The following is a 67545-nucleotide window of genomic DNA, read 5'->3' as shown; positions in this document are numbered from 1 at the left end:
CTTTTTTATTGTAACCACCGTGTAACCTACGATGGTCAGTGTATATAAGCTTGGTTTGTCTTTAATGAAAATATAACAATTCTTCTTGAATTCTCTATACAAGATCCTGATCAACGGTGAACCCTTCAGGAAGATCTCTCTTAAAGCGGGACTAAGGCAAGGGGACCCCCTCTCTCCCTACCTTTTTATTTTGTGCATGGAGGTTCTTTCAAGAATGATCATAGCAATGCAAGCTTCCGAAGACCTCAAAGGAATTAAAATCACAAGGCCTGCTCCTCCCATCATCCATCTATTTTTTTGTCGACAACGTCCTCTTCTTTCTCGTAGAGAGCCAGGGCCATGGTAATGATTTTGTGGGCCCAGTTCCACATCGAAAAAAGGGCCCTTAATACTGTAAAAATTATACAATTTTTTTTTTATCTATAATTTACGCAACGCACAATTTTCCTATATATACATTACAAAATGAAAATGATATAGTATAACAATAATACTATCTCCGTTAATTATTATGTGCAACAACGGATTATTTTATGTCTCACAAATAATACCCTTTGTTGCACATAATAATTAACTGAGGTAGTATATTCAATTACGCAAAATCAAATTCGGATATTTTATTCATGTTGATAATAGCAACTAAATACAACTCAAAGGTTATATCAACTCAACTTATGTTAACTTCTGTTTATTTAAAAAGTGATATTCTTCTAACACTCTTTGAGGCAAAATCATCAATCAAGTCTTCATATTTCACTTTCTCTGGAAGGTCATTCTCAATTGCTATTATCGTAAATCCAACAAGTCTTTCTTTAGCATTGTAGAACGAAAATATGACTTCAATAGCTTCAACTTTGAAAAACTTTATTCTGCAGTTGCAACTGTCACAGGAATAATTAACAAAATTCCATATGCAATAGTTACATTAGGAAAACAATCCACATATTCCAAAAACCTCAAAATATTAATAGCTCCTTTTATGTCATAACGCAAAATTTCTTTAAGCAGCTTCAACTCCACACATAATTCACTCCCATCAATATCTTATTGTTAATTAGACATAAGTGCATTTAATTTTCAAATTCCAAACAAGAGGATTCCAAACTTAAATCATCCAATGACATCAACTTTTGAGGAGTAAATAAGAAACCAAAAATACTTTCATATTCCTCAAATTGCTCAATCTTTTGTAAATAGAACTAATAGCTTGATTTACAATCTAAGCTTGATTTACAATGTAAAGAAAGTAATCAAATCTAAATGATTCTTCTAGAGATAGAGGAACATTTGATGAAGAACCTGGATTTAGATTTGATTACTTTCTTTACATTGTTGATCAAGCTATTAGTTCTCGTTATAAAACATTGAGCAATTTGAGGAATATGAAAGTATTTTTGGTTTCTTATTTACTCCTCAAAAGTTGATGTCATTGGATGATTTAGGTTTGGAATCCTCTTGTTTGAAATTTAAATGCATTTTCATCAAAATGTTTTTTTCTTCGAATTTCACGCTTTTAGGGAAATATAGGATCAATATCCATTTCAATAGCAATTTCTTTAGCACTATTCAAAGCATCATTAATACCAGTTTCTCTATACCCCTCAAAAAAAAAAAAAAAAAAAAAAAAAGAAAAATCAACCCTCTTATTTTTTTAATAGCCACATCAATAAGCATATCTTTTGATTTTAATAGCTTGCTTACCAATTTAATTGCACATAATATTTCAGACCAAATTACTATTGTAATTAAAAACTCAAAATCACCAAGCTCATTATTTGCTAAGGATTTAGCCTCACTTTTTATATTGTAATCCTTATCATTATTATCGGCCACTTGAAGTAAACCTTCTCATATATCTGACATTTGAAATCTAATACCCTTAACACATTCAACACGACTTTCCCAACGAGTAGATGACAAAGACTTAACTGTTAGTCCTTTTATATTGTCTTTCAAGAATTGCCGCCTCTTAGTAGAAGCTGCAAAAATTGTATATATACGTTGGTTGACTCCAAAAAAGTCTTTATCTTTTCTACATGTGTTAGCCATATTACATATTGTCAAGTTTAAACTATGACAACCACAAGGAGTATAATTATAAAAAGCGTTAGAATATAAATCCAAAAATTTCTTTTGAACTCCTTGATGTTTTCCTTTCATATTAAGGCCATTATCATAACCTTGTCCTCGCACATCCATTATATCAAGATCAAGATTTTCAATTCATTTAGTAAAACATCAAAAAGCCCTTGGCCAGTTGTATTATTTACATTAAAAATCCTAAGAAAGATTCCTCAATGCAAATATGCAGAGACATTCACATATCTTAGTATCAATGACATTTGCTCTTGATGGCTAACATCGGGAGTACAATCAAGAATTATCAAGAAATATTTTGATTGCTTTATCTTTCTAATGATTTCATTTTTTATTGCAGAACCAAGCAAAAGTATCAACTCGTTTTGAATTGTATAACCTAAAAAATGAAATTGAATATTATTATTAGTAATACGCTTGACATGTTCTTGAATAATTGAGTCAAACTCGGCCAACATTTCAATCAAGCCCAAGAAATTACCATTACTTTTTTGGTATAGTTTCCTATTGAACCAAGAAAGGCTAGATTATGCTGAGCAAGAAATTTGACAATTAAAACAATTCTTTGCAACACTTTCTTCCAATGGTCTTTTTCTTTTTCATTCAATTAGCATTTGAGTCGTCTTATCAATAGTTTGATTCTCTTGAAACCTAAGATGCAACTCATACCAAGTAGTCATATCCTTAACATGATCTATGTTTGTCTCATGTTCTTTTAACCTTAAGTATATATGTCTCCAATCAACAAAACTTTCATTTGTTAATTGCCCTTTACCAATCCCTTTTAATTAAAGACTTTACAGCAAAAACAAAAGACTCTATCAAGCTCTTTAGAAACAAGTCAACCCCTATCATAGTTCTCACCATTTGACAACACTTTAATATACAAATTAGCAGTAAATCGTCTTGAAAATTTATCTTTAGGACCTTTCACAATATTAAAATTGAACATTTTGGAATCTAAACCATCCCAAACTCTTGGATCATATATATCAAGCAAATGAATAGGGATGTCATCAAAATTATCATCACTGTCATCAACATTAGTGTTATCATTTTCATTAACATCCGACACATCATCATTACAATCAATAGGCACATCACCACTAACATTAACATTTTTACTTGGCCGTTCATCAGCACAATCAATAGTCATATCATCAAAATTATCATCCGACACATTAAATATCAATTTTAGCATCAAGGCCACCAATACTATCATTTTCAACATTTACACCCACATTATTTGGATTGACAGTAGAAACTTGTGGCTCTTTTACAATAAACTTATCAACGGCCCCTCTTTGAGACTCAATGAACTCTTCAGGTTTTTCTTTTTATTACGCTTATCATATCCGTAAACATATTTTCTAATCTTAAGAGCCATAATTGCAAATTATAGCTAATAAAAAGTAAATAATATAAACATGTACCTTAAGGCCAAAAAAAGATTGAATAAACCTGGGATTCAAAACTATCGGAAGGCGACAACTTTGAACAATATAAAAAGAAAATCCATCCTCAAAGTGCCATCATAAATCCTTTCATAATTCAACCTTAAAAAATAGAAGAAAAAAAAATAGTAAATGTTAGAATAATAGAACATACGACATGCAGCAAAGTAAAAAGGAATTAAATTAATCAAAGTTTCCCAAAAAAATAATGAAAAAAATACGTACTTACAGATTGCAGCAAGAATGCAGTCTTGAAGATTTGCAGTAGAGATGAAACCAATTTAAGAGTAGTATTGTTTTACCCCAAATTTCCAATGTCGGCAACATGTAATTGAATAATATTTTTTTTTGATACAAAATATCAAAAATTTCGGATGATATAAATAGGGGGAAGATGGGAGAGATTCAATCGTTACTCCAAATTTTCTTGAGATATTGATAATTGAATTATAATTCCCGTTGCTTAGATAGATTGATCTAAACATGGGGAAAACAATTTGAATTCCCATAACTAATTGAAGTTTCATGGAAAAGAGGGGAAATTAATTAAATTGCTTGATAAAAATTAAATTTGGTTTAGAGTCAAATTTAGGGAAGAACAAGAAAAATTATAGGACTAATAGGGGAAAGATAATCTGGACTTTTAAGAGATAAATTGGGACAAATGAGCGTGAGAAACAAAGTTGAATGAATAGCATATTAAAAGGATGAGAGAGAAAGTATTAAAGCCATTAAAACCTAATAAAAAAAACGGTTATATCACCTTACAATTTATTAATTGAATTGATTTAAAAAATTTAGGCCATTACAATTGTTTGGGCTTTTATTTTTGGGGCCCTGTGCAAGGGTATACCTTTCACACTGTAGAGAGCATTCAAAATTTGAGGGGTGAAGGAGTATTCTCAACAGCGTCAATCTTATGAAAGAGAGTCTAAGGAAATTCATTAATAATGGGAAATCGACATCCATCGAGAGTGATCGCTGGCTCGACATAGGTTTAGCTTTATGTAGAGCATTCCAAGTGAGGACAACAACAAACCAATTAAGAATGGTGGCTGACCTTATTGACCAACATGGTTCGTGGAGGACTAGCTTAATTTGGAAGTGGTTCAATGGCATACAATATGACCAAAGAAATCTAGGCAATACATCTTTCTAAGGATGATTTTGATGATACATGGGATTGGGAGGTCCTTCTCTAGCAGGGCACTATAAGGTAAAGGCAGGGTATTGGTTAGCCTTATATAAGGAATTTCTAGACATGGGAAAGGATAATTTTTGGAAGAAATGGTAGAACACATCCTTATGGACAAAGCATAAAACTTTCAGTTGGAAAATACTTAATTGTATGCTGCCTATAGGTGATAACATGAAGAGAAGAAAAATTGAAGTTCTTGGCATATGTCACTTTTGTAAAATAAACGATGAAACTCCTAATCATCTCTTCAAGAGCTACAAAGTCTTAAGAATTAAGGATCTAGAGATGCAACAACCTAGGCATCAACACTAAAGGGAATGACATATCTCTCTAAAATCATGGGTTAAAAACTTCCTAATGTATTTTATCAATGTTGATGCAAACAATGAAGATTGTACATATGTATGTTAATATATTGAGGATTATATGGCTGAGTAAAAACAACATTACTTTCAATAAGGCTAAGCTTGCTCCCATTGGGATCATCACCCAAGCTCAACATTGGCAATCATGTTGGGAAGGAGGTAAAAAATTCAGAGCCAAGATGAAACGTGTGACTACCAGTGTTTCGGGGTTTTCTGATATCCTGCGGGAGAGTTACAATTCCGAGACTGAAACTGGACGCCTGTACCTGCAAAACAAACGGATGCTCCGGATGATTGGAGATCCGCCTCCAACGGTCAAGTTAGTACTTGATTAAGGAGTAATTAAGGCGGAAATAAATGTAATTTGGTCTCTCTAGGTGAGAGTGTGTAATGTGTGTCCTCCCCTTTAATGAGGATTAATGGGCATATTTATATGCATTGGGATGCGTGCCAGTACTAGGTTTAGGTTAAACCTAAGGCTGACTGGGCTTCCCACCAAGATTAGGCCTTGTGGGCTGATTTACCTATTTGGCATGATGGACAAGTGTCACATCACAATTGGTCCATGGAGGACGTATCTCATGATGACACGTGGCAGGCTCCTATTGGCCTACGTGAAGGACACGTGGCGAAACCTGACTGGTCCACGTGTCGGATGCTGATTGGTGGATAAAAATCCCCTAATCATTTGCCCCTCACAGGTGGCACGCGACTGGTCACGTGTTACCTGTGACAGGTGTCGCACCGTAACAGGCGGTGGCCTGCTACAGGTGTTACTCAGCGAAAGGCCGAGAAATTTTCCCGCCCAAATTTTGAAGTTGGAAGTGACCCTTCGCCTTCTCATTTTGCCTATATAAGGGTGTGTTGACTTCGGTCATTTTCACACTTGAGAACTTTTTGAAGAGAACATTCGGACCCTTGAACTTGCTCTGACATTTCGGACTCTTTCTGACTACCGCCTGCTCTGACAAGCCGGCTACTCAGAATTTCCAGAACCTCGTCAACTTCACTTGTTCAGGTAACCGTCGGTTCTCTTACTCTTGATTTTTTTATCTTTTTCTTTTTGAAATGGCACCACGGAAGCACACGACACGACCTAGATTAGTGACCAGCCGGTCACCGGGGACGGCTGAATCTAGGACTAGGAGTGTCGCCTGCCCTTTTCCGAACCAATCTTTTCCCTTTATGCAAAGTCCGACTGTCTTTGTGTCTATGCAGAACATAATGGCCAGAACAAAAAGGACTGTTATGATCTCGAACTCAGACGGCTCCTCCCACCGGGTGCCGATTAGTGAAACATCTGACCAGGCGCCAGATGCTGAAGTTAACCAAGGTGGCTTAACCGCCGACAGCTCTGAGGGAGGGATCAAGGTGGTCCCTTCCCATTTTACAGTTGACATGTCTACATTCTCTCATACTCCTATTGAAGGAGAGGAGGCGGGTCCCTCTGGGAGAGGGGAGGAGTCGTCCTCTTCGGGCTCGTTAGAGGACAAGTCCGAGTCTAGCTCTTCTGGTCATACTTCTCTAGACACAGAGGAGAAAAACAACCGCCTTCAAGAGGCGAGGCTTTCTCACGCAGTTGAGAAGGGGGACAATTGGGCGGAGCCATCCGCCTCTTACCGAGAGCAAAATACCCCTTACTACTGCACTGTCCCTCAGGGCCGGATCAAGGCCATGCAAGAGAGAGTGGGGAGCTTTATTGCGAACCACACAATGGGCCCCGGCTTTTTAGTTTTTGTGCCGGATCCAGAAGACACAGTCGTCTGGCCGGCTGGTACTAGTTATGATAGCGCCTGCTTTGGCTGCTACGAGGCGGCCATCAAGGCTGGGCTGCGCTTCCCACTACATCCGGCTGTGCAGCGGATCTTGGATGGGTATGAGTTGGGGTTATGGCAGTTAGCCCTAAACTCCTGGTTCAACGTTCTCGGCTATGTGGCCGGGTGCGAACTGCACGGGGTGGAGCCAAACTTCGAGGCTTTCGCCCATATGAACTACCTCAGCCGGACCCCTAAGGCAGGCGGTACCGGCTGGTATCAACTGACAAGCCACCGCGGCTACCTCATGACAAGAGGTAAAGAAAATAAGTGGAAGGATTGGCGAAGCACCTTCCTTATCATTGAAAGTTCAGACACAGAGCTGAACAAGCGCTTCAACAGGTGGAACAGGGATCCGCCTCTTCTGGCAGGCGGCCGCAGCATGCCGCCTGTTCCCCCCAAAGCCAAGAAAGAGATCCTGGATAAAGGACTCTTCAAAGTAGAGTCGAGGGTCGACTCTACTACAGGGGTGCAAGAGCAAGTACCCCTGCACTGCGTCCCGAGCTTTAAATGGCTCTATGACGAGTACTTTTTGGCTGCCTGTGGCCTCAGCAGACGGTGCTCAAGAGGTAGCCGGCCTGTCGAATACTCTCTTTTGCCTTGCATTACTGTTATTTTTGTTGTTAACCTTGGTATTTGTTCTTGCAGAGGACGCCATGAGCAAAATTACCGCCTCAAAGACTGCGGCTGCTATGTTGCGTGCTTCCATCATGCAACAGTCCTCTGCCGACTCCCCTAACAAGGAGGCGCCCTTGGTAAGTTCCAAGCCTCACTCCTTTTTAAAGTTAAGAGTTTATGTAGATACTGACCATGCGTCCTGTTGTATGTTTTTTTTTTAGACGGGCACTCCAAGAACCTCTTCTTCCCAACAGCCGGACTCCAAGACCTAGAGGACGACTGTTGCGAGCTCTCCTGGTACTGCCAGGAAACATGCGGCGGCTGAGAAACAGCCAGCCACCCCCTCTCAAACTCCAATCAGGCCGCCTAGAAGTATGGAACTATTCTTGCAAATTCAGACTTTCTTTCCTTTTGCTAGGTCTAACATGCTCGTTTATGCTTAATGTAGCCGGCCCTCAGGAGCCGGACTTGGTCGAGGTGGCCAAGTCCATGATTAAAGCCGTCCCTCCAGCTGAGAGGGAGGCGGTCAGGGGTATCGGCACCCTTGACCTAGACGGGATCGCAGGGGTCCTTGCTGAGATATACTTGGCATATTTGTCATTTAAATTCTAGGACGCCTGTTTTTTGTTTAAAACTGACGCATGTTCCCTTTTTCTTAGGCACTGATCCGTGTGAACGGCCTTCGCAAGCCGCTTAATAGGAAGAACAAAGTGGTAAAGGCTGCTAAAGCTATGGCCGCCTCTGACTGTGATAAGGCAATGTTTCAAATTGCCCAAAATGAGATTTTGACAACTGATATTCTTTATTATCAGGCGCAGGCTACTTCTGCTATCCGGGCTCAGTTGGAGGCGGCCCAGAAGAAGAATAGTGATCTGGAGGCGACCATCAACAATCTCAAGGCCGAGCTGAGGCCTCTTCGCCAAAAAGAGAGCTCATTCGACTCCTTGGAGAAATCCTTGGCGAGCGTTAAGGAACGCCTGGCGACTCAGGAGAAGAGCCTCACCGAAGAGCTCTCGGCTAAGGCCGAACAGGAAAAGAAGGAGCTGGTCCGAGAGATGATGGAAGACTCTGCTCAGATCCAGCGCCTGACCTGGGGCCGCCTCTTCCCCAATGCCGACTTTGCCTCGTGAGAAAAAACGTACCGCTAGTGTTCTGATAGATATAATCAAGAGATCCTGGCGGCTGCTGAGGACGAGGCATTTGAGGTGGAGGAGCCGGTTGTGGCGATTGTGCCGCTTGGGGTGGATGCATCGAAGAAGGATGCAGCTGAAGCCGTGTCCAGCAAAAAGAATGCTGACCAGGCGGCTGCTACTTTTATTGAAGATCTGCCCCCTTCTTAAGCTTTGTCTTCTTTCTACGGCCTGCGTGCCGTTTGTTTCTGTTTGAATATTTTTCCGATCTTATTGACCGGCTTCTTTTTGTATCTTTTACCCGGCCAAGGGGCCGGGGTTATGAATATTTGTGCCGGTCTTTATGGCCGGCTGTTAATATAACTCAGGCGACCATTATTTTAGGTCGCCTTTTTGCCAAAGTGTTTCGAATTTATGCTTTTTATTTTGCTAAGTATCGAAACATTGATATCCAATTGCATACTATACCAACTGTTTTGCATGGCCGATAGTTTCAGACTGGTACGAGGTAGTCACGCCGCCTATGCCCCTGGACGACTGGTTGTCTGTTTCCAGGCTAGGCAATCAGTCGGCCATTTATCCAATCGGTATTTGACTCATTTTAAAGACTGGATCCCCTTTAGGTAGGGGGTCCTGTCATTTGTAATTTTAACCAAGTAGGAAAGTGGTTTCCTACCTGCCATGTTTTTAGGCTAACGACTCTAGGCGGTCTAGGCCTACTGGTCCCTACTATATTTAACTTGGTGTAAATAGGCGCTATGTGAACACCTTTTTAGTTTCATACAAAGTTTTAAGGAGTGGCCGAGTATACGTGGTTGTTACTTAACCGCCGAGTGACTGTGTAGTAGAGGTTTCAAGCGGTGGGTACCGGTTATTCCCCTTGATTCGCCAATGTTTGTTGGCTATTAACTCATAAGGTACCGACTGTTCTTAATCAAGTAGTTTAGTCAGTTAATTGACACGGATGGGTACGGCAAACACTTGTTTGACCTGATTAGTCGGTTAAGTGAGATGTATCCTTGTCTGAGAAACGGCTACGAGGTTGCCTTAGTTAGACAGTCGTATGGGTGCCGCGTAATGATTTTACAGAACAATGTTCCACCCAAAAGGGAGCTGCTCTCTGCGACGAATTTCATCCGGATGGATGCCGCCGGACGCCTGATATAATCTTGGGACAGGTCGAATCAATTTAATATTTGGATCAGTTGGCCTGTCGCCTGGTCTGATCATTTCGGCCATGAGCCTTTGGTAGTTCTTGGTGAACTGTGTTATGGGAGAGTAGCCGGTTGTGGGGGAACAAGCGGCATGCCCCTCTTAAGTAAGAAATGAAAATAAAACATGGAGAGTAGCCGACTGTTTGTCAGTAGGCATGCCCCTCTTAGTACAAAATTTAATGAAACAACAAACTTTTATTAAGTAGCCCTCGGCTATTTACATCATTTAAAAGTAATATTTCTTAAGATTATCTACATTCCAGGTTCGAGGCAACGGTTGGCCGTCTGGTGCTTCCAGACGGTAGGTACCGTCCCTGACCTCTTCATAGATTCGGTAGGGTCCTTCCCAGTTGGGAGTTAATTTGCCAGACTCATTAGCCCTACCGACTGCTTCCATTTTTCTTAGTACAAAGTCCCCCACTTTGAGTGGACGCCTGTGTACTTTTTTGTTGTATGATCTGGTCATTCTCAGGCGGTAAATTTCATGGCGCAAGACAGCATTGCCCCTCCTTTCTGGGAGTGAGTCTAATGCCAGGCGCATGGCTTCCCAGTTTGCCTCTTCGTCATATAACATTACTCGAAGAGTCGGCTCGTAGTGTTCAATTGGAAGAACAGCTTCTGCACCATAGGTTAGGAGGAATGGAGTTTCTCTAGTCGCCCCTTTTTCAGTCGTCCTAATGGCCCAGAGAACATGTGGTAGTTCATCCGCCCATAGGCCGCCTGCTCGTTCAATCTTTTTCTTGAGACCGTCTGAGATGACTTTGTTAAAGGCTTCTACCTGGCCGTTTGCTTGTGGATGGCCGACTGATGCAAAGTGGGGTGTAATACCTTGGTCACCCAACCAGCTTTTGAGAACAGGTGTCTCAAATTGGGGACCATTATCAAAAACCATAGACATGGGAACCCTGAACCGAGTGATGACATTTTTCCAGATGAATAAAATTACATCTTTCGTCTTGATTCCCTTTACAGCCTCCACCTCCACCCATTTAGTGAAGTAGTCGACTACAACAAGTATGTACTTCCTACCGCCTGTAGCAGGCGTATAGGGACCCAGAATATCCATGCCCCACTTAGCAAACGGTAGTGGGCTATGAATGGTAGTGAGGTCAGTAGCCGGACGGTGAATTAGTTTGCCAAACCTTTGACACTTGTCATATTTTTTCACCATTTCCATTGCATCTGCTTCTAAAGTAGGCCAAAAGTAGCCCTGCCGCCTTGTCCGTTGGGCAAGCGTCCTGCCGCCTATATGGGAAGCGTAGTAACCAGAGTGAAGATCATCTAGTATCTCTCGCCCCTTTTCTGGAGTAACACACTTCAAGTAGGGTTGAAGATACCCTCTTTTGTGAAGTTCTCCCTTTATCATTTCAAAACTGGCTGCCCGCTTTTTCAGCGCAGCCACCTGGTGATGATCATCCGGCAAGGTACCGTCTGTCAGATATGCTCTGATCGGATCCATCCAGGTTGAGCTTCTGTCTAGGATTCCAATAGGGTCTTCCTCGATGCTTCTTTTCTCCATTACTTCCCAAAAAAACGGTTCGAGGAGTATCACAAGAGGCGGAGGATGCTAATTTTGAAAGAGCATCCGCCTGGTTGTTTTCTGATCTCGGCACTTGAGTCAGATGAAAATCTTCAAGGGATCCGACTGCTTGTCGTACCGCCTGTAAATACTTGATCATGGCCGGATGGGTTGCTTCGTATTCACCATTATACTGACTCACTATCAATTGTGAATCGGAACAGGCGTCTATCTTTCTTGCCCCTGCCGCCTTGCACATGCGGATTCCGGCTAGCAAAGCTTCATATTCTGCCTCATTATTTGAGGCCTGAAAACTAAAGCGTAGAGCATATTCGTACATGTCGCCTTCTGGCGACTGACATATGACGCCTGCTCCACAACCATTTGAAGTAGAGCTTCCGTCCACATATACCTTCCAGGCTTGATCTGGAACTTGAGAGTCAGGGGGACGAGTCATCTCAACAATAAAGTCAGCAAAGGCTTGCCCCTTCACTGCTTTTCTAGGCTCAAAAGTAACTTCGAGGCTCTGAATTTCTATGGCCCATTTGATCATCCGGCCTGACGACTCCATGGTGGTCAATGGCCGCTTGATAGGTTGATCTGTATACACGACGACTGCATGTGCCAAGAAGTAGGGCTTCAATTTTTTAACAGCCATGAAGAGTGCAAGACCAAATTTCTCCACTAAGGGATACCTCAACTCGGCATTTTTCAGTACATGACTGACAAAGTAGACCGGGAGCTGACAACCGTCTCTTTCAGCAAGAAGGACAACGCTTAACGCATGATCAGAGACGGCCAGGTACATGTAGAGTACTTCTTTGGGCAAAGGGCTGACTAGCCTCGGCAAGGAATGCAAGTGAACTTTCAATTTCTGGAAGGCCGCCTCAGCATCCGGCCCCCATTCAAACCTTGCCTTTTTCTTAATGGCCTGGAAGAAATATAAGCATTTGTCGCGTGATCGGCTTAGAAATCTTCCCAAGGCCGCCAGATAACCTGTTAGCTTTTGAACCTCTCGGACGGTGCGAGGCGACTGCATGTCGATGACCGCCTGCACCTTCTCAGGAATCGCCTCTATTCCTCTCTGATTGATAAGGAATCCGAGAAATTTCCCAGACTCAACTCCAAATACACATTTCTTGGGATTGAGCATGACATGGTGCCGCCTGAGTGTGGCGAAAGTTTCTCGGAGGTCCGACAGATGATCTATCTGAAGCTTAGACTTAACGATCATATCATCAATGTATGCTTCGACGTTCCTTCCAATCTGATCAAAGAACACAGTATTTATCATTCGCTGGAAGGTGGCCGGATCATTCTTCAGACCAAACGGCATGACCGTGTAACAGTATAACCCTTGATCAGTGACGAAGGCCGTTTTCTCCTGATCTTTCTTCCATAAAGGAATTTGGTGGAAACCAGAGTAGGCGTCCATAAAGCTCATTAGAGCATGACCGGCTGTTGAGTCGACCAGATGATCAATTTTAGGCAGAGGGTAACTGTCCTTGGGGCACGCTTTGTTCAAATCTGTGTAGTCTACACACATTCGCCAGGTACCATTCGGCTTTTTAACAAGCACTACATTTGCAACCCAGTCTAGGAAGTAACATTGCCGAATGAACCCCGCATCAAGTAACTTCTTAACTTCGACGGCTGCCGCCTGACTTCTTTCTTCGCCATGGTTCCGCTTTTTCTGCCTTACCGGCTTCTTTTTCGGATCCACAGCCAGTTTATGTACCGCCAGGTCAGGGCTGATGCCTGGCATTTCATGGACTTCGAATGCAAAGATGTCTTTGTATTCTTTCAGGAGTTGGTGAAAGTCGTCACCTAGGACTCTCAGAGCAGTCGTCCCAACTTTGATTGTTCGGTCGGGACGCGAGTCATCTAGGATCAGGTCCGTATGCTCACCAGCCGGCTGAGGGCGGAATTCATCTGACCGCTCCTCTGCCAATGATTGCTATTTTTTCTCTTTTCTTGCGGCCCCCATCTGTGCAGCCTTTCTCTTCTTGCCGCCTGCTTCTTGAACAGGCGCACTGTCCTTGACATTGTCAAGGTCTGTTTTCCCACCGCTTGACCCAGTGACCATGATAGTGGGCTTAATATCCGAGAGATAACACTCTCGGGCCATCTTCTGATCTCCCCTTAGGGAGCCGACTGTTCCATCATCCCTCTCAAACTTGAGCAACATAAGAGACGGGATTATAACAGCCTTGGAATTATTCAGGGTTGGTCGTCCCAGAATCATGTTGTAGGCCGAGAGTTCTTCAACTACCAAGAACCGGACCACCATGTGTCGACCTTCCCCTTTTTCACCCAGACGGATTGGTAAATCCACTCGTCCCACTGGGTGGACTCCTCCTCCTCCAAACCCTACTAGAGGGTGGGATACCAGATGTATGCAATCAGTCTGATATTTGAGTTTTGACAGGCATTTGCTACTGATAAGGTCTGAGGAGCTGCCAGTATCTATGAGGATTCGGCCAACTCTCTGGTTGGCCACTTTACATTCAATAACAATAGGGTCGTCATGCGGCCCCCTTACCCCTCCTAGGTCTTCTTCAGTGATGACAATTTCAGGAAATGAATATTTGGAGGGCCGTTCTTGGTGAACGGAATTGACGTCTAGCCGCCTGATATTGTCTTTGTTGCCCCTAATAGTGGGGCCGCCTCCTGAGAAGTCGCCTGCAATGGTGTAGACGACTGCATCATCTGTATCAGAGCTGTCGGCCTATTGATTCTGTTTGGCCGACTGCTTCTTCGAGGAAGTGTTCCCCTTAGATTTCTTGACATACGGATCAAGATCGCCTTGTTCAGCCAGGCGATCCAGATACCGCATGAGGCTGATGCATTCGTTGGTTTGATGACCAACATCTTCATGATAATCACAAAATTTTTCTTGGTTCCGGTTGCTCGCAGAACCCTTCATGGGGGTCGGCTTCTCAATTGAGATCCGACCCTTAATTTCTTTTAGGATAGCTTGGCTATCCTTATTAAACGCATACTTCGGGGAGTATGGTTTAAATTCTTTCTTCTTTTTCTGGGCCGGCTGTTTAGAGGAATCAGCCGCCCAGACCTCTTTTCTCTTTTTCTCATCTTTGTTGGACGATTGTTTCTGTCGTCCTTCTTTTTTGTCGGACCTTTTCCCATCCGACTGTTTTCCCGTACTGCAAAGATCAGTCGCCTGTATATAGGCTTCTGCTTTGATCAAGGCTTCTTGAAGAGTCGCCACCCTTTTTCGAACTAAATCAAACTTGAAGGTCGACCCGTCTTTGAGGCCTCTGAAAAAGTCATTGTAGGCTACCTCATCCGGTAGCCCTTGAATCTGTATTCGCATCAGGTTAAACCGCCTAATGTAAGAACGAAGCCCCTCCTTCTCGCCCTGCTGAATCGTCCCTAAATCAAGGGTCGTCTTCTTCGCAGGTATGTTCATGGCAAAGTTGGAGGTAAATAAGTAAGCAAGCGTCCTGAAGTTATTCACACAACCAGTCGTCAGGTTGCCGAACCATTGTTGGGCGATTCCTTTGAGAGTTGCTGGAAAACATTTGCACCAGGTGGGATCATCCAACCCTTGAAGATACATCAGGTTGGTGAAAGCTATCAAATGGTCCTCTGGGTTAGTAGTGCCATCATAGGCGCCTACTAACACATTTTTCACTTTGGCCGGCTGAGCGGCTTCTGTAATTTCCTTGGAGAAAGCCGACGGCTGTTCTCCAAGTCTAAGCAACCGTAGCTGCCAGTCCATAGGTTGGACATTCTTTGCCGCATGTCCTCCAAACAGAGGTTGCTGCAAAAAATATTGTTGTTGCGGTACAAATGGCAAGTTTGGTACCGCCTGGTCACTATGAAAGCCGGACTGACGGGAGGTACCGCCTGACTGACTCTCATGATGTGACTGAGAATACCTCATAGAGGTGTTGCGCAGACTGTCCTGGAAGTCTGAAGTAGAGGCCGACTCTGACAGTCGGTCATTCTTCTTCTGCTCGAGCAGTAGCCGAGCGTCTGTGTATGTTTTCTTCGACCCGTCCGCCTGAATATGACGAACGGGTTTCCTTTTTCCCGGAGTAGGAAAGCGGTACTTTGTGAAATCAAGGGCAGGCGGCTCCCACTTCCTAGAGTTGGGATGAGGGGTCGCCTCTCGCCCTTGAACAGGCTTCCTCTTTCCTGAAGAGGAAGGTTTTTTAGCCGACTGCTCCTTGGCCGGAGCAGGCGTTTTTCTGTTGAGCAACTCTTGAATCTCTCCCTTGAAGCCCCTCATGAAGGTCATGAGTTCGTTCCTTGTAATGGGAGCAGACCCATCAAACGTGTGACTACCAGTGTTTTGGGGTTTTCTGATGTCCTGCGGGAGAGTTACAATTCCGAGACTGAAACCGGACGCCTGTACCTGCAAAACAAACGGATGCTCCGGATGATTGGAGATCCGCCTCCAACGGTCAAGTTAGTACTTGATTAAGGAGTAATTAAGGCGGAAATAAATGTAATTTGGTCTCTCTAGGTGAGAGTGTGTAATGTGTGTCCTCCCCTTTAATGAGGATTAATGGGCATATTTATATGCCTTGGGATGCGTGTCAGTACTAGGTTTAGGTTAAACCTAAGGCTGACTGGGCTTCCCACCAAGATTAGGCCTTGTGGGCTGATTTACCTATTTGGCATGATGGACAAGTGTCACATCACAATTGGTCCATGGAGGACGTATCTCATGATGACACGTGGCAGGCTCCTATTGGCCTACGTGAAGGACACGTGGCGAAACCTGACTGGTCCACGTGTCGGATGCTGATTGGTGGATAAAAATCCCTTAATCAACCAGTACCCAAGAGGATCAACATTCGTTATTCTAAAAGTCGAAAGAATCTCAAACTCACACAGTTAGAATTGCTTGTGACGGTGCATGGAATGAAAGGGGCAAGAATGAGTTGAGAACATGGGATGTGGTAGTGGGTTGGATTACGAGGGAAAATAATGTTATTCTTCAAAGGAATAACTGTCAGGTGTTCGCAAAATTGCCTTTACGGACTGAAGCTACCACCATCCTCATGGCCATCAATGACTGTGATCTCGATAACAATAATATTGAAGTGTGGATAGAATCGCCAGAGATCGTGAAGAGCCTCATCAAGGAGGAAAGTGTTGCTAGACAGATCAAGGTTATCACTAGAGATGTTGAACAACTTGTTTTAACTACCTCATTGTTAAAAAAGTAGGTAGAACTAACAATTCTGAGGCACATAACATGGACATAGCAGCTAGATTCAAAATGTAGTCTTTCTTTGTACTGGTGCTTCCTTGGTTTTCTTAAAAAAAAATTGCAATGAGACAAAAAAATTAGAGACAAAGAAAGTGTAATGCATTGTTATATATGATATGTATATTTTAATTATATAGTGTTTTACCCCCTTTTTCTTGGTCATAATTAAGAGTATTTTTAGCGTTTCTGAGTATTTTTGTAGAGTTGATATTGTTCTGTAGGAATTGGAAGATTTTGTAGCAATTCCCAAGCTTGATTAATCACTACGAAGCATTGGAGTATTCACCGCATTATATGACCATTTTTCGAAGACCAAGATTGTGTTATAGTAATCGAGCTCGGTGATTAAGGGCTCGACGAAGAAGAAGGACCTGTGACTTGTGGCCTTATTAGAAAGTCGGGTTAGAGCTATTGGACCAAAGTAGTTGAGTCCAAGAAAGAGTTGAGAAATGGGCCAAGCAGCTATATTGAAGAGGAAGCCCAAACCGGAGTATGTAATTGAAGTTGCCTGGTGCTCTTATCCTGTCAGGCGAGAAAGAAGCATTAGAGTGGCCAAAGACTCGCCCGACCAGGCGAGATAAGAAAGTAGAAGATCCTGAAGGCTTGCCCGGCTGGGCGGTGGGGCGCCCTATATGGCGCTCATTTTTCCAGATGTTTAAGCTTAATTTTTATTAATTTTATTTTAGGAAGTTTTTGTTAGAGTAACGTAGAGTATAAATATGTTTTTCTAAGCATGATTAGGGACGTCTTTCATTAGTTTTAATTCTAGATTTTAGTTTAAAGATTCTCTAGTTAATTGTTCTTTGAAGATTGTTCCTCATTCGTTTTTTGCGATTCACATTTTTCTTTATTTTGGTAATTATTTCTTCCCTTTTATTTCTTGTAATTTTAGTTCTTGGTTTCAATCTTGTTTTATTTAATTTCTTTGATTAGTTTAGATTTAATTATGTGTGAGTAGTTTCCTATCTAGGGTCTTGGATATCCATGAATAATATGAGGGGATGATTTATTATTGTTGATTGTTAATATTTATGGTTAATTTCCTATTGATTGTTATAATGCTATGCAATTAGATTAGGCTTGGTTTAATTGTATGAGTTACACAATATTGATTCGAGATTCGACATATGAGAATTAACATTAATGCTAGTTTCAAAAGGTGGAATTAATTTATAAATGGTTAAGTCAAAATTCGTGAGATGCGATTTAATATTGTTGGATTAATTATGTGATTATAATAAGTAGCGAAAACCCATTATAATCTGGTTAATTTATGCATTGATATTTAATTGTTGTTTGTTATCCCGAAATATTATTCATTGGTGAACCTATGCCCTAGGCTTTTATATATTTAATTGATATTCTCTTAATTTTAATCTCTTAGTTTAATTCACACAAATCCTACTTGTTTCTCGACAATTTAGATTATAACAATTTATTAGGAGTAAAAGAACATTGTTTTTCGACCCCCTATCTATTTAAAACTACCTCGATTAATTTTTAGTTACAAGTCTTACAACATATACTAAATTAGGAAACTACACATTGATTGCAACAAATTGAAACTTTCATTTTTAAGTAAACTAGAATTGCAAGGATGGGAATTTTGAGTGATGTGAATAAAAATTGGAAAAACAACTCTTAAATTATACATAAGATTTTTTAAATGAAATTACCAATATACCCTTACTTGATTTTTTCCACATTCAATTAATGCACTACATACATTAAAAGTTAGTAAGTTATTAACTAACTTAAATTAATCTTGATTTAATAAAAAAAAAATTAATCTTGATTTACCCCAAATTAAATTCAGCAACCAACTGAATTCATCAGTATTTCATCTCACTCTCTTCATCTCCTTTCACCACTGTCGGTCTCCTCCGACCACCACCGTCGATCTTGCTCCTCCGAACTTCACCGCCAGTCTCTCTCCCTTCTTCTTCTTCTTCTTCTTCTTCTTCTTCTTCTTCTTCTTCTTCTTCTTCTTCTTCTTCTTCTTCTTCTTCTTCTTCTTCTTCTTAAATTCTCTGAACTTCCTCACCATCTCAATCCTTGTTGAGCTTCCACCACCATGGACAAAGACAGAGAGAAACTCCATTAACCACCCCAACGAAACTCCACTTTGCTCTGTCTCTCCTCCTTTTTTCCATGGATGACCGCTGCCGCCCACCTTAACCTTGTCGAGTGACGCTCCCTTCTTTGTCTTCCATCTCCTTTTGTTTCATCAAATCACCACCATTTAAGCTCCACTATAAGGTTTTAATTAATGATGAGAAAAGGTCAAATTTGAGCAATCAAAGCACTAATTAATTATGAGAATAGGTAATAATTTGTATTTATAATTTTTTTGAATATTTTTAAGGGTTGGTTTTTTTGGTGGATGGTGGTTGAATTTATGATGGTGGGTGGTTGGTAGGTGATTTCAAGGACGGTTTATTTGGTGTTTTGGTTGTTGGGAGGGTGTTGGTTGTGGTGACTGGTGAGTATGGCTGGGGTTTCGAAAAGTTGGTGATGGTGACTTGGTGGGATAAGGGGGGAGTTCGGGTAATTGGTGGTGGTCAGATTGTGGGATAAGGGGGTTTAAGTAGTTGGTTGTGTTGTAGTGGTGGTGAGTTGGTGGTGTTTTGGCTGTTGGTGGGGTGGTTGTCGGTGGGGTTTTAGGTAGTTTGTGATGGTGGACTGGTGGGGTGGGTGTTGGTGGAGTAACAGAAAGTTGGTGGTGGTGGTGATATGGTGGATTATTAATTATCCGTCCTCCACTTAATCAGATACCCTTCATTATATTAATTAACCCTTAATATTTTTCACCTAAGAGTTCGACTCAGCCTCTTTGTTGCAATTAAAAAGTGCTCCCTTCGTTTTTTTTTTTTATTTGCATCACTTTTCTTTTATGGTGTTTTTTATTTTAAATCCATTACTTCTATATTTGGTTACTTTATCCTATATTTTATTATTTATCTCTCTTTTATAGTCCCCATTTAAATAATAAAAATATCTTTCCTCTTCTACATACTTTCTCTATCATGGTCTCCATCTTACTTTTACTATAATAATTTGGGAGTAATAGAGATTGTAGATGATGCGAGGAAATAGGGATTTTTTACGAAAGTAAGCTTAATTGGCAAACAATTTACCAATCTAGACGCGTGGCCAAACTATTTACGAAACTGAGCTTCTGACATAAAACGCTGCCTCGGTCAGCGTTTTACCTTTGGTTATTATTTTTTAAAAAAAAAATTTCGTATTTTGTGAAATACAAATTTTAAAAAAAAATAATTGGAAATAAAGTAAAACGCTGACTCAGTCAGCGTTTTTCTTGAGAAAAACGCTGACTTTTATCTGCTGGCTGAAGGCAGCAACAGCAGGCCCCCAACAGCAGCCAGTGCAGCCCCCTTCCACATCCACCACCCTCTCCACATCCACCAACACCACCACCCTCCTCCTCCACATGCACCACCCTCCTCCTCCACATCCACCAACACCACCACCCTCCTCCTCCACATGCACCACCACCACCACCCTCCTCCTCCACCTCCACCACCCTCCTCCTCCACATCCACCACCACCACCACCCTCCTCCTCCACATCCTCCACCACCACCACCACCCTCCTCCTCCACCTCCACCACCCTCCTCCTCCACATGCACCACCACCACCACCCTCCTCCTCCACATCCACCACCACCACCACCCTCCTCCTCCACATCCACCACCACCACCACCCTCCTCCTCCACATCCTCCACCACCACCACCACCCTCCTCCTCCACCTCCACCACCCTCCTCCTCCACCTCCACCACCCTCCTCCTCCACATGCACCACCACCACCACCCTCCTCCTCCACATCCACCACCACCACCACCCTCCTCCTCCACATCCACTACCCTCCTCCAACTCCACCACATCCACCACCCTCCTCCTCCACATCCACCACCACCACCACCACCCTCCTCCTCCACATGCACCACCACCACCACCCTCCTCCTCCACATGCACCACCCTCCTCCTCCACATCCACCACCACCACCACCACCCTCCTCTTCACATCCACATCCACCACCACCACCACCACCCTCCTCCTCCACATCCACCACCACCACCACCACCCTCCTCCTCCACATCCTCCACCACCTCCACCACCCTCCTCCACATCGACCACCTCCACTACCCATCCTCCTCCACATCCACCACCACCACATCCACAATTTATTTTGAACGAAATGAGTCAAACGTGGACAAATAAGGAATTTGAAATTCAAACAAGACATAAATTCATTCAAATAATTATTAAAATAATAATGTAATGTAATTGTTATGTACAACAAACTAGAGAAGGTCATTACAGCAAATAAATCAGATAATTCTATCCTATTCTGACTCATCAATTTGGTGTAACGGCTCTCTATCCTGTATGTCCACTCTCGGCCTTTGACGACGGCTGTAGTGACGGACCGTGGTAAATGGGTTCGGGCGTACTGGCGGAGTCAGCTGGCTGGAAGATGGGTCATCAAAATGACGTAGGGGCGCGGAACTGCGAATGTCGTACTCCTCTGCGCCCGTGAATGACGAAGGATCACCCCCACAGCTACTCTGGCCAGCCTCGAACTGTGAGTGACTAGAGTGGCCGCCATGATCGTCCTGGGGGTGGACGAGATAGGCGTGACCATATCTCTGCAAGGTAGCCATGCCCATATCTCGCACCCGCTCGACCTGTGCTCTGGGCGACTCAGGTATGCCTGGAAGGATGTCCGACAGTGCGTCAACCATCGCCGTCATATCCAACGCCTGCAGTAATTAAGGATGAGTTAGTTGAATGATATACAAATTTAAAATTGATAAAAATAAGTTAATCAAATACACTTACATATCCCCTGATCACGTCAAAGGATGGATGGTAATGTGCGGATGGCGGTGTGTAGCTGGGGTTGATGAAACGCCGTATAATCCGCATGTACCACTCCATGTATGGATCGTATGGATCCATAACGCCGTGGATGGGGTCACCAGTGACGACGAACTCCAACCGTCGATGCCACAAGTCAATGTATTGGGCATGCTTCGTCCGCTAGTTCCTGTCGCTCTTTCCCCGACGGTCAATGCGGTGCAGCCGAGCACTAATGTCACACTGCTGGGGGACAGTCTGTCGTAGTCCAAACTGTCGCATGACTCGATCTGGTAGGTGACCCTCGACGACCTCAAAACAGATCAGGGGGACCCTAGAACGCCACTACGCCTGATGATCTAGCAGATGTGGAGGCATGGCAGCAACTAAATCAGCTTCATACGGGTCCCATGTCATCTGCGATAACACATAAAAAGTAACATAATAAACAGGTTAGTGCATATTAAATATGTTAAGAGTATACATAATAAATAACAATTTCATAAACAAATTAAAGATTTCACCTGATCCTCGGTCAGTCGATCAAGGGCGTCTCGGTAGTACGGCAGGCCCCTCGCCGCATGCGCATATGTCAGCTTGGGGACCGCCCACCTGCAAGCGTACGCCTCGTCAGCGGAAGGCCATGGTGGAGGAATGTACCGCTCATACTGCTGGTCCTGATCCTGCTGCCCCTGACGATGTATAGCAGGCCTACCTGGCCTGCCTACATGGATGTGCTCCCAAGACCAATACTGGACATCAAACACACAAAACTAGGTTAATTGTAAAGTAAGTAAGAACTTTCCGAATTAAATTGTTAACAGATAGGTAGGTTACTTGAAGCAAAAATAACGGTCCGCTCATCTCACGAGAACCCTGGCGGGATGCTCTACACAGATGACGATACAACATCGCCAGACAAGCACTACCCCAGCTGTAGCCACGAATATGCTCCCAGTCGTGGTCTACCAGCTGCAGGTAAATCATCTGTAAATGGCTGCCACTCTTGCCACCGAACAACACACCCGAGATGAGCAGAAAAAGGTACGCTCGAGCATGTCCCGCAATAGTGGCCTCATCAGCACCATCAGGCAACACACGAAAAGTGTCGCGTATCCATCCGGTCCTCAATCAGTCGCCCCTGATATCGTCCGGGCCAGGCTGAACCCCGAGAACCTGAGCTACATAACCGGGGGGATCGGCCAACGCAGATCCAGACACCGGACTCCCATGAATGGGAAGCCGTGTGAGTATCGCCACGTCTTGCAACGTCACGGTCGCCTCCCCAACAGGTAGATGGAGGGAGTGCGTCTCCTGCCTCCATCTCTCCACAAGCGCAGTAACAAGCGCTGGGTCGACCTCTCTGAACGCCATCCGATGTATACCCATGAAGCCATCGTACTCCACGAAAGGCAGAATGCGGGGATCGATAACCCAATCGCCAAGGAACGCGACAGTGTAGTGCATGCATGTCAGTATGCCCGCCGGATCAACCGACTGACTCCAAATGTCAACGCTACGATGTGTGTCCTGTAGTGTAAGGACAGAAGGGTCGGTGGGTCCGGGTGTCCTATCTCGGGTGTCCATGGTATCTGTTCATAAATAGTTATAATCCAACAATTAAAAAGTAAAAATTACATATAAGCGATAACAAAATACATAATTTCAAATCTCATACTTCAATCTAAAAATCCAACTGTTACAATCATTTGAAATGTAGAAATACAATCACCGTTCTATTCTACTACATCACTCTAGATAACAGAAAAAAAAAATTAGTGCCCGGTCGATCTAGAGGGACACGATCTCTTGTTGTGACCCTGCTGGTGACAGAGGCCGCATTTGCTCGCGGGGCGGTTGGTCTCATCCATTTCATTGCGTATGCGCCTTGACTTAGGGCGACCTTGTCCTCATACCATGCTGTTGTCGGGAATGAGTTTAGGCCCTCCATTCTCTCTCCATGTCGTCTCACAAGGGATAGGCCAGAATTGGGGAGCGTATGTGTTTGCGTAGGCCTCTGATTGCAGTACCCGGTCCACCCATGGCTGCTCTGATATCGAATACTTCGCACAAACTGCGGAAGATCCGTGGTTTATTGCATGTGCACGTTCTTAACTGAAAGTTAGCAGTATGTCTATGGCCTCCTTTTCTACCAATTCTATCTCCCCTCTTTGTTTCAACTTAATATATATGCAGTCGACGGTTATACGCTTCCACTTTGTGATATCTAGCCTTTGCAATGTTTTTCTCCATAATGGAAGTGACTTTGGGGGAGTATGCAAGTCCCTGTTCAGATCTAGCCTGAGATAATTCCCTTCTATCAGTGAAATACTTAATGACTCTGTGGAATGTTAATTCAACAAGGGACATGATAGGTAGAAATCGAGCACCCTTCAACACATTGTTTAATGTTTCTGAGAAGTTCGTAGTACATATCCCATATCTGCGACCAGCATCGTGAAACAAAGACCACATAGGCAAGGGCACTTGGACAATATACTGTATGGCCTTGGTACATGCCTGACCGATCAAACTCATATCAGCTACCAGTTTTCTTTCCTGCCTTTGGTACGCAGCAGCCTTGAACATATCTCTCATGTCGTTTCTTCGCACGTGAGTCTTCAAGTTAGAAGCCAAGTGCCGAACACAAAACCTGTGATAGGCTCGCGGCTCGGTGAATCCAACGTTAGGGTCATTCATTGCTGCAATGATCCCAGCATGTCGATCAGATATAACATAGAGGCCATCCCGTTGAGTGACATGAACCCGAATGCAGCCCAGAAACCAAGACTAGCTGGAAATGTTTTACCCTTCGACTAACGCAAATGCAAGCGGAAATACTTGGAAGTTTGCATCCACACTTGTAGCAACCAACAATGTTCCTTTAAATTTCCCGTACAAATGCGTCCCATCGATACAGATGACAGACATACAATGTTTAAAACCTTCAACACAAGGGCCGAAGTCCCAAAATACTCGTTCAAACACTTCCATGTTGCTGTAATAAACACCGTCTACCAGAGCTTTGTGTTTCCATACAACAACGGTTCCTGGGTTTGACTGTTTGAGTGCTTCCATGAAGTGCGGAAGTCGGCCATAAGAACTTTCCCAATCTCCAAATACTTCAGCTATGGCTTTCTCCCTAGCATACAATGCTCTTCGATAAGTAACGTCGAACTGAAAATGCTTGGATATGAGTTCCTGTATAAATTTAACTTTCAAGCATGGATCTTTCTGCACAAAAGACTTCACAAAATCGAAAATTATGGATGAATACAAGTGTGCATGATCTGTAGATAACACTTAAGTGACACAGGTGTCCCGGTGCGGGCCTTTGTATGTGACTATGGTAAAGCTGTCTGAGTGCTCACTTTTTTTGGTGCCTCGTAGCGACCAACCACAATTCTTCTTGCACCGCAGATGAAGGACCTTCTCATTCGAGGTCACTGTGGTGTAGAATTGGGTCCTTTGTATAGAATACTTCTTCACCATTTCCTGAAGCAGTTTCTTAGATTCAAAGAACATACCCTTCTCAAACTCCCCCCGATCACAAATGTTGTATGACTACCTGATTCGGCCCAATATTGATCAACCTCATAATTCTCATTTACTTGACTTAACCAAGGAATAGGAGTTCTAACCATGGCCTCCCCACCTTCCATGTCTGTAGAATCAACATCCATGTTATCCAGAATTGGTTCCTCCTCTTCGCTCTCAGCCTCATCATTTGTTTCCCGAAGCGCATCATACAGAGACAACTCGTTATTCACCATATGTTGTAGATTTTCAAGATGATTCACCAATGGTTGAGACGGTGATGTATGATCATCATGCTGCGTAGGTGAATAACTTTGGAGTTGCATGGGAGAAGATATAACTGTGTTCGATGTCGAAGGCCCAGATTGGCCAAACATTGTCGTAGATGTTCCACCATATACAGGTGAAGCTATATGTGAACTCAACGGCATTTGGAACCGATCGTCATGAAGCAGTCTGCTGAAGGACCCCATCCCATATTCAGTTGATGGAATGTCTTGTGAGGGCATTCGGAAGGACTCTGTGTAACCGGAAAAATAACTAGTTTGTTGATTTGGTCGAGTACTTTGTTGCGTACACGTAGACACTATTTCTACATATATCTCATGTGGATAACCCCTCATTAAAACAGCGCTCCTCAAAGCTTTCAAATGTCTATCGTTAGAACAAGGTAACACTTGAACCGCATTATTAGTCTCAAACCTCATTTGAATGTTAAGTTGTACATTCATTCGGTTTAAGCCAATAATGCTATGAACCTCGTTCATCAGATCGTTGAAAGTCATGTCTGGTCCAAGTGGCAATGGTTCCATATTTCCACCACTATACTGGACATTCGGTCCATCAGACACAAATTCACCCCCCTATCGGCATAACAAAGCTGCGTTTTGTGCAGCCATATTCTATACAACAACCAAAAACACATCTTAATTGCATGCAATCTCCACTAATTCGCACAATAACAACCAAGAAATTCACACTACAAACATAATTAACCATCATTGTTCCAATTCACATAACAAACAAAACAAAGTACACAACGAACATATTCACACTAACAACCAACGTATTCTACATAACATAATTTTCGTAATTAAACGACAATGTAGGCTATTTTATCAAATTAAAACAACAATTTCATCAACAATATCAACAATTTCATCAACATTTTCAACATTTTTACCAAACATTTCCACAATTTCATCATAAACTTTCTTACTAAACTAACATCAATTTAGGGCTTTTATACTAAACTATTATCAAATTACAACAAACTAACTTAGAATTATCAACATAATTATCAATTTACATCAAACTAACTTAGAATAATCAACAACATTATCAAATTAAAACAATGTACTATATAATTATCAAACTAACCTAGGTTTTAAAATTTTAAAAACGAAGAGAAGTACCAACAATGTCATTATATGAAGAGGAGAGTTTGAGAGAGAGTACCAACAAGGCGGCGACGGCGGCGGCAGCAGCACACTTTCCGGTGGCGGGGAGGCCTAGTACAACGACGGAATATCCGTTTTAGAGAGTTTGAGCAAGTTTGAGAGAGTTTGAAGTAGAGTGAATAATGTGATGTCGCGGTTTTCTGTGGCAATATACCAGCAAAAACCGCTGACTGAGGCAGCGTCTTTCCCTTGTCAATGAAACGCTGCCTCAGGCAGCGTTTTAGGACCTACCTAAAAACGCTGCCTCAGTCAGCGTTTCATTGTATTTCATGTTTTTTTAATTTGGCATTTTAAAATACGAAATTTAAAAAAAAATAAATAAAAAGGAATAAAACGCTGACCGAACCTCTGAAGCTCAATTTCGTAAATAGTTTTGCCACGCGTCTATTTTCGTAAATTGTTTTTCAATTAGGCTCAGTTTCATAAAAAATCTAGGAAATAGTAGGGAGAGGATGATACGAAATCTGTATAAAACTTCACTTAAAAAAGAAAAAAAAAATCTTTTCCAAACAAGACTGATTCCAAACATACCCGACCCAAAAAACCTGACCCAAAACATTCGATCGTTTCCTTCACTCTATTAACACTCCCTCTTTCCCCCAATTTCCAGGTCTTCTCAAAGTCCTCGCACTCTCGCAGCGTTCAAGCTAGAATCCATCAATGGCGATAGAACTCAAACTTCGCAATGCCTCAATTTTCTCTCTCCTCTTTTTTCTCTCTTTCATTCTTGGATCATCCTCAACGGCTACTCAACATGACCTGCGGATCACTTATGCTGAGCGCAGAGTATGAATTTACTTTAAATCGATATTTTTTTCCTCAAATTTTTTACGTATGTACTCAATTAAAATTTATTTATTTTCAGTGCAATTAATCAATCTGTGTAATTTTCTCGATTTCAATAAAAAATGGTTGTTGAATCTGGATGAAATTGATGGCTGATTAATTATTGCTATGTTTAAGAGCTTGGCATTGTGATTTTTATTTTACGATGAATTGTATTGTATCCTTAATTACGAGAAATTTGAGTTGCCATTTTTTTTTTTTTTTTTGTTTTGTTTTGTTTTGCAGATCGATTTGACTTCCCACATCATCAAGGTGTTCTTGACTCTACAGGTATATTTATTCCAATTTTAAACATTTATCTTCTGTTATATGAAACGTCAGTCGAATTCCGGTTAGAAATAGTGTGGGGTGAATATGATGTTAGCAGTGTTCATGTAGCGCGTTTTATTTGTTTCCGGTTAGCTTGGGGAATAGAGCTGTGCTAGGGGGTTATTGGACTGTAAATTTAGCAGTATTTGAACCTTGAAAAGATGAAATGCATCCGTTAGGATTAGATTATTATGGACATTCTGACAGGAAATGGAGCTATATCAATTTGATGTCAATTTTGTTTGAAATCTTATTCTCAGAGTTGAATTTTGCATGGTTTTGATTGTATTGATATTATGATGTGTGTAAGTATTATTCTGTTGCATCTTATAATGCTGAAAGGTTTATCTAGTTTGAGATGTATTTTTAAAAAGGATAGACATGTTTCACACAGAGATGTTCAAAAAAGACACGCACACACATATATTTGTTGTGTATATGCACACATATGCATATGCACATTTGATTATAGTTTGTGGTGCCGTATGTGATGTGCTAAAGTGCTTCAGGTTGAAAATAAAGGAACGTCTCCCAGTTCAGAAGTCATCTTTGCTTTTCCTCCAGCCCAAATTGATCATATTGCATTGTTAAAAGCAGCTGTACCGGTGGGAAAGAAAAAGAGAAAAACATACAAATCTCTTGATGTCAGTCCTAAGCTTCCTGATGGGCCGAATGAAACAAAATACTTTTCTGCCACTTTGCTTAGTCCTTTGAAGGCAGGTGAAACTGTAACGCTTGAGGTCCTGTACATATTAACACAGTCTCTTGAGCCATTCCCAATAGAAATTAGCCAATCGGAATCTCAGTTGGTTTACTACCGTGATAGTGCAATCATCCTGTCTCCATATCATATTGATCAACAGACGACTTTTATAAGGACTGCAAGTACTAGAGTGGAATCATTCACACATGTGGAGCCCACCAACCGTGCTGGTCTTGAGGTGAAATATGGTCCATATGCTGATCAGCCTCCGCACTCATTTTCACCCATTATTGTGCACTTTGAAAACAACAACCCATTTGTTGTTGTTGAGGAGCTTGTACGTGAAGTTGAGATCTCACATTGGGGAAGCATACAAGTTAGAGAACAATACACACTGGCTCATGCTGGTGCTCGGCTGAAAGGTGCATTTTCCAGGTATTGAATATTTGCGCTATTGAGGTTTGTAGATGAGTCAATTTTCCTCAGACCTTATAGCGATGCTTTTAGCTACTGTTTAAAATTAAAAATGATTAGAAGAACTAACCTTGGGAAGAATTTAATTTCTCTTAATACCTGGAATACTAGCGTAAGGATGGCTGAATATGACAAAAGATCCATCTTTAGCTGTAGATCAATGGCACAGTAATCTTTTGTATTGAACACCAAACTGTAATAGAGACATCAGACATGGCTAAACAGTTGGTTATGGTTGTATAGTTAGCAATGCATCTACAAGCACGCTTCTTAGCTAAATCTTGTATAATTGCTGTGCAAGCACCTCGTGATGCTTCACCATAAGTGACGCTTTGCGCTCTGCACACATGTGGTAATCTCTGGATTTCCTCATGATTTTAATAAAATAGAAACTTGTGAACCCTAGATTTCTTTGTTAGATGATGCAGACATGTGATAATATGTTTCCTCATGATAAAAATTGATGTAAAATTTGTAGTCGTATTCTAAGGACTTGCCTTATATTATTTTGATAGGCATTTGTGTCTCTCATGGTCCTGCCTAATGTATTGGCTCTAATGCTAGTGTTCAAAACTAATCTGTTAAATATTGCTCCAATGGTTTGATGGATTCCTAATTTGATGCTCGAATGCATATTAAGGCAATTTTTGTAAATATTTATGTGGCAGGGTGGACTATCAGTCTAAGCCTTCTGTGAGCGGTGTAGCTTCATTTAAACAGCTACTTGCAACACTACCTCCTCGGGTAAACTCGGTTTACTACAGAGATGAAATAGGAAATATCTCAACATCACGTTTGCGTTTGAACTTGAAGAAGGTAATACAATAAATATATGCTTAGCCTATTCAGTTGATCAATAAGGTTATGTGTGTGTAGTTCTTTATTTAAAACAGGATTTTTCCTCTAATGTGTGGCTAGGCATTCTGTAGGATATTGGGATTTATAAACATAACTAACATAAGTTACCCAATGCTTAAAGGGTTGTCAAAAGGAAGTTTAATCTTATTTAGGTTCAGAATAACTACAAGTTACCCAAACTATGATATTTAATTCATTAACAAAACCTTAAGAGTAAACTAGCAAGATCATTACAAAGTGGAAGCCATGACCAAACCCTCATGAACTATATATATAATTAAGCTAAGATATTGGTTAAAACCCAACAAAATGGAAAAATTGAAAACAATTCTGTCCAACAGCCCTTGAACTTCTGCAGAATGTTCATTGCCTTCTCTCTTCCCATCTTTATACATTTCATTATTGGTTGTTATTTATTTATTTATTTTTTTTTTTTTTTGTTGGACCATTCAATGGGTGATAGTAACATGGAGGTACTTATATGTTCGTAATTTATCTGGAGCATCCTCACCCTTTGGAGAGCAGGTGGAAAGTTAATTAGTTGTAGGAAGACACAAGGTGCAGGCATGGCCCTTGAAGGGGGATTTTTTTTTTTTTTTTTTTGTTTTTTTATAATATTTATTTCCTTTCAAAATTTAATCAAAGAATGATATTTTTTGGATGTGTTTTAATTGTATGTGCTTGACTAAATAATATTACTTCTGGAAAGTGATTTATTATTCTGTTTAAGTAATACAGTTCCTGTACATAGTTAGCATGCTGTATGCTCTACGTATCAGGAAACATTCAATTTGACAACATCATTTTGTAAATAATACAACTTTCTAAAGGGTATGCTTGTATTCATGCAGTCAGAACTGGAAATAGAGCCTCGCTATCCTTTATTTGGTGGTTGGAGAGCTACTTTTGTTATTGGATATAGATTACCTTTGGAAGATTTCCTTTATGAGTCAAATGATGGCAAGCAGCGTTATTTAAATTTCACTTTTGGATGCCCTATGGCAGAGACTGTCGTGAATAAGCTAACAATTAAGGTATATTGAACTTTTAATTGACCAAATCTTGTGGTTTGCTTCTATCCAATCTTCCAGCTGAATTTCTCTTATCACCTTCTTTCTCAATTTTAGGTAGCTCTGCCAGAGGGCTCTAAAAATTCTACAGTTTCGGCGCCTTTTACAGTGGAACAACATTTGGAGGTAGATCAACACTTTCACAAATTTTCCTTTCTTTTTTGTTCTTTGTGGTTTAATTGAAATTCAATCTGACTGTGACACTTAACCATTTTTTTTTTCATGCATACACTATATACATTATCATAGGCACATCTTCCTTTCATTGTCTATATAGTTATGCATTTTTAATTATACCTAAAACTTGCTATATCTTTTGTCTTTATCATTTATCAACTTCATGGATTATCAATTAGCTGTTGAACAATACTTCAACTTAGACAAACGTGATACATTTTTGATATATGTAGTTTCTGGAATAATAGGCCATGGTTTATAATTTCATATACATAACATAACAATGATCCTTGTCATTATTGCAATGATGATAGAAAATCACATCTTATTATGTTGAGATTGCATTGCTGTAGAGTGTTGGAAAGAAATAGAGAGAACCTCGACTTATTTATAAGAAATGGCAGGGTTTTAACAATCCTATAGTTATCAATGTATGATTCAATATTTCATTTGTGAATTTCATGAAGAAATGACTTTAGTATTAAAATTTAATGGTTCGTATGTTGATCCAATGCCTATAAGGCTATAATGAATGTGGCAGTGTCAAATACTTCCTCTGTTTTTTACTCTTTTTACTTAGTGTAACATTTGGACTTTTACACTATTCACTAGGGCCGAGAATAATCCAGTATTCGGTCAAAAACACCGTACCTGGAACTGGTTAGAATTGGGTCCGAAAGATTGGAATTGGTTTTGGAACCGGTTCTAACGGGGTCCAATAAATTTGGAACCGGTTCCAAAACCGGGTACTCGGTTTTTTTTTTTTTTTTTTTTTTCCTTTTTTTACAGAAATTTTTTGACAGAAATTTTTTTAACCGAATTTCTAAAATAGAATTGACTAAAATTCATTTAAATAGAAAAATAAAATAATAAAGTAGTGACATTCAAATATTATATACTACAAAGGGGTATTATTTGTAAGATGTAAAATATTCCTTTATTGCACATAATAATATATGGAGGTACATTAATTATACAAAATATACCCTCCGTCTCATAATACAAAGTTGTTTTCCTTTTAGGGTATATTAAACTACAATGCCTATTTCTGTTTAAAGGTTGTACTTTTTGACTTTATTACCCTCTTTTTGATGAGTTGTCATCTTTTTTCCATTTCTTTTTTTTTTGTACTTTTAATATTAATTGCCAACACTTTCTATACCTATCTCTTTAATTATTGCCAACTACGTTTCTTTCTCTCTATCTCTCTCTAACCCCACATGCACATATGTACTTCTAATCATTAGTTTTAAGCTTTGTATTGTGAGACGGAGGGATTATTACATTAACATTAACATATCAAAATTTTGTAAGGAATTACAATTTGTTGGTCCAATAATACTCCCTCCGTTTTAATTTGATAGTCCTATTTTGACTTTTTTTTTTTTTTTTTTATCTTCAAACTATTAAAACTTTGACCAAAAATTCATATATATATATATATATATATATATATATTTGTGATATATTGTTAGATTCGTCTTGATGTGTAGTTTTATAATATCAAATTTTTTTATGGTCAAAGGAACATATAAAAGACCGTGCAAAGTCAAAATGAGACTATCAAATTGAAACAGAGGGAATAGTTATTTTCTTAGTTGATGTACAGGATTCCTTGTGTAATAACTAGAGCCTAATTACTACACTTAGTAAAAACAAATGTTACTCCATCCTTTTTTTGCTCTACTCACTTTCTATTTTGGGCCTTTTTTTATCGTTTTACTCACTTTGCTTTATTTTATTTATGGCATACCCTTTTTATCATCTTACCCCTTTAACTGCATCATAATTACAGCTTTCATCTCTCTCTTTCACTTTATTCATTTTTTTGTTAAACAAACCCACCTTTTTTACACTCTCTCTTTCTTTATCTTATACCCACTCACATCAGTGAGTAAAACATAAAAGATTGGAGGTAGTATTTATCATAAAGCGAACTATTAACATATATAGAATCATTTTAACTGAAAATTACTATGTTTATATCAATCCTAACAATCACATATATCCATATGATTGAATAAAGTTGTTTTTGCAAATGGGCTTATAACAGTAATAGTTAACATTATATTGTATATTAATGCCTAATTTTTATTCTCTCCCTCAATTATGTTGCACAAAGTATTTTGTTACATTAACCGTCTTTATGATTAATATTTATGAGATATTTCTAGTGTAAAAAAAAATCAATTATAGTTGGTATTTATATAAATTTTTCTAGTTGTAATTCTGCTGTTCAATGATAACAAAAATGGAGAACCTGAAGAGATAAAGTTGTGAAGGGGAGTGGAAGACATTGAAAGAAACTTTGTTTTAGTATACATTTAAGTAGTCATCCTATGACCACTTTACAGTTATGTAATTAGGCGCTAAAGCCCATCTAAAATTGGTCTGGGCTAGGCATTTTTAACGAGGCATACTAATGTGCATCTAGGAGCACTTTAATAAGGTATGCACTTCATGTTGTGCTTTGGGCCTCTATGCTCCCTATGCCTTGAGGCTATTCAACCGTTCAACAGGCTGTCAAAGCTGTGACGTGAATGTAATTGGATCTTTGGTACTTGGGGGGGACGGATAGGAAATGAGAGGACACAGTGGGGGAGGAAAACTTGATCTATGTTTATTTTGTGGAGACATTTTTACTTAACAGGCTCATTTCATGATTCCTGATTCTTCTGATGTTTGCACACTTTGCAGACCACTTATTCATATCTGGATGTACTTGGAAGAACTGTTGTGGTTTTGGAAAAGAAGAACGTGGTGCCAGAGCACAACTCACCCTTTCAGGTGACAACTTTCTTCTTTTCTTTTTTATTATTTAATATTATTATTTTTTCTGTGGTATTTTTAAAAAACAAAATTTTTAATGATTATTTTGACGTAAAATGCAATGAATTATACTTTGTATTAAGAATCCTAGTGGTAACAAATTTTGGCATTAAACATTTAATGTTATATTGTGTAACTTGTGTCTGCATTCGTATTATTTTCGGCTGTTAGTTACTTTGAAAGTTACAAGTTATGTAAATGTGTAAACAGTATATGAAATATTGTGCCTTCTCTAAGCTCTTTGTAATTTTTCTAATTTAAAACTACTTGTCTTTATCAAGAATGTATCAATTAATTCTTTGTACAACCAATGTTCCTGAAGGTTCAACTTTGCCATTATAGACTTTTGTTCCTAGGAAAGTTTAAATAGAGTGGGAATTAGAAAAAGGTATACTTTGTAATGTAAGTAAAAGGTGGGTGGTTCCAAGAGAGAGTAGAATTATAGAAAGGTGTAAATATTGTGGGGAAAGGAGGATAAAGTATTTCTATCTATGTAGAGAATAAAGTTTGAATAGAGTATGTAAGAAAAAAGTATCAACAACAATAACAACAATAAAGTCTTAGTCCAAAATGATTTGGGGTCAGCTAACGTGAATCGTCATTAGGAACCGTCCGATATAAAAAAAAAGGACATAGCATGATAATCATGGAAAGGTATACTACGTATAAAAGCAAGTAAAAAGATGGGTGGTTGTAAAAAAGAGTGAGTGGAACTATGGAAAGGTGTTAATCTTTTGGTGTAAGGAGGATAAAGTACTTCTAATCTATATAGAGAATCAAGTTTGAATAGAGTGAGTGGGTGTAAGAAAAAGGTATACTTCGTATAAAGTGAGTAAAAAGGTGTGGTTATAAGAAAAGAGTGAATGGAATTCTAGAAAGGTGTAAATATGGTGAAGGAGGATTAAGTATTTCTATCTATATAGAGAATAAAGTAACATTTAGTTAAAAAGATGGGTGAATGTAAAAAAGAATGAGTGGAAATGTGTAAATCTTGTGGGGGTAAGGGGAAAAAGTGTTCCTATATATAGAGTAAAGTATAAGTGAGTTGAATTTTTTAGAAACACCCCAAAACAGATAGTGAGTCAAACTTTCGAAAACGGAGGAAGTGTGCTTTGTCGTCTTTTGGGTATAAGATTTTTTTTTCTACATCAAGTGATCACGACCACCAATAGTGTCCATTAGGTTATACTATCAAAGAAATGCTCTAAAAGCATGCTTATGTTAGATTTTGTCAACCTCGATGGTCATATGGGTTTTAAGGATGCTGTCAAAACTTAGTAGTGTAATGGTGTTTTAATAATGGAGGGCATAACAAGTGGCCAGAATAATTATGACTTGAATATATGATAGCGTCCCACCAAAACTAGACCCTGGTGAATCCTGGTTTGGATCATTTTTAGGTTGGTTAAATTAAATTTTTATTATCACTTGAACATGAGCCAGATGAGCCACAATGATTGAGAGTAGTACTAGGATGGGTTTTCTTGGGAAGTCCTCGTGTTGGCTCATGTAGCCGACCCTAGTTATGGGATTAAGGCGTTCTAGCAAGCAAGCAAAGCATTATCACTTGAACATGATAAGAATGTTAAGCTTTGGGTCAACATAGCAAGTTAAGGGCTCTTGTTTTCGGCATGAGACCATGAGCAATACAATCCATTAATGAAGATGAATGTATGATACTCTAGTAATGATAATACTCCCTCCGCTTTTTTAAGTGCCCCATTTGGACTTTTGGCACCATTTACTTTACTCACTTTAACCAATGTTTGTAAATTATACATAATATTTAATATAGTCTTGTGGGTACTTGTTGGAATCGTCTCAATGAATAGATTATCTATATTCAATTGTTGTAATTTATACTTATTGATAATTATTGATATTATTGGTCAAAGTTTTGCGTTAGGTTGTGTGCCGAGCTCTAATGGGGCATTAAAAAAAATGGAGGGGTAGTTCATAATTCCCAAAAGTTTAAAATTTTTAAAATCCGAGTTAATAACAATGGAAACTGTCTAAAGCTAACATAGTAATCCTTCTCGTCTCAAAATTGCAATACCAAACAATATGGAACAAAAGCACAATTCAAATGTCTTATACTTCCGCTGTTAATAGTTGACGTGTTCAATTTAGGCACACATAATAAGGAGAGGAGAGAGAATGATGAAGCAAGTGGGGTAGACTAGTAAATGCAAAGTGTTAAACTTATCCAAAAAGGAAACGTGTTCACTACAAATAAACTTTCTAAAAAGGAATACGTGTCAACTTAAAAAAAAAACGGAAGTAGTATATACAAAATACCTCCAAACATAGACCACTATATATAATTCATGTGTAAGCATATATTGGCATTTTACAATAATAATATGGGGGTGGTGTGGGACTTAGTATGATAGGAGTGTGCATTGATCAACAATGGCTAGAGATTAGTGTATTGACAAGGGTGTGAGGGAGTAGCACATTGGTGGGTCAGATTGGATCGAATTGGTTTTTCTTTGCGGGTCTGGTCATTTTAAAGTAGCACATTGGTCTGGTCATTTTATTTGTATGCAAATTAGGGGGTATTAATGTCATTTTAGTTATTTAATTGAGGGTATTTTTGTATTTTCATCACTTTCTTCCTCCATTCTCCATTCCCACCCACCTTTTTCCTCCAAGCCAGTAAACCTGCACACCAACGATACCACCACCTGTGGCAGTTCAAAATGCCGCCGCGATGGCTAGGCTTCCCCTAAGGGGTTGCTATGGCCCTAATTTACACCGTTTGCTACTAGGGTGTCTTATTGTTACTGCGGCGTTGGGTCGTTGTTGAGAAATGAGGAAGAAGGGACGAAGAAGAGGGTCGCGAAGAGGAACATGGGGATGTGATGGTGATGGATGTGAAGATGGTGGTGGTTGTGATGGGCTGTGATGGTGATGGCGGCTGAGACGAAGATGGTGGTGGTGGTTGTAATGGTGATGGACGCGAAGATAGAGATGATGGTTCGTGGTTGATCGGTGATGGATAGTGATGGTATTGGTAGTGGCTGTAATGGTGGAAATCATTGTAGATCTATCCTTTCTTTCTTTATATATATATATATATATATATATATATATATATATATATATATATATATATATTTATTTTTTTTTCTTTTTTTGTTTTTACGGATTTTTCACCATATACCACTGAGTTAAAGCTTAATTCACCATATACCACAAAAAACATTCTAATACACCATGTACCACTGAGTTTAAACATAAATGTCACAACATGCCCTTTCCGTTAACTCAGTTAGTCATTAACGTTAATTGTGCCACGTGGCAGCTTGTAATTGGTTCTTATTAATATTATTTATTTAATTAATTAACTTTGGAGAAATTATTTAAAAAGTTAAACAAAAATGAAACACCACCATTACAAGCCATTGCCACCTCTGCCGGCGACCTGCCTCTTCCCGACCGGCCGACGACCATCCCCCTCTCCCGCCGAGGACAACCCCGATCCCAATCACCACCTTAGTCGAAAGCCCAACCATTACCTTAGCCGAATTCCCCAGCCATCACTTTCGCCGAATTCAACCCCTCCCCACCTTTTCACCTTAGCCAAAAACCCAGCCACCACCCTGAAACCCCTGCGCTGGAAGCCCAAACCCTCTCCCACACGTCGCTGCCGCCCAACTAGCCGAAAACCACCACGACGAAACCCAAAAACATCAAAATCGAAACCCTAGATTTTGGTTTTAGGATTTCGGCGTACGTGGTGGTTCCGTGGGGTGGAGATGGCACCAGGACAGGGCAAATTCGTTCGCCGACGCAGGGGAGGGGGGTTTGGGCGCCGACCGGTGGTTAGGAGAGGGTTTTTCGAGGGAGATAGGGGGTTTTTCGAGGGAGATGCGGGCACGGAGGTTAGGGGAGGGTTTTTTGAGGGGGATGCGACCACGGTGCCGGCGGGGGGTTTTGGTCGGATTCCGCGCCGACGCGGGGTTTCTGGTCGGATTTCGTGCCGGCGGGGGTGTCGGGATAGGGTGGTGGTTGGGTGGGGGGACGTTGGTGGTGGCTGGGATTTATTTATTTATTTTTTTTAATTTTTTGATAATTAATTAAATAATATTTAAAATTAAATAATTTAAAAGGGAACCAATTATATGTTGTCACGTGGCATTATTAGCCTTAATGACTAACGGTGTTAACGTCCGTTAGTCATTAATGGCATGTTGTGACATTTATGTTAAACTCAGTGGTACATGGTGTATTAGAAAGTTTTTGGTGGTATATGGTGAATTAAGCTTTAACTCAGTGGTATATGGTGAAAAATCCGTTTTTTTAATGTTCAATATTGCAAAAATGCCACCTGATATACATCAAATGTATATCAGGCTGATATTAACCGGGGCCTCCCCCAGTATTGTGTAAATACTTAAATTCCACCAGATGGGTTTTAGGGTGGATTAAAATTTTTATCTCCAACCTCTGGTATCAACACCTTGATGTGTATTGAAAATGCATGGACTGTGATTTATAGAACCTCCCCTTTGATGAAATTATCTAAGCATTTTATATCATTATTGTAAATAAGTTCAACAAATTGCCAATATGAACCAGCTTTATGCTAAATAAAGCAAGAAAATAAGAAATTGTTCATGCTATCTGGAACTAGCTGAAAGTTTGAGCCCTTGTTGTTGAAGCACAAGCAAACAATCAGCATGCAAGCAAATCCAAATGAAGAACCACAATTACCGCTCAGCCACTATCACATCTAATGACTAAAATGCAACCAAAACCCACACATGAGCTAACTCTACACATCACAACTGAAAGCTGTTAATGGATTAAATTTTCAAGTGAAAATCAGGAAGAGAGAAACAGAAGCCAACTAAAAGCCATTGATGGAAAGATATGCAAACAAAACCTCATTTTGCTGACCTTCATAGTCTCCAACCCCATCAATTTCTTTTGATTTTGTCACCATTCTAGGATTTTATAAATGTGAAAACAGTTTTACGGTTTTATTTATGCTTCTTTATTTATTGTGCCTCAAAAATCGTAATCTCCTATGTATCTCTTAGGGTTAATGGTAACAGGGTCATTGATCTCTATGTTACTGTCAGATACCGCACCCTTTGTCCGTTGATTATAAATCTCAGCCTTGCAGTTTTTAGACCTTTATGTCATCTGTTTTCAGACCTTTATGTCATCTGCTGTCTTCTCATCCAACTTTGATTTTGCAATACTGTCGTGGAGCAGTTTCTCCCCGTAAGCTATTTCTAGTTGTATCTGATTTTCATCTTCCTCGTCAACTATAGCTGCCAAAATCCTTCACTAACTTCTCTGTCACTATATTCATAATGATCATTGAAAAAACACCCTTCGGCTTCTGGGTATTGCTAGAAGTTCAGCATCTAGATATTGGTCACAATAGAAATGCTTGCATATTTTCAGTTCTTGTTCTGATTAGTTAGTAGGTTACAAACAGGCAATGTGGGTTGGTATGTGTGTGCAGAACGGCAGAGCCTAGGTGCTGCGAAGGATAAAGATATCATAAAAGTTTATTTAATTTTATTTATTTTATTTATTTCATAGCGCACCTCATATGCTTATGGTCTTCTGGATGTTAGAAATTTAACTCCCATGTAATAGACTAACCTAGGGGGGGGGGGGGTAGTATGGGTATTTTCGTAATTTAGTTTGCTAGGTTGATTGTCCTTGGTATAAATAGGTAGAGAGGAGTAGAAGAAAGCTAGGCAGAAATTTGGTGTGAACCTTTTGGAGAGTTATGGCCTAAAGCCATTATTGGAGAGTTGTGAGCTAAACTCACTATCGAAGATTGATAGCCTTAAGCTATTAACCTATCCTTGTAACCCTTCCACCATTATCAATCAATCTTAAAGCTTTCTTCTTTATTAATTTGCTAGTTAACAATCAGATATCCTTGCTGTTACATTGACTTTGCTGGGGACCGAACTCAGTCCATTACATCCCAGCTATATGATACAGCATAAATGCATGTATAGTGCCTTTTGTTTCTTACACTTGCATACATATATCAAGGTTTTGTCATCACTGTTTGACTGCCTATGACATTGCATGCAGTCATAGGCCTTATAGCTTGGGGCTGTAATCTACACAGTTTTGTATTACAAAGAGGCTTCTAGCTCCTTCTAGTTGTAAAGCTGTAATATTGGTATTCAATGTGCTGTAAAGCTTTCTGATCATCCATTTTCCATGCAGGTTTATTACGATTTCAACCCCGCCTTCATGCTTGTTGAGCCACTGATCTTGGTATCCATCTTTACATTATTTTTCTTGGCTTGCATAGCCTATCTTCATGGCGATATTTCCATCCACAAGCAGAAAACATCTTGAAACTTTAGTGGCTATGTAAGGGTAATATATTGCTATTTTTTTGTCTGATCTCTAGAACTTGACAGCACATCTCAGTGTTTGATGAGCTGATAGTTTGCAACAGCTTCTGTGTTTTGCATAGATACTAGATTGGGAGATTTAGGAAGCCTGGAGAAAGAATAGCAAAATATCAGCATGATGAAATCATCTGCTCTTGTATGTTGTGTTTTCAGCTGCAAGCAAGGTGATGTCCTGCATCCGAGAGAAGCATCAGAATACATTAGCATTAAAAAAAAAAAAAAAAAAAAAAAGTTATAGTATACTGTATTTTAGCTGAATCGGTAGGTGCAAGTTATATGCAACTTTTTTCCATGCTAATATAGTATACTGTATTATTAGCTATAAGATTATGAGAAAAATGCCATAATCCTAACATTCAATGTAAGGATATATATATAATACAAAATGCTTAATTTAGAATTACAAATTAATTAGACATAAATAATATGCCACACAAAGAGTTCCAAATTTAATCCTTGGAACTCTTCTTTCTCATCCTGAGCATGTGTCTTACTGATTCGAACCTGCCCTTCGGAAGGGCTTTTATAAAAGTATCGGCAACTTGGTCGTCCCCCTTACACTAGTTTAACTTGAAATCACTATCACTTTCAGCTTCTCGTATGAAATGATATTTCACCTTGATATGTTTATTTTTTGGTGAAAGACTGGATTCTTTCAATTGCAATTGCAGACTTGTTATCACATAAGTAGCACTGTTAAAAACCGAACCGAATTGGTTCAAACCGATCCGAATGAGAACCGAACCGATTAAAAACTGAATGTTTGAAACCGAAAACCGACCCGAACTGCATTTTAGTAAACCCGAAACCGAACCGATCCGAGTAACGTTAAACTGTTTAAGAACCGAACCAAATCTAAACCGAACTGAAAATGAACCGAACCGTTCCTAACCCGAAACCGTTTGAACTGGCATAAAAACCATTTACACCGAAGCGTTAACAAACCGAACCCGTTTGCGCCAAACCGACCGAACTGATTATAAACCGAACCGTTTATAAACCGAACCATTTATGAACCGAATCGCTTATAAATTGAACCGTTTACAAACCACTAACTATAAAGAAAAGATTAAAACCAAGTTAAAAGGTATTTTAAATAAAATCTAATTATGCACATATGTGTTTTATTTTTTCTTTTATTTGAAACATAATTATTATGCGCACATGTTTATTAATTAATTAGATCATGCATTCAATTAGCCAAAGTGAAAGCAAGTATTAAACACACCTCAATGAGCACATCCAAATTGACTAGTAGATTAGTACATAAATACAAATTACTTAATTTAATATGACTACATGAGTGATTGACTAATATGACTATATGAGCAATTGTTAATTTAGCATAGTTGTATAACAGATTAACAGTGTACTAGACTATCCTACTCGGTAATATACTAATAGCATTTCAGTATTTGATCTATTAGACTCAAGTTAAAAGTTACTCTTTCTTATTAACTTGTTAGTCTAATTAAGTAATTACTAATTACTAATTAGCGACTTAAGCCTTAGGGGTAAACCATTAAAGGATATACAAAAGTATAATAATCTTATGATTCTCATCCCTTTATACTAATAAATATTTAACTATGAGAATATGAGATGGTTAGATGTTATGTATATGTATAATTGATTGAAAGAATCAATATTACCATCTTATTCATTAATGTTTTCTTTCATTAAACAAATCAAACTAATTTGTAATATCTTCATATAAAACTTTATGCAAATATATAATGATAAACGAGTCTTAATTATCAGTCTTGTTGACTAATTAAGTATCGAATACCAAATTGCAAATTTCGATGTCACAACAACTCATCAAATCATAATTATGACACTATTAATTAAATGATCAAATAATAATCAGATAATAATCTGATAGTAAAACAATAATACATTATTGCACTAAACTTTTATAATCTACTTTGTAATAAACTAGTAAGATCAGTATGGCTAAACTTGAAACATAACATGATATGTATTTATAAAATTAATGAGAATTTGCATATAATATGATGCTTCAATATGAAGTGATGAAGACTCGGCTTGATATAAAACTTGTTAACCAACAAAAAGTTAGAAAGTAGTATCAAATTTCAAACCAAAACCGTTTAATTGCCCGAATCCAAACAACTCGATAAAAAACCAATTTTTTGAAATAAAAAACAGACCCAAACCGTAATTTAGTAATCCTGAAATAAAACCGATCCGAATAATGTTAAATAGTTGAAGAAACGAACCCGTTAACGAACCGAATCAGTTATAAACCGAACTAAAATAAAATTAAACCAAAAAAGAACCGAACTGTTTCTAACCCGAAACCGTTTGAACCGGGATAAAACCGTTTACACCGAACCGTTAACAAACCGCAACCCGTCTGCACCGAACCGTTTACTACCCGAATCGAATTTAAACCGGGATAAAAACTGTTTACACTGCACCGTTAACAAACCGCAACCCGTCTGCACCGAACCGTTCACTACCCGGACCGTTTACAACCCGAACCGAATTTAAATCGTTAAAGAATAAACCGAAACCGAATCGAACCGATAATTATTTAAACCGAACTGAAACCGACCCGTAAGACATTTGAACCGATTTCAAACCGACCCGATTTCAAACCGAACCGATTTCAAACTGAACCCAAACCGAACTATCAAACCGTTTTAACAGTACTACACATAACATATTAGTGGTTCCTCCCTAAAGTTCTCTTAGGCCTAAGAAAATTTTCCTAAGCCAAAGAGCTTGATAAACTGCTGAAAATTCTGCAACCTACTCAGCTTCTGCCATAAATTGTGCAGTAGTATCTTGCTTCTGTAACAACCATGAAAATACACCATTTCCTAGTGTAAAAGCATAGCTTGATGTACTTTTCGTTTCATCTTGAGATCTAGCCTAATCATCAACTGTGTAACCTACAATCCCAGGATCAATTAACTTTTTGTGTGATTCCTTGTTAGTTGATTTATCTTAATTAGTACTTTAATACATTAAACATAAGAGTAGTCTTCTTGGATCCGTCACCCTTGTGTAACTCATCATTAATTTGAAGAGGAATTGTAACAAGATTGCAATTTTCCATATAGATTTTCTTCAACATATTTTATTTTGCTGACAGAAGAAATTTCCATTTTCATTTTGATGCTCTTTCATTCCTAAAAAATTAGTTTATTTGCCCGAGATCTCAGTCATCTCCAAATGTTGCATTATTTTTTCTTTGAAGAATATAATAAGATTTCGGCCACAGAGGCCCTAAACCGGTCAATTTTGACCGCTAGCAGCCGTTTTTGGAGTGTTTATAGATGGCCGATTGTTTTGGGTGGGGGAATGGGGTAGCTGTCGGTTTTGGGGTGGGGGAAGCGGGGTTTCAATTGTTGGGCTGGGAAGGGGGGTGTCGGAGGTTGGGTAGGGGCAACGGTTGCGTAACCAGTGATGGGGATGGGGTGGCTGGGTTAGTTTTAGGGTTTTGTTTTGTTTTTTTTTTTCCTTTTTTCAGACCAATAATATGGCGACATGTCGACATTGTGGGCCCCACTAACTGATTTCATCCAATATTCAGCTAAGTGGTGGTAATTTGATTTTATTTTTTTTAATTTTTTTTTGTGGTGTTTTAATAAAAAGAAAAATTGTTATCATTAATCCCAACTTTGCTCCGTCCATCAATATTAATCTCAACTTTCTGTTTACTTTATATTAATCCCAACTTTGTACCCAATCCGCTCCCATTGCACCAAGTAACTTGCAACCAATTAAGCAGGTTAACATTTGTGAGTTTGGATTTTTTCGCACACCTGTCACCACGTGATTGGTCAAATATTTAAAAATACCAAAATTTAAAAAAAAACCAAAATTAATGAAAGAAAGAGCAACCACCCTTAATGACAGTCACCCTTAACGACAGCCACCATTAAAGGCAGCTGGAATCGGGGAGGGGAAGGGAGGGGGTGGCCGGAATTCGACGGAGAATTTAGCAGGGTGGTCGAAATTGAACGGGGAAAGGAAAGAAGGGCGGAATCCGCGAGTGAAAGGGAATGGAAGGGGCGGAAACGGTGGGGGAAGGGTTGGGGGATGTTGGAATTGGAAGGGGTTGAGAGGGATCTAGTTGGAATTCGACGGGGAAGGTTAATGAGGGCGGAAACTGACGCGGAAGGCGGCGGAAACGGAGGGGGAAGGGAGATCGAGGGTGGTTGAAGGAGTTGGATGGGGATGAGGTGTTGGTGAAAACGGAGGGGGAAAGGAGATCGAGGGTGGTTGAACAGAAGACAACATCAGTAGCAGTGGCAGCAGCAGCAACAGTTGCCGCAGTAACTGATCTAGTAGCTAGCATCAGTACTAGTGGCCGCAGCAACCGCCACCACTAGAGGAAGCAGGAGGAGCGGGCGAGTGCCAGAATTGGACAGGGGAGGGGGACGGGGAAGGGAAGGGGGCCGGAGGAGACAGGAGCTGCCACTTGCTGGGTAGGGGTTAGGGTTTTAATTTTTTTTAAATTTTTTTGACCTATCACGTGTTGACACGTGTTTGGTAATTTGTTATTACAAGTTGAATGACCGGTTGGGTGTAATGGGAGCGGATTGGGTAAAAAGTTGGTATTAATAAAAAATAAACGAAAGTTGGGATTAATCATGACAATTTTAAAAAAAATTTCTTGTTTTTTTATGGTGTTAAAAGTCAAAATAAAAATTATGATAGAAATAGCAACATAACTTTTTCAAAAAATTCTCATTTGTCAAAAAAAAAAATGAGCAAAAGCTCTACTATTTTTGTACAAAATGAGCTCTATAAATATGCTTATTTTAATAAATGAGAGAAATTTAAAGTTACGCAAATTTATACTATTATTAAAACTCATAGGGATAACATGCTAACGCCATGTGTCACCCTTACTTATTATTTAATGCCACAGCACCAAGTATCACACTATGTGTCATAACTATTTTTACACTACATTGAATTGTAGTAATGTATAGTAAACTTGAAAAACTCTTCAATATTGTGACTTTGATTCTCTATCATAATATTTAATTTATTTGATAAACTCTTCATACATATAGACTCTATATTTAAATTTGACATATTTTAAATAAATTAATGAACGATAATATAGATTATTATATATATTTGATTCATTTATTAATATTGTTCAATATTAACCTAACCTTTCTATTAATTTTGATCAAACTTATAAATTTATGATGTACCGGGGCATCACCCTGGCCAATAACTAGTTGTCATTCTTCTAAATTTGGTCATTTGTTTTGAAAAAAGTTTAATAATTTATTATACTAACCAAATTAAATTATTTGATATAGTTAAAAATGAGAACATTAAAAGGTTAAATCAGTTTTGGAAGCAACATATAAAGCAATTGCTTCAGTAAGAGAAACTTATGCGTTATACAAAGATCATTTAGAATTGGATTTGGAACATGTCTTTGAACAAAATAGAAGAAACAAAGGTTTTAAAGAGTAGGGAAATGTGTTGCAATAAGATAGGTTTTAAACATGAGAAGGGTAAATTGTTGACAAATTATATACAAAGACTGACTTAGTGCACCAAAATAAACCAAAATAATCGATCGTTCATTGTAAGAATTAAAATGGAGCATAATAATGAGTAGCTTTGCCTCCTGGCTTAGTGCACCATATTCAATCCCATAGAAGTATTAGCCCAAGTGAAATACTTATTTGAATTGAAGAAGAATGGTGTTGGTACGGTGTTGCAAATGATTACGCTATCTTACATCGAAAGCAAAAAGTTGTCCAACACTTGATTTTAGTATGGAAGATGCATATATATCAAGCTATTGGAAAAAAAAAACCGCTATGGTTGTGATGCTAAAACATTGATCGATATATTTAAGAGTAGGTAACATAATGAGGAAGACTTCTACTTTGATTTTTAGGTTGATGAAGACATGGCACTAACAAGCTTTTGTTTTAGAGAGATGTAGATATGAAAAAGGACTACATGACTTTTTGTGATTTTTTAAAATATTATATCACATAGCCAAAAGAAAAAAAAGATACCTGGTAGCAAAAAAACCCTTTTTTATACGCAACATTGAAGATGCTATTTTGCGGTGTAGAGAATTAGAAAAGATATTAAGGGAAGTATTATTCTCATTAACTTGGAAAATATATACTTACTTCGTTATTTTAATATTGCATCACTTGCCTTTCAAGGAAGTTTCACAAAAATTGCACCATTTCCATTTCAGGACAATCAATCTTTGTTCACACCGCAAATACCCAACATACCCGTACTTTTTCGTTCACACTTATTATCTAGTCTAAGTTTATATCACATGAACACTTTTTTATTTTTACCTTTCTCTCTCTTCTTTTTTTCCACTATCTAGTCTAAGTTCACACCGCAAATTCCTAACTTGTATGGTGCAATAATATAAAAACGGTGGAAGTATAACATTTACAAGCTAAAGTAATACGCTAGAATAAGCATATTTTAGTTACAAGAATATAATTCTAGCTCTATTATAGGAGAATAATCCCTAAGATAATTACAATATATTCAAGGATTGATATTGACATAGTCAATCCTTATCACGCCCCCTCGAAATGGTCGGCAAACAGTAAAGACTGATTTTACGGATCAAGTTGGTAAACTCGGTGGCGGTTTTGTTAATACATTAGCAAGTTGATAATTGGTAGAGATGTAAGCCACTCGGAGTTGACCAGATTGAACATTTTCGCATACAAAATGATAGTCCAAGCCTAGATGCTTCATTATCGAGTGAAAAATAGGATTGGCACTAACATAAGTTGCTCCAGCATTATCACAATAGATTACGCGCTGTTGTGTTAACTTTTGATCGAGCTCTAGAAATAAGTTACGTATCCATAGGATTTCTGTTGTACCATTTGCTACGGCTTTATACGCCACTGAGTACGTTGCTTCTTAGACGTCCAAGAGATGGGATTTTTGCCAAGGTAAACAATGTAGGTTGTTGTGGAAATATAATCATCCTTATCCCAAGCTGAGCCCAATCCACATCAGAGTAAGCATGTAATGTGAGAGGAGAGTCTTTGTCTAAAAGAAGTCCCATGTGGGAAGTCCCACTGAAGTAGCGTAGAAGGCGTCGTAGAGATTGCATGTGGTATTCGATTGGACATTGCATATATTGAGCCAGCTTATTCACGGTGAAGGCAATGTCGGGCTGCATAAGAATCAAGTATTTTACACTGCCAATCAATCAATGTCCTATATTCAGTAGGATCCGTTAGCAATTTACCATGCATTGTTAAAGGAGGATGAGTTGCCAATGGAGTAGCAATAGGTTTAGCATCTTCCATATTTGCTTTGTGCAAAATATCATTAATATACTTCCTCTGACTTAAAAATAACCCATTTGAATGAGGCATGACCTCAACTCCAAGAAAGTAAGACAAGTCACCGAGGTCTTTTAGCGAGAAACGAAATGAGAGCTTTTGCACAAATCCTTCAAGAAATTTAGGGTCATTACTTGTGACAATAATGTCATCTACATAATCCAAGAAGTAAATAATCAAACCATTAGTATGTTGAGTGAACAACGAAGAGTCTGACACCGTATTTTTGAACCCTAAAGTAATCAAATGTTGTCGTAATTCTTTGTACCAAGCCCTTGGGGCCTGTTTCAAGCCATAAAGAGCTTTGTTTAATTTGCACACATTATTTGAATATTGTGGATCAACATAACCTAGAGGTTGTATAGTGTAGACTTCATTGGTGAGAGTACCTTGTAAAAAGGAATTGTTTAGTCTAATTGCCGTAAAGGCTAACCTTAGGTGACTGCAAAAGAGAGGACAAGATGAACCGTGGCTGGCTTACGGGACTAAAAGTCTCACTATAGTTAACACTCGGGCGTTGATTAAATCCCCATACCAAGCCTTGTATTGAATAATATTCTCATCCTTATCCTTCTTAGTTCGAAAAATCCATTTACAACTAACAACATTATGTGATGATGTGGGAGGAGCAAGATGCAAATTTTATTTCGAGTTAAGGCTAGAATTTCCTCATCCATTGCTTTGCGCCACACCGGACTTTTTTGTGCTATGATTTTTTGGTTCTCCACATTCAGATTAGTTTTACTAATTGGTTTTCGAATGCCTTTTTGGAGTCTTGTGGTCATTGTATGTGTTGGTTGAGGATAAGTGGGAGTATTTGAAGGTGAGGGTTGTGTAAGGGAGTTAGATTGTGAGGAGGGACTACTGTCCATGTCATTAAATGACAATATTGAAGAAATTTGTGAGCTTGGTAAAGTTGGTGGGCTTTGTGAATTTGAGTCAGTGAGAGAATTTGGAGTGGGGAGTGAAACAGCGGAAATAGGTGGTGTTGGTTCATGAGTAGGCTTGGTAATAATAGGTAAGGAAATTTGACACCACTTCAATTAAAGTTGGAAGAGAAGTCTAGGTTGTACTAAGTCAGAAAAAGGAAATTTATGCTCAACAAAATGAACATGCCGTGATGTGAATACTTTGTGTGTTTTAAGATCAAGACAATAAGAAGCACTTTGAGTAGAAGAGTACCCAATGAAGACACATGGAGTCGATTTTGGTTCTAGTTTGTGCTTAGTATAAGGTTTTAACCAAGGATAGCAAAGACACCCATTACTCCTTAATTTATGATAATTAGGCTTAATCCCAAATAACTTTGAGTAAGGTGGCTCATTCTTTAAAGTAGGTGTGGGTAGACGATTTATCAAATATGCGGCCATAACACACATATTTGATTAATATTCTAGAGGCCTATTTGCATGAGTAAGGAGGGAAAGAAATGTCTCAACTATATGTTTATGACATCGCTCTGATAAACCGTTTTGTTAGGGAGTGTGAGGTGGAGTGGTTAGTCTTGAAATCCCATCAACGACCAAATAGTCTTTTAATGCTTCATTGTCATAGTATAATGTGATAAGAGGAAGTTGAAAATATTTTTCCACTAAGGCTTTGAATTTGATAAAAATGTTTTTAGTGTCTGATATTTGTTTCAAAGGGTATATCCAAATATACTTGGTATGATGATCAACAAAAATCACATAATATTTATATCCATAGTGGGAATAAATGGGAGCAATCCACAGGTCGGTGTAAAAGTATTGAAGAGGGGCGGTAGAGGATATAGAATAGACTAAAAATGATAATTGATGACTCTTATTGCAAGCACATACAAGAATTGCAATCCAAGGTAGAGATGCTAGAGACATTTAGATTGTTTAAGGAAATAAGTTGTCTAAATACTCTTTGTGATGGATGCCCTAAGCGATGGCGCCAATAAAGTGAATTAGGTTTAATGATTGTGATGAAAACTTGAGACCTGTCAAATTTCAACCCGACTTAAACCCGACCCGATTTTGTGGGTCTTGAACAAATATTTGATCCGAAACCCGATTTAACCCGTAAATTTGCGGGTCAAACCCGACCTGAATCCAAACCCGACCCGCCGACCCGTTTTTATGGGTTTCTCTAAAAAAATACATTTATTTGAAAATTAATATTTAGTTTATCTATCGAATTTGATCATCTGTCTATCACGAGACATTCATTTCTCCCTCTCATCTATCTATCTCATATAACTCTTGCTCAGATCCACACCAACCACCTCCTACATCAATTATTGACCCACACCAATTGCATCTGCATAACCTACATCACCCTCATGCCATCAACTACATAGCCTACACTCGTTCAATAAAAAAAAAAATATCAAAGTAAGCTTAAAAATATCATAAATTTCTTAAAATTAGCTAAAAAAAATTGTTGTAAACTCGTTGGGTTGACCCGAACCAAAAACTTTGGGTTAGGGTTGAGCAATTCTCGATCCGTGACCCGACCCGAAATGACCCGTGATCCGGAGTGACCCGACCCGATCGACCCGATTGACAGGTCCGTGGGGTAGATTTTATTTTATATACTCCCAATCTTATTGGACCTTGGAAAAGACATACCCCTGTTTTGAGATCCTTTTACAAGAAAAGATGTTGATAGGAATTGTATGGATGCATAATTGTCAATAAAAAATTGAGAGATTTAAATGATATTATGAGCCATTGAAAGAACATAAAGAACGTTATTCAGTTTGAGAGAAAAGAATGAATGAGAAAAAGAAAGAGAACCAATGTGAGAAAATTTTAAACCTGTACCATCACCAAGGATTAATTCCTTTGTGTCGTTGTAGGGAGATGCACATCTAAATTGTTGAGATCGTTTGTGATATATGGTGTGATGCACCACTGTCAAGGATCCATGTAGACGGAGAGGGGGATATACTAACATTTGCAGTAAGTGCTTGTGGTTATGCCATTAGAGGATAGGGTTTTAGGATCATAGAATCTGATACCATGTAGAGAATAAGAAAAGATATTGAGATAAGTTCTATTATTCTCATTGACTTGGAAAGTATATATAATATTTACAAGCTAAAGTAATATGCTAGAATTCAGCATATTTTATTTACAAGAATATAATTTTAGGAGGAAGTATTATTGGAGTGTTGTGGAGGAAGTCTAAATGAAGTGTTGATATGCATAAGGAATGCATAACACTCCAAACAGGTGCCATTGAGAAGGAAAAGAAAACGGAGGGGGTCCCATGCTACAGTAAAAAGGAAGCACTTTAGTAAAAAAAAAGGTAAATGGTTGTATTGGAGGGAAGTATAATACAATTGTATTATACGAGTACCTTTTCCCCCTTTTAACTTTCCCCTTTTTTTTTTACTTTCTCTTTTCCCCTTTTACCTTTCTTACTGTCTTTAATTTCCCCCTTTTACCTTTCTTTATTAGTTGCTCTTGAACCTCCATCACCATCGCTCTTGAAGCTCCATCACCAACATCTTTGATGACGAATTAATCAGTGAAAATGGCGAGGAAAATGTTGGTGATGGAGGATTCGTTGTTAACAAACAATGACGAAGACGGTGGTGGTCGTTGTACAGGTGTTTTTTTGGATTGCGACACAACTGCCATTAAAGACCACGAAGACCCAGCTACCATTGAAGACCCCGAAGACCCACTGATCGAAACCCGCGAGCAAGAAGATGACGACGAACAATGATCTTTAGCCCTTGAAGCCTTGTTGAAGGAGGTAATATGTTAACTAATTTAAATTTCGCACATTTAATTTTTAGGGTTTTGATTTAGGGTTTAGGTATCTGAATATTCGTACGGTAATCTTTACTTGGTTTAGTTTAAATATGTAGAGAGAAGGAGAATAGAGAGAGAGAGAGAGAGAGAGAGAGAGAGAGAGAGAGAGAGAGAGAGAGTTGGGAATGGAGCATTTCCCTTGATTATGTAGTAGTAGTAAGGTTGGGGACAATTGTACAAAATAATGGTCCTGGTAGGTGTTGTGTTTGGCTGTGATGCTTTTTCAGTATATTGAAATGAATATTTGACGGGCGTTAGAACGGTCGCACATTCCACACTCAATCAAATAAATTTATAAATCCTAAAACTAACCCCTAAACAAGTCTAGTGGTAAGTTCGGAGTCGAACCACAAGGAACGGTAATGCTAGATTGTTCTTAATCTAATGCCTAAGCTATGCCGAAGTCGATTTACGGATAAAGGACACTACAACTACACTAAAACACATATAAAGAACATGGTATGATAAAGTCTACTAGGGGAAAAGATCCACTTTGAACAATTAACAAGTTAATGGGAATCGATTTGATAATCAATCATGCAAAGAAAGAATTAAAATGGGAATTAATTACCATCAAGAGCAATCTCTCAAATTCCTAGCCTAGATCCCTCATTGACTAGGTGCATAGAAGAAATTTACCCAAAATGCAATCAAATATATCAATTCTAATTCACAATACCTTGTCAAACTAAAACCAATATGCAATTAAGTGTGCTATCATGGGAGATCAATCCAATCTAAAACAAACAACATGCCAACATCAATTCAATCAATTTAATCACACAATTATCATCAAATTTATCTCAAATAACTCAATTAACCATAACAAAGCTTCACTCAACACCTAGTAGAAGGAAATCTACTCAAACATGATTAACAAAGCAATTAATAAAGCATAAAGAGAGAAGAGAGTAAGAAATGCTCATTGATATAAAATGGAGATCTTCAAATCATCAAATTCCTCCTTTGATTATCCAAAATCCATGAAAACCATTGTGCTCCTCACTTTCTCTCTCCAAAATTTGAGAGTTTCTCTCTCTAAAAACCTAAAACTAACCTAAAAACTATTCTAAACTGAAAAATCTCCTTTTTTTCTTTAATGAGTAAAAAATCTATTTATACCCTTTACAAAATTGCTTAGGAAGCTCCGCAAAAAGTCAGCTGAAACGGGAAAAGGTCCGACCGAACTCTGTGTAGGTTCGGTCGGACTCAGGGTAGGTTCGACCGAACTCAGGGTAGGTTCGGTCGAACCTCCCTGATCCTTGTTTGGTCGAACTTTCCTGGTTCGACCCCTCCTGTAAACATGCTGAAAACTTGGTTGAAACTGCCTTGGAGGTTCGGTCGAACTTTTCAAAAGTTTGACCACACCTAGGTTCGACCGAACCTCTTAGAGGTGTGGTCACACCTCCTCTTGAACTTCCTCTTCTTGCTTCCTCTTCTTCCCTTTTGCTCCTCTTGTCTTTGTCCATGCCTCCATACTTGGCCAAGGGGCCTCCTACCGTGCTTAGGACCGTCATGGAACCTGCAAAAGATAGCAAAGATCACGAGAGCATGGGGATGATAAAATTATGCATAAAGATTATCAAAACAAGCGCAAATAAGCATACTTTTCATCCATAAAAGAAAAGGAAGCCATAAGAGGAGAAAAGAGGTAGAAAACCTAAGAAAAACAGGAGAAAAGAGACCAATACACTACCCCTAAGGGTAACATAAATGTCACTCATCAAACACCCCCAAGCTTAACTTTTGCTCATCCTCGAGCAAAACAAAACAAACACAACGGAAAACGATGTATATTTTTTTTTTTTTTTTTTTTAAAAAAATAAAACTAGAAGAGAAAGAATATACACTAACTCACTTTCGTAGGAATCACGAATGCATTTAGCGCATGCATCAAGCACTTTAAACCCCATAGATCGCTCTAGAGGACGAGTATGCTCTCGTAAGGGTATCCTAAAAGTTTAACCCATAACTCTTGACAAAAATCAAGGCAAAGCAATAAAAAAAATAGATAAAATAAATTGAAGTAAAAGAGAGGTTACAAGCGTTCTTAAGTGGACTTTTATGATGGGACAAGCACTAAAGAATGTCAATCTTTCTAAAAAATAAAGGTATGCACGTTCTAAGATGTCCAAGGTTGATTGAAACATAACATATGCTAAGCATAGAGAACTAACGGAAACACATTCCACCTTTTGTTCCAACCAATCAAACCACGTCCTCTCTACAGGTTTCAAATCCACTTTCAAGTTAGCTTCTCATGATTCCACGAAGGAACCGGAAAATAAGTAAGAAATTCAAAACATGAGAAGGTTACCCAACATCTTGGCTATGCAAACTCGCTCTATAGGCTTGATTCCTATTTCTCGCCACCACTAAATGACTTAACCCTCTAGGATCAAAAGGACTTTCAAGGTTGTAATACACAGGCTAGGAGAGTAAAGGTGTGGAAAACTTTTGAAATTGGTGGTAAACCTACATGTGAAGCTCGGGTGGAACTTTTTCCACAAGATCCAAACGAATCCAAAACAAAAGTACCAACTATGCTCATAAAATAAATTTCCCCCAAGCTTATTTAAAACAAACTAACAAAAATAGGGAAAAAAAAAAAAAAAAAAAAAAAAAACTATAGCAAAATCATTATGTGCTTTTCATTCTTCTTTTACCCCTTTTTTTTCGACATTTTTTTAAAAAAAAAAAAAAAAAAAAGTCCTTGCCTCTTTAACTTTGGACGACTTTTTCTCAAAATGCATTTGCTTTTATGCACAAACTTATATACAACACATACTTGCTTTGCAAATAAACTCATAATTCTAAACTTGCACCATAAACAATAAAACAAGCTCGAAAACTAAATTGCTTCACAAAACTAAAGGTAGAAAGTGAAACCAAGGCTTCAAGGCTTGTATTGTGGCTAGAGAAAAGAAGGTATATGGCTCAAAAGGGCTAGCAAGAGGGGCAAATATAAACTAAACTCAAAAATAGAAAATCTATCCTATAAAAAGAGAAATTCCTTTGTCATCCCCTAAAGTGGCACGGTCGCGATCTTGGGACCTAAAAGTCAAGTTCTAGATACGAGAATGCAATAACCAAGGATCCAAATATGCCGCTCAACAAAGTATGATGAAGGCTTGAACAATTTACCTCACTAGGGATAGCAATAACTAACTCTTGATTTCATATCCACCATAGAGAGCAACTCCATCTTACCACAAGCAAGTGAACTAGGGCTTCATGGTCTCAAAGTTCTTAACAACTACCTTAGCATATCATATCCTAGAGTCAACCTAACACATTCTCAAACCGTGCATACCTTTAAAATTTAGGAATAAAGACATTCAAGAATACAAGTCCAAGCGTATTATGTCAAAAGTAAGAACAAAACAAAACACAATGCAAATTTGCCTTGATAGAAACAAAATCTTTTTGGAATTTTCAAAATAAAGAAAATGGAAATGCATATACAAATGTGCATGGCATATATGAATCAAAATTCCACCAAACATGATAGAATACCCTCCCCCAAGCTTGAATGAGGCAACATGCTCAAACTTTAAACCAAAGAATCCATGGGAGGAGAAAAGAAAGAAAGTCATCCAACCAACCAACATATGTCCAACAAGTCACAAATCATTAGAGGAAGAGCAAGGAAGGATACTACCGGATATTAGGTGGGTATAGTACCCGCAAATGACCCAATTAAACCTTCTTGAAGCCGACTACCTCTAAAATTGAATCTTGTTTTCCATGTGCTAGCAAAAGTGGAGTCAAACTTCCTTGATTCTTGATCCAAACCAATGCATAAGAGTATATTAAGTTATGTACCTAGCACCAAGCACACAAACATTTCCATGAGGCCAAAAACTATTCTAAAAAGAAAAGAAAATGAAAGCAATAAAACACGGGTTACTTCCCGAGAAAGGCTTGCTTAAGGTCCAAACTTGACCGCTCTAGTAAATAATATTGCAACGATCGCAAGAGCTTGTCAAATGCACTACTACACATCTCATAAGATAACAAGTAAGCAAATGATATAAGAAGGGCATGCACCAAGATTAGTGCACGCAAAAAAAGGTGAAGAGGGAGTTTCCAAGAAGAAGAAGAATCAAAAGAAAATTCAAGAAAATCAGAAAAAGAATAGAAAGGCAAACTCTCTTCACAAAAATCTTTTTGGGTGGCAAAATCACCCTTTTCCTCAATAGAAGACGAATGAGGGACATGAAAATCTTCATAGGCAAGGGGGTCCCCAATAGGCTCATTAACAAAGGAAGGAAGGGATATAGGAGTGTAGGGGATATGGTTGAAATTCCTTGAAAAAGGGACATGAGAGAAGGGGATAGGAGCAATGGTCTTACAAATGGTCTCTTCTTCACCACCATTCCTCAAATCACCAATTTGAGCATGAAAATCAATCATAGAATCCTCAAAAGAAGAACACTCATGATCATGATCTCCCTCAAACATCCAACTTCCAAGAGGAACTACATAATCCCCTTCACTACAATCATGAACAACAACTCCCTTAACTTCCTTAAAGCCTAAAATCTCAAAGCCATGCATGAATGGATGCAAATTCATTTCAAAATGGTCTCTCTCCCATGAAGCATTCTTAATGAACTCACTCAAAAGGCTATGGGTTTTCATTTGACACTCAATAAACACATTAGACATAACCTTAAATGAATCCAAATACTCATGAATAGAGGAATCACAAACATGCACTTGGTCAAAATAAGAAAGAGGGTTTTGATTCATAAAATCATCATTTAATTCACTCTCAACTCTCTTTCCTTCACTCAAAAGCTCATTGTTGTCTTCCTCACAATCTTTTGATTGCACAAAAACATCATCATCATCATCTTCAATACACACATGGGATTTGAAAGATTCAAGATCATGCAACAAAGATGACAATTGGCTTTCTAGCTCTTCCTTTCTCCTTATTACCTCCTCAATACGCTCTTCACTCCTATTCATCATCTCCAATTGACTTCTCATAGAATTTAAAAACAACTCCTTACTTGGCCCAAAAGTAGAATCAAGCTCAACACACCTAATAAGGGATTGTAAATAATCAATCGGACACTCACAAGATGAAGAAAATTGAGGGTTAACAAGGGGAGAAGGATCACAACCAAGATTGTAAGCATCAACTTTAGAAGGATGAGTATAATCATCATCACGGGGAGAGGGGGCACAATCAAGCATATAAGATTCGTTATTGGGAGAAAAAGGTACATCACAAGAAGGCATGCTAAATAATGAAGAATATTGAAACACACCATGCTCATCAACATTGGAATGCACTTCATCATCATGAACAATAGGGGAAATAGAGTTGAAATCATTTGTTCTAGGTTAACCAATGAGATCATGTGACAAATCATGGGAATTCATGCTAACAGTAGAAGAATCGACACATTGCACATCAATATCAGAAACACGATTACCCCTATTATAAACATCCCTAGCAAACCATACATAAAAATCCCAAGCATCATCAATTGATAATGCTCTAAATTCACCATTATACATGCTTTCAACAATATCCCTAGTTTGCTCATTCAAACCAAAATAACAAATCTCACAAGCCTCCCAAAGACTACAACAATTATGATCTACAAATCCCTCAAGTCTATTGAAATAGTCACAAAAAGGCTCATTATCATATTGAGGAAATGAGAAACATGCCATTTTTTTTTTAGCAAACACAATCAAACAAACAAAAAATAAAAATAAAAATAAAAGTATACACAAAGACCTAGACTCAAGCAATCAAAAACAATCAAGCATTGACACCGTTCCCCGGCAACGGCGCCATTTTGACGGGCGTTAGAACGGTCGCACATTCCACACTCAATCAAATAAATTTATAAATCCTAAAACTAACCCCTAAACAAGTCTAGTGGTAAGTTCGGAGTCGAACCACAAGGAACGGTAATGCTAGATTGTTCTTAATCTAATGCCTAAGCTATGCCGAAGTCGATTTACGGATAAAGGACACTACAACTACACTAAAACACATATAAAGAACAAGGTATGATAAAGTCTACTAGGGGAAAAGATCCACTTTGAACAATTAACAAGTTAATGGGAATCGATTTGATAATCAATCATGCAAAGAAAGAATTAAAATGGGAATTAATTACCATCAAGAGCAATCTCTCAAATTCCTAGCCTAGATCCCTCATTGACTAGGTGCATAGAAGAAATTTACCCAAAATGCAATCAAATATATCAATTCTAATTCACAATCCCTTGTCAAACTAAAACCAATATGCAATTAAGTGTGCTATCATGGGAGATCAATCCAATCTAAAACAAACAACATGCCAACATCAATTCAATCAATTTAATCACACAATTATCATCAAATTTATCTCAAATAACTCAATTAACCATAACAAAGCTTCACTCAACACCTAGTAGAAGGAAATCTACTCAAACATGATTAACAAAGCAATTAATAAAGCATAAAGAGAGAAGAGAGTAAGAAATGCTCATTGATATAAAATGGAGATCTTCAAATCATCAAATTCCTCCTTTGATTATCCAAAATCCATGAAAACCATTGTGCTCCTCACTTTCTCTCTCCAAAATTTGAGAGTTTCTCTCTCTAAAAACCTAAAACTAACCTAAAAACTATTCTAAACTGAAAAATCTCCTTTTTTTCTTTAATGAGTAAAAAATCTATTTATACCCTTTACAAAATTGCTTAGGAAGCTCCGCAAAAAGTCAGCTGAAACGGGAAAAGGTCCGACCGAACTCTGTGTAGGTTCGGTCGGACTCAGGGTAGGTTCGACCGAACTCAGGGTAGGTTCGGTCGAACCTCCCTGATCCTTGTTTGGTCGAACTTTCCTGGTTCGACCCCTCCTGTAAACATGCTGAAAACTTGGTTGAAACTGCCTTGGAGGTTCGGTCGAACTTTTCAAAAGTTTGACCACACCTAGGTTCGACCGAACCTCTTAGAGGTGTGGTCACACCTCCTCTTGAACTTCCTCTTCTTGCTTCCTCTTCTTCCCTTTTGCTCCTCTTGTCTTTGTCCATGCCTCCATACTTGGCCAAGGGGCCTCCTACCGTGCTTAGGACCGTCATGGAACCTGCAAAAGATAGCAAAGATCACGAGAGCATGGGGATGATAAAATTATGCATAAAGATTATCAAAACAAGCGCAAATAAGCATACTTTTCATCCATAAAAGAAAAGGAAGCCATAAGAGGAGAAAAGAGGTAGAAAACCTAAGAAAAACAGGAGAAAAGAGACCAATACACTACCCCTAAGGGTAACATAAATGTCACTCATCAATATTGCATCTGATTTTGTTGTTGTTGTATGCTTTTCATTGTGGTGGGTCTTGTGTCTTCTTGCTTTTCATGGTATAGTTTCATGGTGGTGGGTCTTGTGTCTTCTTGCTTTTCAGTGCTATGATTTATGCTTCTGTTGTTTTTGTCTATTGTTTTGTTGTTGTTGTTGGACAGCGGTAATAGTGGAGTTGTTTGTTTAATGCCAACACTGTTTAATTTGGTTAAGTATGGTACTTTATTTTTGAATTAGTTAGGTGGTGGATTATATTTGTGATATGCATTGATTTTATGTGGAAAAAGGTAAATGTTGGAGAAGAGTCATACAAAACTCCTATTAAAGGAAAGAGTAATGTGGCTATAAGTATTGAGATTGAAGAGTGTACAAACGTTGAGGTATCTCTTCCTCCCCACGCTGTTGGAATGATATTTGAGAGTTGGCAAAAATAGACATGTACTTTAGGAGTTACGGAAAACAAGAAGGGTTTGGGGTTGTCTGTTCTAGTGGGGCGACAAAAGGAAGAGGTACAAATGCAAAGGAAACACGTAATATGACTTGGACTTGTGAATGTTTTGGTTTGCCTGGTAGGAAGAGTAAGAAGTCCGGGTCTACCTTTGTTTCAGATTCACAAATAAGTGAAGAAGTTTGTATGAAACGGAAGAGCAAAAAAGTTAGCTGCCACGTGAAGTTGTATGCGAAGGTGAACGAGGTAGGTGAATGGGTAATTGATAAGGCAGTGGTAGATCATCAAGGTCACAATCCCACACCGGGGAAGTCCAAAAACATTACCAAGTTTAGGCAAAAGTTCCTAATGGACAATCCTCACATTGTTCAACAACTTTTAAATGATCGAAAGGCTGGTGTACCTGTGGCTACCTTGTACAATTGCATGGCCTGGCAAAGAAATGGGAGGGAAGAGATGCAATTTACCCAAAATGATTTTCATGCCATAGTTGTGAAGCAAAGAAAAGTTTTGTTTGAGGAAGGTGATACGAAGACAATGTTTGCTTACTTCAAGAGGATGACGGATGATAACTCAAATTTTTTTCATACTCATCTTGTAGATGAGTTGGGTAGGCTCCAAGATGTATTATGGGTTGATGCTAGGAGCCGGGTTTTGTATGAGGAGTTTGGAGACGTTGTTTGTTATGATTCGACGTATTTGACCAATGAATATAAGCTACCCTTTTGTAATTTTGTGAGCGTAAATCATCATGGTCAAACGATATTGTTTGGATGTGCATTAGTTTCCCGCGAGACCGCGGAAACATTTGAGTGGGTCTTTTCTAATTGGTTGAGGTGTATGGGTGAATAGCACCCAATAAGTATCCTAATGGATCAAGACCTGGCGACGAGGAAAGCTTTAAAGGTGACTATGAAAGGAACCACTCATCGATGGTGTATTTGGCACATCACACAAAAATTTGTCAAGAAGCTAGGCAAGCTTCCTAATTATGCCCAAATTCACGATGACCTTGAGAATGTAATTTATGACAGCCTTGATTGTGAAGAGTTTGAGTCAAATTGGTCCGAGGTTATCAAGAAGCATGAACTTGAAGACGATGAATGGCTGCAACGTCTGCCTCCTAATCTCTCTATATATCATTAACTGTTGCAGAAAATCATATATATATAGCATTAATTGTTGCATAGGATAGCTGTACTGTTTGCTTTTGTTGCTTAGGAAAGCTACTGGGATTGAAATTGGGTGATTAGTCCTGTTATTTGCTGTTGAAATATGTTATTTGGGTGATTCTGTGCATACTTGTAAAAGATTATGATTCTGTGCATATTTACATCTGCTACCTGAATATACTTCTGAAGCTTTGCTGTATGCCCTAGAGTTATGAATTTATGTGTCAGTGAATGCCTTAGTTTTTAGCCAGAAATGAATTTTTGTTTTGAGGTATCCTTGAGATGATTTTAGTATATTTTTCAGTATATTTTTTTTGGTAATTAGATGTAACTTGTTGAGATGGCCTTTATGTTTAAGCAAACATGGATTGCATGAAACCTGATTATTGCATGAACCTGCAAGATAACAGAAGAAGCTATAACTGTACTAGGGATTTACAGTTGATTTGAGGGGTAGTGTAATGAAATTTGAATTTTCAATGGTGTGAAAATTCTTATTTTTTTAGCTTACATGTACTGAGATTTGACTTGCACAGATTTGATTTTTCAGTTTCATCTTTTGGTTTGTGTTGTGAATTTATTATGATAGGTTTGTATGACGAATGTCATATGTGGGTTCCCGCCTTTGTGAAACATCTATTTTAGGCTGGAATAAAGACAACTCAGCGTATGGAGAGTATTCATTGGTTTTTTCATGGGTATTTGAGCAAGCACACTTTATTGTCTGAGTTTGTGGAGAGGTATTGTGATGCCTTAGAGGTTAGATGTACTAGTGAGAGAAAAGTTGACTATAACAATGAGCGGTATGTGCGTCAAGCATACACTAAATTTCCAGCTGAGTTGGTATTTTTGAAGATATATACAGATGCCAAATTTAAAGAGGTTCAAAGAGAGTGCAACTGTGTAATATACGTCAGTAGGATTCATAGAAAGCAGATTTCAGATACTTTAACTGAGCATGGTTTGGAGGACCGAATTTGGTACAAGCCAAAAACTCTAACAATGAAATTCCTTCAAAGAGAAGGAGGGAGTACACGCTTGTAATTGATAGTTGTACGTATGAAGTTAACTGTAGTTGTCGGTACTTTGAATGTCATGGCATTATTTGCCGCCACATCATAAAGGTGTTTGAGATGAGCAACCACTATGAGATACCTGACAAGTACATTCTTCTGAGGTGGAGAAAAGATGTGATTCGGAAGCACAGAAGGGTGAAAGTTAATTACCATGACCCAAGCAAAACCGAGGAGGTTTGTAGGTATGACAAGATAATGGTGAGGTTTAGTAGTTTGTGTTCAAAAGCTTCGGGTCACATTGAGACTACTGGAGTGGTGATGCAAGCACTACAGTTAGTCGAATTGCAAGTGGAGGAGAAGTTAGCAGTGGTTGCGAAAAAGAGTGGTCAAGGTTTCATTAGAACACCTTCATCTGTTTGTCTTGCAAAGGAAAAGGACTCAACTACCTCAACTCAGGGACAGGGTAGTTGTGATGGTGTGCAAGAAGTTATTCTTATGAAAGACCCACCCTTACCAAAGAGGCTTGCTCATCGCACCACGGATTCCAGGTACAAGTCATGTGTTGAGAAACCGAAGAAAAAGGCCAAGACAACGAAGAACACGTAACAAAAGAAAATGAGTGATTTTGATATCCAAACAACACCACTTGCAACAATTGGGGTAATCTTTAAAATTGCATTCATGCTTCCAAAATTGTTTTGTTACAGCTTTAGTTTTGGTATTTTTTTTAATCTGATGCACAGAGTTAGGTGCAATCTTTAGAGCATATTTAGATGTGTGCATCAGATTTAGTTGATTCAAACTTGCTGTGGTTGCATCAGATGTAGTTGCTTCAATTGTAGGTGTGGTAGCATCAGATTTAGGGTGCATCAAATTTATGTTCAAATTTGTTGTGATTAACATACATGACAGGTCTACATTAGGTAGGGTCAGTCACTTAGGAAATTTTGAGTGAGAACAATTACAAGCTTGTACTCAGATCTAGATTGCTGAATATTGAGGTGATAGCAATACTTGTTAGGTGTTCAGTAGACTATAATGGTTTGGATTTGTTTTGTTGTATCTGTAATTTTGGTAAAACTGCTGGACACATGCAGGTACCTCATACTCAGAGTATTCAGAACATGGTACCTTACAGACCGCAGTGTGTGGGTGGCATTCAAATGCTGGACGGGGAAGGCTCAATTGGGTATTTCACGTCCATTGGTGGTGGAGGTCAATAGTTCTATGGATCCTAAATTTCTCCTCAACATGGTTTCTATGTTCCGTATCCTCAATTTCCACGGGGTCAGGTTCCTACTGGGATGTATGGATGGCAAACGCCTAATTCACCTTTATCAGCTGCATCAAGACAAGCAGGGTAAGTTCCTATACTACCTCAACCTCAGCCGCCTGTGACTCCGCCATCTCAAGCATCATAGAAGTAGATTAACTGAGTAGGTGACTACATTTGGAAAGTTGATTTTGTAAAGCTGAATTTAGGGTGTCTTACATGACTAGGTGATAGGTAGATCCCATATTTTTGGAACTATTACATGGGAAGGTGATTTATAAAGCCCCTTTTGAAATACTACATGGGAAGGTGATTTTTAAATCCCTTTTTGTTGGTGTGTCACAGATTCCAATATTGGTTGGTGTCTCGGTAAAAAAAAAAAAACTATTTAGAGCAACTTCTATTAATTTGAGTTTGTAAAGGGTACCAGTAGCACAATATTTGTTCCATTGATTTAATCTAAGCTATTTACAACAACTTACATGGCATTGAATATGTGAAGGGTACCACTAGACAAAAATTTGTTCCATTGATTTCATCTAAATCTATTGAACCCTTGTAATGTACCATTGAATATGTAAATGGTACCACTGACAAATGACCTCCACTTGTAGAGGGTATCTCTACACTTTATTAAGGTACCATTGACAATATGTTGCTTGCCACTGAACCCTTGTAATGTACCATTGATTTAATCTAAGCTTGTTACTCACATTGAGACATTAATACTCCACATAATTAACATAATATTTGAGTAAATTTATAAACCCACAACTTGTAATATATATGTAGCGGAATATTTTTCATAAAGTGTTATCTATATGTCTTTATGTTTATTTTTTTTTGGTAAATTTTAGATATAGTCTGTAAATGTAGCTAAAGAAGTGAATCTTGGAATACTAATGACAATGAAGTTTGTATTATGCATGTCTCGGTTTGAAATATTAACAAAATGTCTCGGTTTGATCATTAAAGAATGTAATATTAGTTATGTTTGTTGTTTAATGTTGCGTAACTTTTTGTAACTCCCTTATGAAAGGAATGGTGTCCTTCCAACAAGTGTATTACTCTGATAGAGGGTTCAGAATTATTACAAAGCTAATTCTTCAATAAGGTCAAGTGATCGGAATGCCTAGGTGGAGGCCGCTTCCGATCAGTAATATTAAGGTATAATTAATATTACAGCTTAATCTTAACTGAACCCTTCGGGTCGAACCCAATCGAACAACCGATCCGAGACGACGAATAAATCCGAAGGATTTAATGAGTCGTCGGAGTTTTACGAACACAGACGTCGGATATCGAGCCTAGGGCGTCGAGACTGAGCGTCGCAAAATCACAAGCAACAAGTACGAGCATAGCCGTAGCATCACATTGGCCTAGCCATGTGAAGTATTAGGCTAGGCTAGCTCATCGCATGCCTAGGCGCACCATGTGTGTGCTAGGCGCGCCATGTGTGCTAGGCGCACAAGGCAGCCCATCGCAACAGCATGCCTGCGTGTGTGCGTGCCTTCACATGGCACATCAGCACCGCAGTATGCGTGCATGGGTGCCTAAGCACTGTCGCACCAATCGCAGCACAAGCATGGCACCATCGCATGGCTAGGCCATGCGTGTGTGCGCATGCGTGCAAGCCATTGCAGCATCGCTAGCACAACACCAAGCATCGCATGCTTGTGCGTGTGGCTGGCGAGGCGATGCCCAGCATGCGTGGCTCGCTAGCAGCACGCATGTTGGGAGTGCGAGGGCGTAGGAGTGCGAGTGTGAGTGCCAGGCCAGCGTCAGCAGCTAGCATCGCCCAGGGATAGCACGCAGCAGCAGCACGAGCATCGCCCAGCACAGCACGCACATGCTGGCTGGGGTGATGCGGGGGATGCTGGCTGGTGTTAGCTGGCAGCGCTAGCTGGCTGCCAGCCCAGCACCCTTGGTGCTAGTTTTGTGAGGAGGTGGGGACCAACCTTGGGCAAAGCCTTGGGGAGCAAGGCTATGGTCCCCCCCACCAAACCTTGGGCCTCACTCACCCCTCTCTAATTGCGCCACTTGTTGCGTTATGATTGATTTAATTATTTATTTAATTTTAGAATTAAATAAATTGTTAAATTTAGCAACTCTCCCACATTGGTGGGAGATTGGAGATCAAGGGTCCATTTCCCTATAAATACCAAGGCTTGGGTATTTGGGAAAGAAGACACTTGAGTGGAAAAGTAAAGGAAACTCCATTGTGGAGTATACCTTGAAATTCGTAAAACTCCAAGTTTATATTTTGTCCGGGCCTTGACTAACCTTCGAGGCTTAGGACGATCGAGTCGGGTTTGAGGGTACGATCCCGTTGGAGGCCTCGCATTGTCGAGGTTGAAGTAAGAGCTCGGTGTGAGAGCGAAGCACGCGTCGAGGGTATAATTCTTATCCCTTCTCTTAATTATGTTTTAATTATGTTTTGCTTGTATTAGTTGCATTAATTATGGGGGCGGGTCTTGGGGGGTTTCTTTCCGCGTAGTGAGGGTCACTACGAAATCCTACAGCGGTATCGGAGCCACGCTCCTTTTAATTTTTGCAATTATTTATTAATTAAGGTGTTTTAAAGTAAGATTTAAATTCTGGTTTTGCATTTCTAATTAGATTAGAAGCTCGTTTAATTAATTTTAAAACTCGTATTTTTCTCGATTTGGCTGTCGAATCTAGATTTTTGCTCAAAATAGTGTTTTTTTGGGTGGAATCGACATTCTGAAACAGATTCAACCATTTTTGAGGGCTGTCCAGAAGCCAAATTCGAACCAGAAACCCAAGTTTTTGGGGTTTTTTCGTTTTTCAACGAAAGTTTTAAATCTTTTAAGCCTGATTAATGCAAGCATTACAAGGTTAGATTAAATGCATTATTGCATCCCTAATCTACTGCTATTTTAAATATCCTTAAGCATAATTATGGAGTTTTAATTAGTGCTTGAGTTGATATGCTATTTGTCACACAAACTTGATGCAAATAAATTGCATTAATGTGTGAATGTTTGATGTGAATGTGTAATTTTAAGTTCTTAAGTATGTTAAAGATCTAATCTTTAAATGTTTAAATGATTGGAACTTTAACCCTAAATTCCATATTGAACAAAGTTTGGATTTTTCATATTTGGTTGATTAAAATCCATGAAATTCAAATACTTGTGAGTAAAATTTTGATTAATCTTCATATTAGAAGATGTAATCTTGATGGTTAATTTATTTTTCCAACTCCCATTTGTCAAATCCATTATTAATTTGTATGTTGGTTAAATTAATTATGGACATAGCTCATTCAATTTTAAAAGCATAAAGAAAGACCTAAATTGTTTCAAAATAATTTTTTTGATGATTTAGGCTTGTGCACCATTAAAATTGAATTTAATTAAGTTAGACTTATTTTATTTTATTTTTCCTCAAATTGATTCTAAAATAAAATTTAGAATTAATTTATGCCACACATAAATCGGGATTAATATCCCGAGTAAAATGCACGCAAATCGATGCAAAACCGCATGCATCACCAAGGCTAGCCGGGCTGCCCAGCAGCCCGCATGTAGGTTGCCTATGGTGCGCGCATGGGCTGAGCATCGAAGGTGTGTGGTTGTGTGGCGAGGGGTGCTAATGCACTGGGCTTGGGTAGTGGCGTAGGCTGCTGGATGCTTGGGGATGCTGCTTGGCAGCGTGGTAGCAAGTACCAGCCAGCCAACCACTTGCTGGCAGGCGCCAGCATGCGAGCTAGCATGCGTAGCAAGCAACTGGTGCTGGCCAGCGTAGTGTGTTGTGTTGGGCACAACATACTAGCACCAAGCGCCAGGATAAGCCATGATGCTGCTGCTGCGTGAGTGGCGAAGGCTGCTGGCGTGCTTGTGCTGCTGCTGGGCAGCGAGGCAGCAAGCCCCAGCCAGCCAGCCCACTGTTGCCTAGCAGCCATGGTGATGGCTATTTTGCTTAAAACTTGAGCTATGCATTTTGCAAAATTTTGCCAGTTTTAAAATATTTATGTAATTATTTTAACGAGGTTAAAAACCTCGATTTTTTTATTTTTGCAAAATTTTGACAAATTATGGGTTAAGCCAACTTAATTAATCGGATTGATTAAGTATGGCTGCGGAATTTAGTGGGAGCTTAGTTGATTACGTGAGTAATTTCCTTTTTTAGAAATAATGGATTAAACAACTTTGACTAGTTTTAATTAGGCGTGTTAATCGGATTAACCACCTAAGTTAGTTACTAGTTTTGCGTGTTTAATTGTGTATTTCGTAAAATGCATGGGCCATTCACAAATAGTGAATGGGTGAATGAAAGATTGTTTTCAAAACAGGTTTTGAGAAAAATGGCAACTAGTGGGACCCGACTAGGATAAAAAATACGGACTGCGTTTCGTTATGTATTTTTGTAAATCTAAATACGGTCTGCGAACCGTTAAGTATTTTTGTACTTTAGATTAATCTTAGTCATAGTAGCTAGTTATTTTATTTTGGCAAAGATGTCTCAAGACGGTATTTCGATGAAGACGAGCCAAGATGAAGACCCTTGGAGATTTGAAGATTTCAAGGGGTCATGCTAGTTGCCAAATGCATCTATTTTTATGCTTCATATATATTGTTGTTATATATATATATTTGAATGATAGATGCATGTCTAGGATTTCAAATGTTGCGATGATTAGTTAAGTTCACTTAAATCAACCAACATAGAAACCCTAGGTCCCTTAAAATATTGAGCTTAAATTTGCCGTTCCAAGAACGACACTTACCGAACTAATGCGCGTATGTGATGGGCTATGCCAAAGCGAGGCATCACTATTTCCCTAGGAACGTAAGGTATACTAGGTATACAAGTTGTCTTGGTTAAGCTCAACGATATCAATAAGGAGTCCTTAGATGTCGTGGCAAAAGAGATAAAATGTCAAGAATGCATTAGATGCGACGTTTTATCAAACCGAGAGTAGCTTGGAGCTATTAGCAATTGGAT

The 67545-nt window shown here is 39.0% G+C and overlaps 2 protein-coding genes and 1 long non-coding RNA gene across 5 annotated transcripts; 1 reads left to right on the top strand and 2 right to left on the bottom strand.

The window, feature by feature from the left end:
- Positions 1-477: 477 nt before the first annotated feature.
- LOC110735165 lies at positions 478-4389 on the bottom strand. 2 transcript variants are annotated; one of them, XR_002514020.1, is made up of 3 exons: positions 3777-4371; positions 3531-3653; positions 478-881 (listed from the first exon to the last, which is right to left on the bottom strand). It is a non-coding gene; the product is annotated as an uncharacterized LOC110735165 (long non-coding RNA). The 2 variants fall into 2 exon arrangements; XR_002514019.1 differs by having other exon boundaries at positions 478-3653; positions 3777-4389.
- Positions 4390-26859: 22470 nt separating this feature from the next.
- On the top strand, positions 26860-40436 carry LOC110735163 (dolichyl-diphosphooligosaccharide--protein glycosyltransferase subunit 1B-like). 2 transcript variants are annotated; one of them, XM_021915332.1, is made up of 9 exons: positions 26860-27321; positions 27607-27651; positions 28200-28828; positions 29536-29683; positions 30577-30759; positions 30853-30921; positions 33670-33759; positions 40012-40167; positions 40250-40436. In XM_021915332.1, the coding sequence occupies exons 1-8, from the start codon at positions 27196-27198 to the stop codon at positions 40144-40146; spliced, it is 1425 nt and encodes a 474-aa protein (XP_021771024.1). In that variant the 5' UTR covers positions 26860-27195; the 3' UTR covers positions 40147-40167; positions 40250-40436. The 2 variants fall into 2 exon arrangements, with proteins under 2 accessions (XP_021771024.1, XP_021771023.1); XM_021915331.1 differs by having other exon boundaries at positions 40012-40436.
- A 6664-nt stretch (positions 40437-47100) lies between these two features.
- LOC110734922 (uncharacterized mitochondrial protein AtMg00810-like) lies at positions 47101-51012 on the bottom strand. The gene is made up of 3 exons (XM_021915047.1): positions 50976-51012; positions 47489-47709; positions 47101-47385 (listed from the first exon to the last, which is right to left on the bottom strand). Exons 1-3 carry the CDS (start codon positions 51010-51012, stop codon positions 47101-47103), a joined length of 543 nt encoding a protein of 180 aa, XP_021770739.1.
- Between the last annotated feature and the right edge of the window lie 16533 nt (positions 51013-67545).

This window comes from Chenopodium quinoa, unplaced genomic scaffold (assembly GCF_001683475.1).
Source record: "Chenopodium quinoa cultivar QQ74 unplaced genomic scaffold, ASM168347v1, whole genome shotgun sequence".
NCBI classification, from domain to species: domain Eukaryota; kingdom Viridiplantae; phylum Streptophyta; class Magnoliopsida; order Caryophyllales; family Amaranthaceae; genus Chenopodium; species Chenopodium quinoa.
This window is presented reverse-complemented; position numbering and strand designations above follow the sequence as displayed.

Excerpts from the sequence above, each read along its gene's own strand:
- LOC110735163 (XM_021915332.1), top strand. The coding sequence starts at position 27,196 with ATGGCGATAGAACTCAAACTTCGCAATGCCTCAATTTTCTCTCTCCTC. Across the intron at positions 27,652-28,199 it reads AGGTGTTCTTGACTCTACAG|GTTGAAAATAAAGGAACGTC; the intron begins GTATATTTATTC and ends AAAGTGCTTCAG. Across the intron at positions 28,829-29,535 it reads CTGAAAGGTGCATTTTCCAG|GGTGGACTATCAGTCTAAGC; the intron begins GTATTGAATATT and ends TTTATGTGGCAG.
- LOC110734922 (XM_021915047.1), bottom strand. The coding sequence starts at position 51,012 with ATGGTGATGGAGGTTCAAGAGCAACTAATAAAGAAAG. Across the intron at positions 47,710-50,975 it reads AGAGCAACTAATAAAGAAAG|ATGACATTATTGTCACAAGT; the intron begins GTAAAAGGGGGA and ends TGGATTATGTAG. Across the intron at positions 47,386-47,488 it reads AACCTATTGCTACTCCATTG|CCCGACATTGCCTTCACCGT; the intron begins GCAACTCATCCT and ends ATTCTTATGCAG.